Below are 57,452 nucleotides of genomic sequence, written 5' to 3'. Positions count from 1 at the left end.
ATTAAATCTGGTAATATAATTCTGTATCATTTTAGTGCCAGGGACAGATAAAGATGGTTACAAGAGTTTGTGTCACATGCCCGAATAATTTGGGTTTGTTGCAGAAGATCTTAGTTGGCCCCTACCAATAGGAGACTAGCCACCATTCTACAGGAAGAATGCCAACTGCAAATGAGTGTGTCAAGTGTTGGATTTCCCCCTCCAAGATGAGAGTCCTGGTACAAGTCTCCAGAAAAAGAGCTTGATCAATCTTATGCCCCTGAGTATTATTAAATACTTCAGCATTTTCTGTTTACTAAGTCTATTTCATCAGTCCCATCAAAATGACAATGACTGAATGACCACAAAATGGTAGGTTCTCTTATGGGCTGATTTTATGTATTTTTTTAAAAGACAGGCATGTCCAATTTTCTCTTCAATTTATACTTTTAGTTTCCAAGAAATACATTACCCCTGGTATATAATTGCCTAAATTGATGCATAGAAGCATATTTACCTATAAATTTAAAACCAGATAAAAAAGATACTTCTGCATGTAGAAGTAGCTCATATATATGTGGCTATTCAGCCAAACCAACCGTCTTAGTTTCATCAAATTAGTTCCATAATGTTGTATCCTGGCCTGAAAACATTTTCCATTTTATTCTAGTCTCTAAATATTTTTGTCCTTACACTCTTTCCTTGGGCTGCCATGATCTACTTTTTCTACCAAAAATGGTCACTGGAGGTCCTCTAAATTTCTGGAATACACTAATCTAATTCAGCTGCACTCTAGAAGCCAATACTGTAGCCTAGGTCAACCCTCATGAAGAAAAGAAAATGTAAAGAACAACCTGGTTGGCAGGGATCAGTGAACAGCTTCCAGATACTCTTCAAGGGCTGTCCCATGTAGAGTGTGTTACAGTAGCCCATTTGGGAGGTGACCAGGGCATGAGTGACTGTGAGCAGAGCAGAATGAAATACAGGTAGACTTTGCTTACCAACTGCCTCATGCAGCAAGTGTTCAAAGTTATGACAGTGCTGAAAAAATAACTTTGTGACCAAGGTGTACATTTACAACCTTCACAGTATCTCTCTCTTAGTCATGTGTTCACATTGTCCTATGCCTGACCCTTTTTTTTCCCCACTCGCAGAGTGGAGATTGCCTAAATAAGTGATCTCTTTAGGCAATCTCTCCTGTGCCTGACCTGCTTTTTTTTCTCTCCCCGCCTTACAGAGCAGAGAGACTGGAGAGGGATTACGAAAGAGTAAGCAGGCACACAATGGGGAATACACATTGAAAGGAATGCGCCAGCACATTCCTTTTTATGCATATTCCCCATTGTGTGCCTGCTTACTCTCTTGTCATCCCTTCCTCTCCAATGAATGTAAATATAAACATTAATTCCATTCTTACTAATTATTCCAGCCCTGGGATGTGCATTCAAAAGGGCAGAGGAGTGGGAGGAAAGGAAAACTAAAGTAAAATTGTAAACACGGCCACAGTCACATGATTTGCCACTTAGCGATCACATCATTTAGTGATCAAATTGCCTGTCCCAATTGTGGTCGCTAAATGAGGACTACCTGTATACAGTCCACTTTCCCATAAGGTCTCAGAAAGGGATAGATGCAGATGTTACATTTTATCATGCCCCCATATGCATGGTTTTTAATAAGATCTGGCTACATACATCTGATGATTTACAATAAGGATGAAACCAGCCATATACTGCCTCCTTGTGGTCACTATAACTGAAAGCAACACACTGTTACACACGGTGTAAAAACAAATATTTGTTCCCCTCTAAGAGAGAGGATAGAAGTCATGTAAAATCTCATACATGAGGGCATGTAACACACACACACACCCTGGCTTAAGAGAAGGTGGACTAAATATACCATTATGACAAATTCTATGCCTACCATTCTGCAACACTGCTGAGTGTCAAGACATGGATAATTCCAAAAACTAATACACTGTATGTAATTATCTAAAATGCAGTGGTCTGTGAGTTTAGTAGAGGGTTTGAACCCTCTAGAAGAACATCTGGCTACATACATCTGTTGATTCCCAATAAGGATGCAATTGGTCACATACTGCCTCCTAGTCATCCATATAACTGTAAAGACAGCAATGAGTGGGTTTCCCCAGCTGAAATTCCAGTTCCACCTAATTGAATTCCAACCACAGGAAAAGCCACCATATAGAATATGTGTTGGAGCAGTGCTTGTAAGCACTGGACGCTCCATCCAATCAAATTTTTAATTTTTCAATAAAGGACTATCAGCCTATTGACCTACTGATCACAAGATGGAAGCAAAGCGATTGACAGAATTTGCACAGCCCAGATACAGGCACTAGAAAGGGGTGATTGAAGAGTGAGAAACAGACTTTCATCCTGAGGTAATGTCCACTCTGTAGGTCATAGGTTGAAATTCCCTTTAAACTGCAGTGAAGTCAGTGCAGAAGCTGGGGGTTCTGATCTCCCTCATGGACAAAAAAACACTGTATAACTGGGATAGATTCCAGGGACTGGACAAGAAGGGACAGTCCAACAACAGATCTTCCAGGCAAATTGGAGTCAACCGAATTGCTGACCTGGATTATGCCATCCCAAAGCTTCTCTTCCATGCCTCCTAGATTGTCCACAGGGGAAGTCTTGTGATAGGATAAGAAGTAAAGCACCACTTCCCCACTGGAACACCGAAGCCAACGATGAGCTGCCTCAGCAGCGGGCTAGCAATGAGATGGAGACCTTGTCATGAGGACATATCCTCTACAAACAGTTGGTGGGACATCTTCATGCTGCAGCAAGCATATGCGGAGGAGCCTTTAGATGGACCATGGGGGTGGATCAATTTAAGGCAGCTCTTACGTTCAGTCTCTAATTCCTATGTCAAGCATTAAACTCACAATTGATAGAAACACAAACTGTTCTACCAGTGAAAGGGCTTGTTGCTTGTGAACAATATTTCTCTCGCAACTGGTATCCAGCAGCAGCCACTGTTTCATTAGGCCACAGAAGAGGATGGATTGGAAAACACAGCCATTCCATCTGTCTGTGCTGAAAGATCAGCTCCATCAGCCTCCTTCCTTAACTGTCACCAAGACCAGCATTTTATCAGACAGTAGAAGAAAGGGAAGAGAAGGGAAGCAAGACCAGTGCATTAGCCCAGCAGAAAGATTAACTTCATCAGGCTATTCCTTTCTCTGAATAATACAGGTTATTATTTTTAAAAACCTAGTATTTAAGAACTGGCCTTTGAACAATTTCCCCTTTTCCCTCATTATCTTTCATCCCTTCTATCCAGGTCTTTTTTTAAAGTCTGGAGGGAGAGAATACATTATGGTTATTATTCATAAAAGAATTTGAATGTTTTTTTTCATTAATTAAGGGAACAAGAATTCTACAGATAAGTAATGCTGTAAGTATGTATGTATTTTATTTTTAAAAATAATTTATATGGCTGCCTGTCCCACAACAATGACTCTGGATAACATACAATGTTAAAACAACATTTAACCATCTAAAACATGACATCTGAGGTCAAAACAATAAACCCAAATCATAAAAGCAGTATTATCAGCACAGCTTGTCCTACCTCCTGGCCCAAATGCCTGGGGATCTTCAGTGCCCTGCAAAAGGCTAACAGGGTCAGGGCCATCCAGATTTCTGGAGGAATGCTGTTCCACAGGGCAGGTGCTGCCACAAAGAAGGCACAATTCTTGGGTCCAACACAACGGCACTGTTCAGTGGAAGGGATCTGGAGCACACCGTCCCTGCTAGATCTGGTGAGCTGAGCAGAAACAACAAGAGACAGGCACTCCTGCAAATAGCCTAGCCTATGCCATATAGAGCTGTATAGGTGATAACCAGCACCTTTAATCTCACCTGGAAGTAAATAATATTACTATAGATTCTCCAGAATTGTTTGCTTCCCATGGTGAAATTTAGATTAATTGGCAGTAAATCATCTGTAATATATCTTTGTTTTCTGGGACTTACTTTTAGATATACTGAAAAGTTTTTAAAATATAATAATCCTCAAGTATCTTTCTCACAGTGATACTATCGTTCAATAAACTCTTCCTTGTAGTAAGGGCCACATCCAAGGTAGCAGATCTCTAAGTACCCGTCTCAACCTTTTGAAAGAGAAAATTATCACCAGCACAAGCAGCAGTGTCTGCAATGGAGGCATTTTGACTACCGTGGTGGATCCTATGGATGCTTCTGAATACATAGCAATTTTTTTTCTTGCTCTGTTTGGCAGAAATAATCTTCCAACAAATGTCTGGGTTGTTGAAATCTCCCGTTGCAATCACTCCATGGCTTGGGGTGCTTTAGTTATCTGCATTAGTAAACCTTCATCAACCTCTTCTGACAGCTTTGGTGGTCTACAGATGACTCTTAAAGTTTTCCTCTCTGTTGACTTGCCTTTTTGTCTTAATCCAGCTACTTTCCACACTATGGACCTCCAGTGGAACTCTATATAGGTAAATTCATTCCTGATAGACAGTGCTACACCACTTCCTCGCTGGGGTTGCCTATCCCTTTAAAACAAGGTGTACCCATCAAGTGCAATGTTCCACTGGTGGCATTCATCCCACCATGTTCTATCATGGCTATTATATCATACTTGCCTTTGTGCCTCATGATATCTAGCTCGCTTTCCTTATTACCCACACTTTGTGCATTATTTTAGAGACATTTAAGATAACAGGTTCGACTCCCTGTGTTCAGTTTTCCTTTTCTTTTATGCCTCTATTTCCTTTGTATGTATGCCTCTATTTCCTTTGTTTTATTGTAAGCTGCCCAGAGTCCCCCCGTAGGGGAGAGATGGGCAGTGAATAAATAAATTTATAAAATAAACAAACAAACAAACAAATAAATAAGCTAGGAGTTTCCAAAAACTTGCTTCACTGATGTATTTAATCCATTACATGCCAGCTTGTTAAGTAAGATCATATCACTACTTCTCAGGTTCCTTTGGCTGTTTGAAGAAACTACTAGATGTACTAGTACTAAACACCATGTCAGCATCTACAAATGAGATTGGGGAAAAGCTCTTTGTTAAGAAGTCACACATTTTTGGTATGGTTCAGTTACAAGAAGAAACATACTGCTTGCATGTTATCAAGTACCTCTGTTGTCACAATATTCCACTAAGTATCTTATTTAATAAAATACTTTGCATGGCATTGCAGGGCAACCCTCATTGTCCTTGACAAAACTATGTCTTTGTAAATGGTCCTATAACCAAATTTCAGTGATCACAATTCATTTATAGATTTCCCTAATCCTCGAGGGAGAAGATGGGCAGGCAGGGAGATTTCTGAACACTTCCTAAAAAAACAAATTCCAGTAACAGGGAAATTAATAGTACTGTGTTATATTTTATTTCCACCCTTTCCAAAAACTATTATTTGAGGAAAAAATACTGAATATAATGAGGATAACCAAAAAAATACTGAATATAACGAGGATAACCAAGAAAGCATGCCTGTGCTAAACAGGTATAGTTCTATAATACAGGTTCATTTATTCTTCTGTTACAGCATTGAAGGGTCCAGTCTAAAATCCAGTAACTTTTGCTTTTCTTTCCAACAACTATAACATCCAGCATCCTTCTAAAATTGTCACCAGCGTAGAGTTTCAGCGGAAATGCATCTGATTATCTTATTGTGCAACCCTCATTTTGAGGCACTGGTATCTCTTGCCAAGTTTTCAAACAGGACTTAAAAGACCCTCACATCTTTTGGCATTCCTCTCATTTGCAGGAAAGCCTTTTCTTCTCTCTCCCTCACGTTTCCCAGGCTGAATAGGATGGCTGGTCCAACCAGCTCTGTTGACTCAGTGGCCTGATCCAATCATCAGCTGAATATCAACCTCCCCACCAGCTCTCCCTCCCCACCCCCTTCAACCTCAAAAGAGTAATGGGAAACTCCAGGAGGAGGCTACAGTTTAAATTGTTTTCAGTTTGCTTGGATGTTCTCTCAGTCAGGAAGCTGAGTAGGAGTAAACGTGCAGGGTTTAAACCCAGTTTCAGGGAGAGTAACAGTTGCTATCATAGCAGCTTTTATCCCCTTCTCTCTCTCATCCCAGAGTTAAGATGGTTGAGGCATTTTGCGCTACTTGGAAGCTGATTGACAGCCAGAACTTTGATGAGTACATGAAAGGATTAGGTATGTAGAAGGAGCAGCATACAAAATCATCAATGGATCCTTTTTTAATTTGATCATATTTCTTTCATGGTGGTCTAAAGGTTACAGAGTTTGGCTTCTGCAGTGAATGAACTCACTGGAGTAAAGTCATGCTAACAGTACTTTGAGCCAAAACCATAACGATTTTAAACCTTTAAACCATATATATGGTTCAAAGAACCATGAACTGTTATTTAGATTAGCATGAGCTTCATCTTAGTTAAGTTAAACTAAGTTTGAACTGAAATTGATTCTGGTTACAAAACTAAAATGTGAGGAGATAAATGTTGTAAAAATGTATGTTAGTTAAATAACAGAATTACATGATTATAAGCATATTTATTTCAAAGATTTATCAAAATGTTCCATTAAATACAATGGATTGATAGGCTTGTTAGATTTTAAATATCTGAGCATAACTGAATTGGAAAGCTAATTTCTCTTTCAATGTAAGAAAAATGGATTGTATGAGGTCTGTTAATTGTGTGAATTTAGAAAGTAGATGTGGGGGTGGGGGAGAGGGAGACTGAAAAAGTATTTTGCCCAAGTCTACGTATGATCTGTTTTGTACATCTTTAGAATCTATGGGAAATAAATGGTATTCAGTGCAATAACAAAACCATGTACAAATCTGGGATGTATAAATTAAAAAAAAATTCGGATAAACAAAAAGTTTCTGCCAATGACTTAGCAAAGCAATAATATGCATCACTGAACATTCTCATTATTCTAATTTGGTGAGGTCAGATAGTATTGAAAGGGGAAGAGTTTCTTTCTACATAGAAAAAGCATTGTTCATTGAAATGGAAGAGCTGTGTCAAAAATAAAATTCATATGGTCTCATTTTGTTTGAACATTCACAAATGCATTTGGCTGAGTACCATGGAGTCTTCTCCTGTACAGCAACTTGATCATTACTATCTTTCTTACAAATATTTTTTTCTTGATTTAACAGCAACGAGTGCTGATTTGGATTGGTGCCTTCCACATTGGACAGACAAATCTAATTATTCATTCTTACTTAAGAACTCCAACTGCTTAAAATGGATGTTTGTGTGTCTGTGTGTGTGTGTGTGTTTTAATTTTTATTTTAAAGGAGTTGGCTTTGCTACTCGCCAAGTGGGGAATGTGACCAAACCAACTGTGATCATCAGCCAGGAAGGTGACAAAGTAGTGATTCGAACACAGAGTACCTTCAAGAACACAGAAATAAGCTTCAAACTGGGAGAAGAATTTGATGAAGTTACTGCAGATGACAGGAATTGCAAAGTAAGCAAGAAAAAAGGAGCCTTATTTTTCAGAGTTGGCAGGAAGGAGATTTTGAATGCAGAAAGGAGTCTTTGCTCTGAAACAAACACTAAGTAGCTCTTAAAGAAACATTCCAGTTTAATTTCAATGTAATCTGCATTGACATAAAAGAAAGACAAAAAGATTCATCAACTTGCTTTGCAATTTAAGTTATGGTGCTAGGCATGCATTTTTCAAACCATAAAGACTTAGTTCAATAAAATATAATTAAAGATACTTTAATGATTATATGCTTGTATTATCTTTGCTAAGGCTCTAACAATGGTCAACCCCTGCTCTGGGTATCAGGGGACTCCCAAGGACACGGAGGAAATGCAGTATACAGTATCTGAATCGCATACTTGCTGCCAAATAAGGGGGAAATGCAGTATATCTGAATCGCATACTTGCTGAATCGCATACTATGCCCTATTCTCTTGGGATTCCTGAAAGGTCCAGAATTTGCTTGAAAAAAATGGGCCTAGATTCTGTTCCAGACTGGCTTCTTAACCTCACCAGAGTCATGGTTCTGGTCTGGTTCCTATGTGAGGCAGAACTGAGGACTAAAAAAAGAATTCAGTTTAAGACATACGATTATTAAAGCTGAAGTCTATTAACTGAAATGCATGCTAAATATAAAATCTTTAATCGGTATAGATATACATCACAACTACATACAGCACAAAGTTTATCCAAGGGAAATAATTGATTTAGCTTTTACATTTGTTTTTATAAGTGATTTACTTAAAATGTCTTATTAACAAGTCTATTGCTTTGAAAATAGTGGTACAAAGGGGCATCTGCTGGGGTGGTCTAAAAAGTCCAGATGGCATTGTGACTGTGTGGTTGAATCCCACCACTTTTAATGTGAGTTGCAGGGCTTTGATCATACAGTGACAGACATCATCTACACTTTTCAGAACCACCCCAGCAGATGCCCTTAGTGGTCCATATTCATTCAAAGATTTAAGTATATTCTTAACTCTCCTACAAATAAAGAAGAGATTTTCAAGTTTAATTGTTAAATGTGAATAATTTTTTGTGATACTTCCCACCATATTAAATGACATTTCTAGCATACTGTATGTGTTTTTATTTCCACAGTCAGTTGTGAGCATGGATGGTGATAAATTAGTTCATGCACAAAGATGGGATGGCAAGGAAACAAACTTTGTTAGAGAAATTAAAGATGGTAAAATGGTCATGGTAAGTAAAGCTTCTTAAAGTTAAAAATGCTCATGGGGGTTTATTATGTCATAGACATTACGACAGGGTTCCCCTTTCCCCACTTCAGTACTGAACAATTATAGCTTCTAAAAACATGTTTAGTCCCATTAACTTTTGTTGCTCCATTGTTAATCATAAAACCTGGTGATATTTGTAATATGTGATATAAATCTCTAATATATAATGATAATATTTTAATAGAACCAGATTAATTCAGTGTAAACTGAGACTATCCTAAAGCAACTAAATTCCCCTCCCAGCAATCCCATATTGGCAATCCAAACTGGCAGAAATATCACACTGAAAGGAAAATAGTTTTCTTTTTCAATGAAATTTGAGATGCCTCTATAGATTTAAAAAGTGGGTTCTCTCATGCTTTTTCTTTAGTTTTGTTTGGAAATGGCATTTTAAAAATGGAAACATAATTAATGAGGGAAATTTCTGCATTCGAAAATATTTTTTTCTCAATTAATCATAACTGTAATCTAGAGCCAATACAGTTCTTTCAAAACATGTAATATACCATATAGTTTTGTAATATATTCATTAATGGACTATCTTGCTGTGATCACTTGTAAGGGAAATCTGTAACAATTATAAATGGGAAATCAAGAGTTGTAGTAAACAAGAATGACATGTGACTCATGAATAGCACACTAAAAAGTAAAATGATGCAATCAGAAGCAAAGACAGTTCTGATTGGTTGACTAAAATATATTATGCAAATATAGATATGTTATGCAAGGCTGAGAGTTGAAGTAGAGTCCAGACAGTTAGCACGAAGACAAGTTGTAAATGCAGGATCTCCCTGGAGGTGAAGAATCTGTTGTGACCAGCCTGTGTTAAAATCTTCCATCTGTCTTCCCTTTGATTTTTTTACTTCATAAATTAGCAGTTAGATATGAAAATTCCAAGCTAATTCATGCAGCAAAAGCTGAAGACTGTAGAACTGAAATAGCAATGGGTAGTCTTAAAGCTGATAACGCTCGCTATTTTTGGAGATACAGGAATTGTCTTCAGTCATGATATTGCAGAGATGTTGTGGCAGATTCAGATGTTTCAGAAAAAATCTAGGTTTTGCCCCAGTGCCCTGTCAAAGACCACATAATTCATATATCCCTGCACATTATGCTCAACAGTGTATATTTGTTCTAATTTGCTTGTTTTTTCTCACTGAATTTGCAGACTCTCACCTTTGGTGATATTGTTGCTGTTCGCCAATATGAAAAAGCATAAAATTTGTCAGTTTATTGTCTGGGGTGTTAATACTTCTGGATGAAAGAAGTCTTAAGAGACCATCTTAAGAGAAATAAGCATTGCATTGCTGATATGGAAGGAAAACCAAGTTGGAAAACCAACTTTTTTTTTAACTCTATGCCATCAATTTGGCAACATTTTGCTCTGTAAATCGCCACAAATAAACTTTGCAATAAAATCCTGAAATGTGTCCTTATATAGTGAAAAATATGCTGACATTATTTGACATTTTATAAAATTAAAGCCAAGTAGAGCCAAAATATCCTGGCTTCATACTAAGTGTATAATGGTCCTGTGAAAACAATTTTAGTAAGTAAGTCCTCTACTTTAATAGTTTACAATAAGGGACAAAAATTCTGCCAGATATCTCCCCTCCATTTATCTGTCATAGACTTGACAGTCATGTTTCACTGATACATACACATATCAGCCCTTCCACCTCAGTCTTCTTCCACCTTTATCCTCTTCCAACCTCTTAGTGAACCTGTCACCTCCGTCTAACACTTCATCTCATCTACTGGTTAATGGCAGTCTGTGGGTTCTCCAATCTTCCTGCTGGCAAAGTGTTTTAGGGATTTATTACAGAAAAGTAAAAAAAACAAAACACCAAAATGTGTGGAGTTAAAGATTAATACCATACATGTATTGTAAAATTTCATAAGCCATGGAAGCTTATGCCATAATAAATTAGTTAATAAACCCTTTGATATCCTACTTGATATTTCCAACGGGTCATTAGGTAGAAAGGCTTGTGCTCCACTGCTTTAACTCTTCAGAAATAGTTTCTCCAAAATGCTTTTTCCTGGCGTGTTTAATGCAAAGGGGAAAAGGAATTGGGTAGAGAAGAGCTAAAATACTCCTGGAATGGGCACTCAACCAATTTCAGCCTGAGGAGAGCAGATCCATCCCTTCAGTCAAGAGTATATTGATTTCTGGTAGCCCCGAAGCTAACAATTGAAGATTTTCCTCACAGATGAAAGAAAACAGCATATACAGATTTCACACACAGTGACCAAAAGAAACTCAGTAAGCAATTTTGAACCTGCCCATTTTTCAAGAGGAAATGATTTTTATTACCTGATAGAGACATGGGTATCCAGCAGAGAGGTAGTAGGCTGCAAATGATATGCACATCATGACATTATCACACAAATAACCCAACTTAATGTACTCACAGAGACATGAGGCAACAGATGCAAATTACATAATGGCATTGTTTGCATGATGACATCATCAAAGCTTTTAACAGACCACCTGCAGGTGGAAGCAGTTTCATAGCAGGCCCACCCTCATTTTCCCAAACTCACAGCACATGTGTGATTACAGTATATTAATTTAGAATTAGATTGTTTAAGAGGTACTTTCATTTACATATCCATGTGAGGATTTGTTGTTTTATTTTTAAATCCAAGTGATGCCATCTTATTTCTCACTGAACTTTTAAATGCTCGATATAAATGAAAAGTGCCATAACGGAACAAAGAACCCAATACCTTAACCCCGTGCAGTACGTTTTTGTTGGATTCATGCTGAAGTTTGTATGATGAAATTGAATTACATGTAATTATTGTACAAAGAATATGGCCTCTCTCTCATGTTGACACACAAGATGAAAATAATTTCTAATATAGGGAAGAAACAAAGGAACAAATCCCATTGCTTACTCCTATTAGATACTCTGTGATTTTGCATGTAGTTAACATAACTTGCATTCAGAAGCTAGAGTTGAGCAAGTGTTATGAAAGGCAAGATGCCCACTTTGTCTTTATGTGTATAATGTAGCAGTGATGTCAAAGACTGTGAGTATACCCTATGCATACTGCTTCATGCTTTCTTCTTCCATGTGATCATGAATCATATACATTTACTAGATTGTGTACTTGAAGCAACCATTCATGATTTTATAATCTGCAACAAACATCAGAAATCTAGGTATCCCAAATCTGGAAACACCTTGTTTGGTGGCAGGATTTTGCAATTCACACTGCTACCAAGATAGAGGAGTTGTCATGAGTACTGATGGTGAGCAGGAGGGGGCCTCTATCCAGGGGGGAAAATGCATGCGTAGTACTGAGGAATTAAGCAGCCATTCAAAGAGACACAGATCAGACCCGCCTTAACTTTTGGGGTTTAGCTGTCTGGGTTTTTCCCACACTTCTTCAGTTTGTTAGGATTTTCTGTCTTATGTAGCAGCAATAAACACTAGAGACCTACTCCTCGTCTCAGCGTGAATCCTGACTGTTAGGACATCAATCCTAACAAACTCCTATTCCTATTGAAAGAGGGAGGAACAAAGAAAAATAAAGGAGAGACATTTGGGAAAATGTCTTCGGAAAACCAGGAAATTCAGCAAGCCATCCAACAATTGGCAGCAGCCCTGCAACAACAACAACAACAACAAGTAGATCTCCAGTTCAACACATTACAAGCAGCTATGCTACAGCAGTTACAACAACCAGCTCCGGTTAACCTACAACCAGTGCCAGCAGCAGCAGCAGCAGCTCCGCCAGTAGTCTTGAGATTCCAGGGCAGTCTACCAGAGAAGTTTGGAGGAGAAGCAGGACAGTTGAGAACTTTTCTCACATAGTGCACAATGTTTTTCAACAGCAGACCGGCACAGTTTCCCACAGACAGAACCAGAGTCACCTTCATTTTAAGTCTGCTAAAGGGCCCAGCAGCCAAATGGGCTATTCCCATGGTGGAGAACAACAACTCAATTCTCAATGACTACCAGAATTTTCTGGCAGGTTCCGAGCACACTTTGATGACCCGATCAGAGAGGTCACTGCCAGCCAGGAAATTTGGAAGCTCAAGCAAGGCAACAAGAGAGTGGGAATCTACATTGCTGATTTCAAGCTGTTAGTAGGAGATCTGGACTGGAATGAAAGTGCCTTGAAAGACCAATTCAAACAGGGGCTGGATGAAGAAATTAAAAATGAATTAGTGTGCCAGGGAACACCAGCTACCCTTGAAGGTTTATATCAGTTGTCTGTGGTCATAGATGCCAGGCTAGAAGAGCTCAGACAGATGCAGCCAGGGAGAGGCAGGGGCCTCAGGGCGCTTCCAGGATTTCCAGCTCTCTCTGCAGCATCTCCTTACTCAGGACCAGAGGAGCTGATGCAGATCGGGGCGAGCAGGAGGCTCATTTCTGAGGCTGAGAGACAGAGAAGGAGAGAGAGAGCCCTCTGTTTCTACTGTGGAGTCCAGGGGCACATGGTGAGAGCTTGCCCAGCAAGAAGCCAAGCAAATTCCATAAGAGCCCCAGGGCAAGCAGCTGAACCAAGGGCCACCTCCACCTCTACTTCCAACCAGGGAAACTCTGTCGGTCTCCCTCCACAGAGCTCAGCAGGGAGACCATCAATCAATTAAGAAGGGCTCATTCCGAGGATTCCAGGCAATCCTTTTACTACTTACCAGTCATAATGCACGTAAACCCAGAGCACCAGGTCAAGCTAGAGGCCCTCGTAGATTCCGGAGCTTCCACCAATTTTATTGATGTACAGACTGTACAAGACTTCAACATCCTGACCATAGAATTGCCACATCCCATAGAAGTGGAGACCATTGACGGCCAGCCCCTCAAGGCAGGGCCGATTAGAAGGTTCACAGAACCTTTGCAACTAACAACGGGAGACCACACTGAGTGGATCCAACTTTATGTTACAGCATCACTTAATGTGCCTATAGTCCTGGGCACACCTTGGCTGAAGATCCACAACCCATTGTTGAACTGGACTATGGGAGCAGTCTCCTTCCCAGCTAAGGAAAGCCAGCACCACAAGATTCAAGCTGCTCTCCTCTCTCCAGCAACGAACGAAGCCACGGAAGCAAGGGGGGTCCAGTTGCAAGCCAAGTATGCAGATTTCACAGATGTTTTCAGTGAACAAGAGGCCACAGCACTACCCCCCCATAGGCACTGTGATTGCACCATTGAGTTGATACCAGGAGCCAAGATTCCAGCAAGGAAACAATATCCCATGTCCCCCAAAGAACTAGCCACCTTAAAGGATTACTTGGATTCTAATCTCCAAAAGGGTTTCATCTGACCATCTACTTCCCCAGCATCTGCTCCTACCTTCTTCGTACCAAAGAAGCCTGACCCGTTGGCACCGGCAAACCAGGAGGCACCCATGAGACTGGTCCACGATTTCAGTTCCCTCAATAAACTCACGATAAAAGAAAATTATCCCCTCCGGCTAATATCTGATCTGCTGGATCGCTTACAGAAAGCACACATTTTTATTAGGTTGGACCTCAGGAATGCGTACAATCTGATCCGGATGAAAGAGGGGCATGAATATCTGACTGCCTTTGATACCAGGTTTGGTAAATTTGAGTACCTTGTTTTGTCCTTTGGCTTGTCTAATGCAGGAGCCATATTTTCCCAATTTATGAATCAATTTTTCTCTGATTTACTAGATAAGTATCTGGTCATTTATCTAGATGACATATTAATATTTTCTGAGGATGCTACAACTCATGTAACCCATGTATGTAATGTCTTACAAAGACTGAGAGAGAACAAGCTGTTAGCCAAGCTAGAGAAGTGTGCCTTCGATTTAACTGAATTACATTTCCTGGGCTATACAATATCAACAGAAGGCATATCCATGGATCCTTCTAAGGTCCAGGCAATTCTCTCTTGGCAACCCCCCCCCCCCCTGAAATGTGAAAGAGGTACAAAGATTTCTGGGGTTTTGCAATTTTTACAGGAGATTCATAAATAAATTTAGAGACAGGGCTAAACCCCTCACACAACTTTTGAAAAAAGGATCAAAATTCATTTGGGGGGAGAGAGAGCAAGCAGCCTTCCAAGAATTCAAGCAACTCTTTGCATCCCAGCCGCTTTTAAAGCACCCTGATCCCACGAAGCAATTCATAATGCATTCAGATGCTTCCAATATTGCCATTGGTGCGGTGTTATTGCAATATACAAACAAAACCGAGAATACATTGCTTCCTTGTGCCTTTTTTCACGCATGCTCTCACCAGCAGAGAGAAACTATGATGTTTTTAACAAAGAGTTGCTAGCAATTAAAGCAGCATTTCAAGAGTGGAGGCACTGGCTAGAAGGTGCAACCTTTCCTGTGAAAGTTTGCAGCAATCACAAGAATTTACAGCTTCTACAAAACACCAGATCCCTCACCCCACGCCAAATCAGATGGAGCCAGTTTTTCTCCTGTTTCAATTTTGTTATTTCTTATGTTCCCGGGGTGCAGAACCGTTTGGCAGATGCCCTCTCTCGATCCATTCAGGCAACCCCTGCTACTCACCAGGAGGTACAGGCTACTATATTACAACCTCACAACTTTCAGCAGTCTATGGGGGGGAACCAGACAGAGATTTTAGCAGCAGGCAGACAAGCAGAGGACCTATTTACAAGAGTCAGAGCTCAGCAGCAACAGGACCAATATGCCAGGACCAGGATGGATGACCTCCAGAGGGGCCCGCAAGACACTGCCTCCCCCTTTAATGTGGAGGCAGGAATCCTCTGGCATAGCGGGTGATTATACATTCCCCCCTCATTGAGGGAAGAAGTACTGAGACTTTGCCATGACCATCAAACAGCAGGCCACAGAGGTGTTTTCAAAACTCTCCATAGAGCTCTGAGAGACTACTGGTGGCCTAAGATGACTGCAGACATAAAGGGCTACGTGGCTTCTTGTCATACCTGTAGATGAGCCAAGCCTCTCCCAGGGAAGCCCACAGGACTCTTGCAACCCCTACTCACCCCCAGTAGGCCTTGGGATACAATCTCCATGGATTTCATCACTGATTTACCTCCGGTCCAGGGGCTGACTTCCATACTAGTGGTGGTGGACCTTTTCACTAAAATGGCACATTTTATTCCTTGCAAGGGCCTCCCATCTGTGCAAGCCACAGCACAGTTGTTCATGGACCATGTTTTTAGGTATAGAGGCATGGTAAATCACTTGGTGAGTGACAGAGGCCCTCAGTTCACTTCCAGGTTCTGGAGGGCCCTTTTCCAGTCATTAGGGGTCCAGATCCACCTATCATCATCGCATCATCTGGCTAGTAATGGGCAAGCTGAGAAAATTAACCAATGGTTACAGCAGTATCTCAGGTGTTACACCACTTATCAGCAAGTCAATTGGCCAGCCCTGCTCCCCATGGCAGAATTTACTTATAACAACTCTGTGCAATCCTCTACCAAGATGTCTCCTTTCCAAGCATTCTACGGGGTTAACCCTCGGGTGTTGCCCACCTCCTCCCAGCAGGGAGCTGTTCCAGCTATGGCTGATTTTCTTAAAGAGCAACAAGCCACACAGGAGTTGTTAAAGGAACAGCTGAACAGGGCAAAGAGTGCTTACAAGACAACTGCAGATGCTCACAGACAAGAGGGGGCAGCGATTGCAGTAGGAGACAAAGTGTGGCTGTCTACCAAGTTTTTGACCTCTACCAGGCCCTCCAAGAAGTTGGACTCTAAGTTTGTGGGCCCTTTCACTGTGGTATAGCAGATAAATCCAGTGGCTTATCGCTTAAAGCTGCCAGCATCCATGAAAATCCATCCAGTCTTTCACAGAGCCTTGCTAGCCAAGGACCCTCCCCCAAGTACCTTATGATTGCAAATGCCCCCCCCCCACCTCCAGTAATTGTGGAGGGGGAGGAGGAATATGAAGTTGAGGAAATTCTGGACTCTAGGAGGAGGGGAAGGGGCATCCAATATTTCATACACTGGAAAGGGTACCCTGAGGAAGAGCGCACGTGGGAGAATGCCAGAGATGTATATGCACCAATGCTGGTTCATCGATTCCATCAGCTTTTCCCTCACAAACCTAAGCCTCGCACTCTACCAGAGATTCCTCACTTGGCTGAGCAAGCAGAGGAATCCCAAGCAGAGGAGTTCGTAAGTTTGCAGCCTCCACCCCCGCCTGAAGCCTTGAGACCAGAAACAGAGGAGGAGGGAGAGCTGCAGCCCTCCACCTCGGGCTTGCATTTCCCAAGGGGGAGCGGGGAAGAATCTTCTAATTATTTAGCTATTTTCCAGCAGCAGCCACCTGGGCCAGAAGCGTTATCAGACCTGGAGAGCAGCACTGATTCGTCCTTGGAGGAGTTTTCCTTTGAAGAATTTCCATCATTGCCCAGTTCCCATGGGAGCTTAGAGGGGGAGATGGACTCTTATGGGACCTCTGGAAGGGAGGGGGCTGAAATGGAATGTGAATCTGGAGGGGAGGGTGATGTCATGAGTACTGATGGCGAGCAGGAGGGGGCCTCTATCCAGGGGGGAAAACGCATGCGTAGTACTGAGGAATTAAGCAGCCATTCAAAGAGACACAGATCAGACCCGCCTTAACTTTTGGGGTTTAGCTGTCTGGGTTTTTCCCACGCTTCTTCAATTTGTTAGGATTTTCTGTCTTATGTAGCAGCAATAAACACTAGAGACCTACTCCTCATCTCAGCATGATTCCTGACTGTTAGGACAGGAGTAGACCAAAGATTCAGTTGAAACAGTGTTTGGCCACTTAAGAGTCGTTGCAATATGAGATGGGCGGTGAAGAAATACAATAAATAAATAAGATATTGTGCCAATTAGCTTAGACTGTTTCTGGTACAACCTAACTCACCATGGGTCCAAATGCGAATCTCACTTCAGAAAGTCCAAAGCTTTATATTTCTACCTCTGAGAACAATACCCTGCAAAACTGATAAAATGGCTTAAAAACTGCAAAAGCTTAAGATATTATAAATGTGTTAGTCATTAAGGTATGTCAAGGCTCTTTGCTGTCATGATTTTAATGCATGAAAAAGTATGTTGCATAGTGCTGCATTGTTAATTTTAATAAATTGATCAATTTTTGAATATTAGCCTATAGCTATAGGAAGAGCCCCAGGGCTCGTTGGCCTAGATAGCAGCTAGGCTATTAGCTGATGCTATACTTTTTATTGACTAAGCTATGTCTGGAGGGGAGGGGCCCTCCTCATGATTGCTAGCAAAGGGGTTGTATACTGGATTCAAACCTGCAAATCCTATACACAGAATATACTGTCTTTTTTTCTACCTGGCAATGGCTCTTCTTGCAAACATTGTTCTTCTAGAATTTATCACCCAGACTTGGTGTATAGGTTGGGGGCAGTGGACAGCAAGGGAACATATGCAGTTCTTATTTGCTGCTCTGGTTGAATGGATACCTCCCTGTACTGTTGAAGTTGTAGAGTGGTTTTAAACCCCAGGAGCGTTTTTAATTTTGTTCCTGACATGACTGGTTGCTGCCAAACCTGCAAAAAGTGAGTGAGGCTTAAGCTCCATATCCCATTCAGTGGGACAACAGAGTCTCCTGGTGCCAGGGTTTGCCCATGATTCCTTGTACTGGATTTCTTCGTTTCCCCCTTTGGCTACTTGTCCAGTCTCTAGACCTCTGTCCAAAGAGGCTGTGTGCTGCTTTCTGCAGGCCTCCTCCAAGGATATTTACATAAGGGTGTTGTCTTGTATAGACTTCACTTCCTTCCATGTGGAACTGGTATTCCAAAACTGATTCTGAAAAGTAGATATAAAGTCAACTATAGCAGGGTTTTTCCTAGCCATGCCAGTGGGGCTGGTAGATTGGGGGTGCTGTGGCATCGTTTTTCATGTGTGTTGCAAGGTGCTGGAGGCACAGCAAAATTTGAGTAATAAATAAATAAACTGTTATCCTAAACACCTTGGCTTCCTCTTATTGTCGATGGAAATAATGTTATCTGGCATGGTCCTTGATTAGGAACTTCTGGGGGTAGTTTCAGAGATGTCAGGTATGTTTTAAATTTATTTCTTCAATCTTCTTGGTTGGTTGTGTTATCCTCCCTGGTAGGTGAACTGGTATATAACAATATATAACAGTATTTCTGCTGATATAATAGAATGCATTTTCCCTTCAACATTAACTGTGTAGGATTGCTCTGTTAATTAATAAGATAATTCAATTAATTTAAAGTTTCTGTTACACAAATAATCTGTACCATATACAGTTAATTGCATGGTATATGTAGTAATGAAGTGTAAATTATTATAAGCCAAGGGAAATGTCACCTCTGTTATGAAGTCTCTCTTGTTATCTTTGGAAAGCTATTATCTTTCACGTCAGCTTCATACCTGCCATACTGAAATAATACTCTTGTCTTGCAGGAATTTGCTATGAAAAATACTCAACATTCAGAAGTGAAACATAAAAACTAAGCATTCATGCACTGAGGATACAGTGAAGAACCTTCTGGATGTTCCACATATTATTTATGCAGAAATAACTACATAGACCTAGGATACAATTCAGACATTTTCAAATTGCTCTACTTCTAAGCCTACACTATATTTGACCCTAGGATACATTGGGAGCAATTTTACTAGGTGTAACGGGAAAGTATAATGAGATCAATGCAAGGGTCCCCACAAACTAGCTTTTAAACCAAAGCTAATGTAGGAAACTCTGCCAGCACTAGTTCTGAGAAATTGCTGTACTATTACAAATGCAGAATCTTGATGTATGTGTGTGAATCTTTGCAAGACTGTGGCTCATTTGTGTAACCTTATTATACTCCTCTCCAGTGCTTGCAAAGTTTTGTGTCTATAGTAATACACATTGTGCTTTTAATCCATTAATACAACTCACATCACTGCTGTCTGGTTTGAAGACTCAAAGCAGATGACTGTCTTTCCCAGGCCTGCTATTCCCAGGGACGTGAGAACAAGTTGCTGACTTCATCTCCATGGAAAAAGCCATCATTTGAGTGGTCTTAATTTCCATGGCAACTAATTTATGGAGTTTCCAAATAGAAGCAAAAGACAACGAGATCAAGGTGGGAAGGGGGAAAATAAATGCCTAACACTTACTGGTTTAAATAATAACTATATGACAATACGTTCTGATAGGGTATTCTTCGTACACATTAAAAACAAATTTGAAGTATTATTCTCCCACCATTTTTAACTTAATTCTTCATTTTGCATACAGCAGCTATCCAATAAAACTTTATTGAACTGCCAGTTCAAGTCTATGCAGTAAAAAGAATGCCAAAATAGCAAGAATATTGCTAACCATTCAGTTAGAATGAATGGTTTATGCTTAAAGACACTCAATCCATGTAAAACAAAGAAGAGACACTATAACATGGACATTTTTATACAGTATATGAAGGAATCTTGAGTCATGGCAATCGGAGTGTATTTGGGGTCTGAATGAATTCGAACATTTCTCCAATTTTATCACAACCTTCTCCAACTTTCATTTACCAGCAGGTGTTCTGTATCTCTAAAAGCAACATCAATGGGAAGAAATTTAGCAGGTGAAATCTTTTCAAATATGGAAACATAGGTGCCTACAGAGGAAGCGGGGGTGGAGGGGACTCAAAACCTTCAAGATGGCAGATGGAACATCACAATGTCAGCCTGACCCTTTAGAATGTGCATGGGAGGTTGATGTATGGAAGCTTGATCTTAGCCAAAAGGCCAAGAAGGGATGAAACTGGCATCACAACACTCTGTCACCATGTTGAGTTTGACCACCCCCTGCCCACAGTTGCCTATGTGTGGAGATGAAGTGATTGGTAAGAAAATGAATTAGCAAGTGTTTTATTATCTCAAATGTAGAACTGCTGCTTGGAAAAAAATGCAATCTTAGTAGTTATTTAGATGATATAAGTAGTTCCTTTGAATCTTTAAGAAGATTATCTTTTTATAACTAAGTGAAGCTGACTCCATATCTGTAAACCTATGACAAATGTGTGTGTACATGTATATAGGATACTACTGGCATATCCACACTACACCCTTAAGCCACTCCTATCCTCTGCTCAGGCAGGTTTGACCTTAACTTGTCTTAAGAAAATCTTGTCCAGGCTGAGAAATGTTGGCAAAGCTTGCAAGGTATTCACTCTGGACCCCAAACTATAGTGTTCTTCCATTGGACAATCCCCTTGCTGCTTTGCCTTTCCAACTTTTCATTCCAGGAAAGCAATTCTAAATCGTTTTCCTTCTTGAATGCAGGTCTTACCAGAAATACAGATACAGATATACATAGATATACACACATTGGATATACACACAAACAAACATACATATAAGGGTATATATGGGGGGGTGGGGTGCATGTCTAAGCCAGTAGGTATTCAGACACACTCTGGGGTTACTCCATGCACATAAAAATTAATAACATAATAGATGTGGTTAGAAACACTAAACTGTCTCCTTTTGTTCACATAAATAGTCATAAATATTTGAGCCTTTATTCTAGTACACGTACACCACCTTTCTATACCCGTATTACTAATATTATAGTTTAGAGTGACATTGCACATACATACATACCCTTGCTGTACTTTAGAGGACAGAAAAAGAAGTCTGTCTCCATTTATCATAGATGGGTAGTTCTTTGCTTTAAAAATACGTTTAAGCACTGAAGAGCATCAGAGGAATTTTGTCTTCTATTATTATACCTGGAGTAGGTTTAGGAGCAAATCTTGAAGTTCAGTGTTCTTCTCTCCATGGCACTCTTCTGGTAGATACAACATAAATTTCCCTGTTCAGTTGAATAATAGGTATGTGTGGCTCTGAAGTCTGATTTGGGGTATCTTTATGAATGAACAGGGGGCAGAAAATACTGATAAAATGCAAAGAACAGGAACTGTATTTGCTATCTACTCTATTCTGCACCCCCTAGGGATAGATGTTCATATGGGTGGAAGCATAAGTAGCAAAAGATTAAACATATGTTGCAATGCTAACCAAGTGGTTATGTACTTGCATGTGATGCTGTAATGCAGGAACAAAAGGCTGGAGTTTGCCTCAAGCTATCTCAATGTAAGTTTCATCATTTTTTCATCATGGCAGTTTGTAACCCAAGCCTCTAGGCTAAAGGATCTCCTAAGTTAATGAACCGTTGTTCGAACACTGGAGGATGCTGTTTTATGGCTAGTGTCGAAGTATGAGTCTACTGCTAAACCACTTGATCTCTGTACATGGGATGGGGAGATAGATGCCATGTTATCCTTTGCCTCAAGCAGCCTACTGGCTAAGGCCAGCCATGGCTTATTATGTTATATTAATATATTTGCCTCTGATACAGTCTTGGTAGCAGAAAGTTGTCTCACTTTTCAGCTAAGTATGCTGTGGTTCTATTATTCTAAGTCCTCTGGTAGCTTTCATTATTTGGATTGTAGTAATACTACTCCATACAAAGCAAATAATTAATCAAAGGATAGAATAGATAAAAAGATATATTTTAATTAAATCCATATACATTGTGACATTTCCAAGTCTTTAGAATTTAACAGAAATTTTGATTCCCACCCCACCACCCCAGTATTATGTTTCATTCTTTCACACTAAAGAGTTTTACAATGTCCAGTTGTTCTTTCGTTTTCTCATTAGGTTTCATAAATTATTTGTTGCCTGGGTATGTATTTTAATAAGAAATCTTTTTCAAATATTTATGCATGTGCATAGACACGTACACGTTTTCATTCCATGCAAAGTCATTTGTTCACTGGCCTGTACCTATTTTGTTGTTTGTTGTTTATAAAGTAAGTTCAATATATTTTTTAAATATCTATCTGCAGTTCATCCTCCTGATCTACAGCAATAAATAACTTGTAATGTTTATAATAATAATAATAATAATAATAATAATTTGTACTTCCTTCCAGCATTTATCAATCGACATTTAATTACATTAAACTAATAGTTTGCTCATGACTTCATATGTTCTTCTGCTTTCAAAGAAAATTAATTATAAATTAATGTGAATAATAATAATATGTGAATGAATTAGTGTGAAAAGAGGATGAAGTACACAAAAGAATTGCATTCATATAAGAGGTAATTTCCTTGCCATCTCCTCTTCCCTGCAATCTGCTATACCACATCAGCAGCAGCAGCAGCATCCCACAACTATTAGGGCTGATATGCCACTCCAATCAGTACAACGCTGAGCAGTGTATACCCTGAAGTTTAGTATCTACCATGGATTACAAGGTAATCCATTCTGACAAATTTTATTAATAAAGCAGACAAATTGTGATCAAATTTCAGCCAAGTTATCTTGCATTGTAGGGTTTTTCAAAGCTTTTTGGTCAGGTTTTTAACCAAACAGTTTCTCATACTTAGAAATACTCCTAATACATTTTACTTTCCCAATATTTTGCAAAAACCAATCTGGCAGCTGGCAACAGGAACTAAATCAGTTTCTTAAGTTGCATTTATTTATAAGCTTTAAGACATACAGACAATAAACATACAACACGATTCATTATAAAATATTATTGGATGATCTCCAAGTTCTTCAAAACCTTTCAGCCAAAAGAACTAAATGGACATTGCCACCAACAATAACTTGTACTGATTTATTTATTTTATTTATTTTTTATCCCGCCTTTATTATTTCTGTAAATAACTCAAGGCGGTGAACATACCTAACACTCCTTCCTCCTATTTTCCCCACCACCGCAACCCTGTGAGGTGAGTTGGGCTGAGAAATAAAGAGGGACTGGCTCAAGGTCACCCAGCCGGCTTTCAGGCCTAAGGCAGGACTAGAACTCACAGCCTCCTCGTTTCTAGCCCGTTGCCTTAACCGCTAGACCAAACTGGCTCTCAATTGCTTAAAATCTGGGGTTTAATTCCGGTGAAGTGTATTGCCATCTGTGAACTTCCTTCATGGTCAAATTCCTATTGACTTGCTGAAATATATTTAAAAGGAATTGAACATCACAATTCCTGTGAAAAATGGAAAATACACCTATTAAATAGTTGTTCTGATAGACTGCACTGCAATTGGCATTATGAAATTCTTAAGTAAAATAATTATTTGTGGTAAGATGCATGATGTTGAACATGCTGTACGCCCTTAAAGGCAGGCATGGCTACTTAGCAGAAGTATTTAAAGCTTATGTTAAAGAAATTAATTCCAGGAATAGAATGATATAATACTCTAATATTTACACTAGTGTATGTTTGAAGTTATCACTCTATTGACAACTCTGCACTGGAACATATTTAACAAGTGAGCTGGCTATGCTTTATTGTACAATAGCAGCAAGAAGAGCTTTTTGTAAGCTTGGTAATTATCACTAAAACAACATACTAGCATGCTGGAATCTCAAGGTTTTTTTCCCTATATTTCAGTGACAACATCAAACTACACTGGTGGGTTCTTATTGTATAAGGTGTCAAGGGGAATGTTCTCAAGCCAGCTAGGACATATTCTGTTTTTATCTTTGCTTCTTGCATCATTATTGGGCTTCTGCACCGAATCCCCTGCTGTTTCAGTGTTAATTAAGAAGGACAGAGCCGGTGGAAGGGGAAAGAAACTGCTTAACGGCTACATCTCATACCAAGTGGGGAATAACACAGCTTTCAAGATGACACATTGTTCTCTGCAGTTGTTTCACACAAAAGGGAAAGCTTGACAATACAATATCTAAAATTATCTAAAGGCTTGTTTCTCTAAAGACTATCCAAATTAATATATCCTTTAAAAAGCTTATTCAAACATGGAGGGCCATGGGAAATTTCATAAGAAACTGACACAAAGGAAGATAAATAATTCTTCAGCTTTTCCCCTTCCTACCCCCCTTCCCCTGCTTGCCCACATAATTAAGAGAAACATAACTACTGTATTCAAAATACATCTCTCCCCCACCCCCTTATAAAACTCTCACACAGAATATTGGATTTATACCAGGGACAGCCAAGTTTAATACTCCACTCTTTTTTGAAGGTCACTGGGTGACTTCATATTTTGCCTCTATTAATAGATGTGGGATGTTGAAGAAAATACTTCCATTAGAAAAGATACCTGGAAACCTTTTAAAAAAACAATATTTAGAAAGACATGGTGTTTCTTGTAGCTTTTTTCTTATGCAATTTCATATCAAGCCTTTAAACAAAAACCTACTATCTGATCATTTCATTAGATGGGAATCATGATCTGAGATATAGATAGCTACTGTAGAATCCATATTCTAAACACTGGTGATATTTTAAAAATGTCAAAGGACCACTATAGCATCACAAACTATTTGAAAACTTCCTTGCTATACCCAAGGTACAACTCACAATGTGAAATAAATAATAATACTAAGCTGTCTATATGGTGGTGTTCAAATGATTTCACATGCATTAATTAGGTAGTGCAAGTTTTATATGACTATTCAGAAGTAAATTCTATGGGATATACTTTAAGGCTAGCATTTGGCCAGCATACTTATATTTACTGACCAGCAATATTTGATCACAGCTTATATATGAAATAGGTTTTACTTTTTATAATGAAGTCAATATGAGTGAGAAACACACTGGGTTAGATGTACTATTTATTTAAAGACATATTTCCTGTCTTTTTTCTTCCTGCCTTTTACTTTTCTCCAATATTAGAGTTTGAACTGATTTGCAAGTCCATGTCTTGTGGAAGGATTTGACCCTTGTCTTCAGTTGTGAAAAATAGGCAGTAATGACTTCTTAATCAGTACATCATTCTAGAAACTTAATGAAGCAAAGGACACAGCTGTTCAACCTTTGCTTCTTTTTTAATTCTAGGATCTGCAGCAGTTCCCCTTAAACCTCACAGAAGCCAACATGAGAAATGAATCAGTCTAGAAACTTCAGTGTATTAAAGCTTATGGGATTGCAGCCTTAAAGGAGGAAGTTCATTTGAAGGGTAAATCAATTCAGTGTATTCAGCTTATTATTGCAACTACTATTTTACGAGTTGTGATGATCCAAGTTCATTTTATAACAACTAGTATATAACCAGCCAGTTCTGCTCAACCCAATATTTGGACTTCTCTGATACAGATTGTATTGGGTATAAAGGCAAATCACATAATGGGTACTCTGTTAATACCAAACATTAACAGAACTCTGTTAATACCAAACATTTTCGTATTAGAAAACCAAAACCAATATTGTGATTACATAATTGCCCTCATTCTCTCCTTCCTCCTGTAATACTATTGTGATTTTATTATAATATTCAAGCTGATTCTGGTTTCATCTCCTGCCTGATAAGCCAAGATTAAACTACAGTGTCCTGGTTAGGAAGAAGAGGAGCAGTGGAGCATGAAAGTGCAAGAGCAACTCTGGGAGGTTTACAATAAAACTAGAATAAATAAAGATTAAAATACAATAAAAACAATATTCTTAAGTAAAAATATACATTCCAAGACAGAGATGTTAAAAGTTCTTAATTTAATTCATGGGAGCATTCATGGGATTTATTAAATTGAGATCGTTAAATCTGAACTGGACCTAAATATTACATTTAAATAACAATCTTAATGGTTACTCTGTTAGTGGCCTGAAAAATTGTAAAATGGAGGTTGTCCCTAAAGCCATCCTGTTGAAGTTAGTCTTGCAGAATCCAGAGAAGAAAATGCCTTATTAAAATGAGAAAATGTAAACTATTTCACTCACAGGTCTGTGAATTCCTTGAAACAGGGACATTTAACTGCAGTTCAGAAGTTCTGTATTAAACACATTTATACATAGACATTAGTAGAGTCGATACAACTCCTTATCTGTACAACAATAAGAGACAGCCATTGTGGCCAAAAAGTGTTGATATGAAATTATACCTATATTTTCTGTCTAAACTTTAAGAACATGTCATTTTCTTCAAAAGCACCCACATATGGCCACGAAATAATAATAGTTTTAAAATAAAGCATTGCAGGGTTTTTTGTTTGTTTTTAGCACAGGACTTCTATATTAAAAATGTCCTTTCCTGCACCATCTGCTGTTTCATATCGTCTTTTAAAGACTTTCATATTTCCTTGTACTGATTTCATGAAAATCCTATTTGGAATCCTAAACTATTCCACTATTCCTCTAAAAGGGAATTGCCACCGCTTCCATTGCAGCCTCTTCTCTCATATGCCATACCAATTCAAAAGAACCCCAGTGACAGACCATGGGAAGGTGCAGGGGTCTAAAAATTCAGAGTGATTTGTGTATTATTTGTGGGTGGAAAGACTGGATTTGAGGTATATACCTCTTTTTTTGAAATAGTTATATGTTCCTTTACCCAAGAATGAATAATACCGTTTGAGCCTAGGAATGGTAGTCATTTAGCATAATTGTAGTATTATTACACACTTGGGTGGGGGAAGAGAAGGTTCTCCATTTATTTTTATGCAGATGCTCTTAATAAGGGCTACTATGTTCACTCTCTTGATTGTCTTTGAAGGCATGCACATTTTTAAAGTACAATGTTCTTTTTCTTTTTGTTATAATGTGTTCACAAAGATATTTGTCTGTCACTATGTTCTAGATATGGGAGACTTCGCAGCAAGCTCACTTACCCCTCTCATATTTACCTTCCTTATTGAGAGATCAAGGTTATTTTGTTTATCTCCCATACTCTCTATTTTAATTCTATACAAGGCAGTGGTTCTCCTTCCTTATTATGTTAGTGGACTGTTATGTAGCAGCTGTGTTCAGGGTGTCCCATTCCTGCTAGGGAGGGATGGACAGAAAGATCTAGTAACTGGCCATTGTGATGGACTTATACAACATTTTGCTAAGTCACTTATATTTGTGGAGTCTTTGGTGCCCTCTGAGCCTTGTTGTTTTCTTGCAGATGTTTCATTGCCAGACTAGGCAACATCTTCAGTGCGAAGAGGGAGTGAGCCTTGCTCTCTGTTTACTTACCGTAGTTTGTCCAGCTTGTGTTGGCAGAGGTGTGAAACGTCTGCAAGGTGAAACATCTGCAAAAAAACAAGGCTCAGAGAGCACCAAGGACCATAGTTCAACCCTGAGCTACAAATATTCACTTTGATTGGTATCACTCATGTTTGCCTGAGCCTTGATTCTTCATGGGCAGAATCTGGTGCAACATGATCTGGGATCCATTTCCCCCTGTGGACTCAAATTAAGTAGATAGGGTAGTCTGTAGCATGGGCTCTGCCACTTGTGGCTTAGATCCATGTCCCTGATGACTTGTTTCGAAAGCTGGGAGTGGTGTGAGTAGCTGGATCAGCAACATGGCCAACAACTCTTTCGTGGAGGAAGTTGTTCTGGATGCCTTGAATGAAGAGTGATATGGCACCTCCTGAAGAGGCTTTCCCTGCATCTGGCTATATTGGACAACTACTGCCCTGTTTCCAACCTCCCCTTTTTAAAACTGGTTTGTTTGTTTTACAAGTCTTGTAAGCCACCCAAATTGAAATCAACTCTGGGCACTGTACAACTCCCATCTTCACTAACTCAGGTTAAAAATAAAACAATTAGCAAAATAACCATCTTCAGGAAGTTTGTTGAGAAGCTGATGGGCTTTCATTTACAGTGTGCCCTCAGGTAATGGATTATCGGAGTTCATTTCAATCAGGATTAGGGTTAGGATTATGCATGGAATGACCTGGGATGTTGTGGTGGTTTCTGCTTCTGCTCTTCATTATTGTCCAAATCCTATTTGATGTCACAGAAACATTCAACACTATTGACCGTAATACTCTTCTGGGCTGCCTGCAAATGTTGGGAATGGGGGGGGTGCTATTCTACAATGCTTCTACAACATCCTACAAAGTTGGTACCAGTTGGTGTGGGGGGTGTGTGGAATGAAAGGTAAGCCTAGCAGTCTCTCCCTTGTGCAGAATTGGTCTTCTTGCTCCTAATATTTAACATGTATATGAAACTGCTGGGTGAAGTTATCTGTAAATTTGGGATGAAGATTTGTCATATGCTGAGGACAGTTAGCTATAGATTTCCACTGTGAGTTGGGCAAGAGATACTGTAGAAGTTTTGATCCAGTATCTGGAGGTTACAGATGGGTAAAGTTGAACCCTAGCCAAGTCTGTCCAAAATCTATCTGGTTCTCTAACTGCTGTAGTAGTAACTCTGAACAGGGCATCATTTCATCTGAAGAAGCAGATCTACAACTTAGGAGACATCCTCAATTCATAGCTACTGCTGATTTTGCAGGTTGAGACCATGGCCAGAGGGGACTTTACCCAGCTTCAGCTGGTGCACCAGTAACAGCCCTGCCTGAAGCAGGAAGCTGTTGTGATGGTGATACATAACTTTATCATTTGACTAGACTACTGAAATCCACTCTACATGAGACTGCCCTTAAAGACTACTCTGCAACTGCAGCTGGTGCAAAATGCAGCAGCCTTGTGTTAGCAAGTGAAAGCTATAACACCCATATAACACCCATGTGGCTGGTATAGCTTGGCTCCCAATAGGTTTCTGAGTAGGAACCAGAGTGCTGATTTTAACCTTTAGAACTTTACATGGCTTGGCTCTTAGGTACCTTCAGATCTGCTTCTTCCACATCTCAGTTGGGAATGTTTTGTTTCCCACATATACATTCTATGAAGTCCTTGGTGCTCTCTGAGCTTGGTTGTTTGCTTGCAGTCATTTCATCCTCTCCACACATTGGCAACCAACACTCTGATAAGCAGGAATTAACACCACACAATCAAGCAAGCAAGCAAGCAGAGAACAATACCCTAATCAAGGAAATAACAAGGAGTAAACCACATCTCCACCAAAACTGGCAGGGCAAGCTACTGTATTTAAACAAGGAGCAAACCCCACATTCACTAGCACTGATGATGTTACCTAGTCAGGTAATAAAATGTCTGTAGGCAAACAACCAAGCTCAGAGAGCACCAAGGACTCCATAATTCAACCCTGAGCTACATATATTCTCTTCTATTGAATATACATTCTATTTGAGGGATGGAAGCTGAGAAGTGGTATTTTTCCTTGATGGTCTACTAGAAGAGTCTCCTACCTGCCCCAGACATCTGGCTGGCACTGTCCTTAGCATCATTTGTAAGGCAGTTAAGACTGATTTCTTCCACAGGGCCTCTGGAGACTAATGTTATAGTACTTACTGTTGGTGCTTTTTAATTTTAATTTTATTTTTTTTAATGCAGTCATTTTGAGCCTGTTAACTATTCTGCTATTTTTATGATTGTTTTATTGTTGAGGGTTGGATATTTTATTTGTTTTAATTATTGTGAACCAATAGGAATTCTTTAGAATGGTATACAAATGTTATAAATAAATTTGTGTGTCTGTGTGTATATGTGTGTATTACACAGAGACATATTACTGAAAGCCAATGCCATGCATCAGAGTGAAAGAAATAACAAATGATGGATATTCCAACATCACCACAGCCTTAATAGTAATTAACACCAAGAAAACATGGATGCTACAATGCTAGAATAATTACACCCTTTGCATAGCTGTAGTATGGGCACAGATTTAATTTGCCACCAGGACTTTGTAGGAGTTCTACTCTCAGTAAATCCTTCAAGTGGCCATGAAAGAATACTGGGACTTAAAGTATTCATTAAGCAGTCAGTATTCATTCTATACTATTAAGATTCAAAACACTTCCACAGTAGAATGATCTCTTTCATCAATTAACATAGAATTCCTTTGTGGATACACTTTTAATCGGCAGTTTTGCTTAAAACATAAATAAAAGTAATATAGCTCCAAGGCAATAAAAGTTAAAGAAGTCCTTTAAATAGGTATCTATTATATTACAGCAGAGACCATGAAATATTGAAGAATAATTAAAAGTAACATAAAAGAACACCTTAGAGATAAAACAAGCTACAGTTACTCAGGGCTGACCTTGATTACAGAGAATGTAATTAGATTTTTTTTGTGATTATCCTTGTTTATTTATTTATTTATTTAAGATGCTTATCATTTTCCAGCTACAGCCTCTCAAAACTAAGATATACAAAACTGAAAAAGGAGGCAGTATCAGTTAATACACATAGCAGCAGGAATTTGCAATAGTGGAGCATTTAACAGCCAAAGAAACCTATTAACTATTAAATATTCTAAATATCTGGAATCAGGTACTGTATTTGAAAAAGCCAAGATAAATACAAACCTCTTAAGCAGTGCCCAAAGTTCTAGAATATCACAATAGAATGAAACTTGAATTTCCTCATAACCTGCCCATTGATGGATTATTACTGCACATTGGAGAAAAAGCAGCAATCTTACAAACATGATACACAAATAATTTCCTACAGACCTGGACTTCCTTAGTTTTTTAGTAGATGAAAAAATTCTCCATAACTAAAAGAAACTGGGATTTAAAAAAAAAACCCGGTATACCCTTGTGCATGAAGAAGACCTCTACCTGGTGGATGGGGCCACCAAGGTAGGTAATAATCTGATCTTATAATGCAAAATTGAAACAATGTTCAGTGTTAACCAGAAAGCACTTAAAATATTTATTTTAGTTAAATCTCTTGCTTTAGTCAAGCAACATCAAAACACTGATCAGATGTACATCCATGCAGTGCTGAAGAGCTATATGTGAGACAGGGACAAGTGAATGCTGGGATCTGTGGAACAGGCTGCGCACCCAGCATTCTGATTTCCAACTGTCCACATTTGCAGCCTCCCTTGCATGCATCCCTGGAATGTGGGACAGCTGTGCAATGCCACCCACAAGTAACTGACCCACAGCCTTAACCTGTAATCATCCCATTCCTCCCAGGGGTGGGGTAGAGAGTAAGAAAGATGACTTTGATGGAGATATGCAGGCTCCATTGTCTAGGCAAAAGGGCCTAAAGTATTTTTTAAGTCCAGAGGCAGATCAGGCAGATGTCTTCCTCATTCAATGGAGTATAAGAAGGAGGAGGAGGTACAGTGTAGCACAATCAAACTTGCACGATTCTGTTATTATAATCAATCTCAATAAAAGGGGTTTTAGCCATCCTGTGGTGTTGATTTCATGGTCTGGTCTACCTAGAGGGGCTGACAGGTCAGGGGAAGCATCCTATGTTAACATATAGCAAGCATCCCATGTTCACATCTGTGGTCAGCTCCCCCTACTGTGGAGGCAACTGAGGTTCTGCCTACTGTGGTGGTGGAAGCAGAGAAATGGTGTCAGATAGGAACCATGCAACACTCCTCAATTGCCTTGTGTAAGAGCTCAGTCTTAACTAGCTTCCAGAAGGAGCCAACTGAGCTTCTGGATGCTGTTCTAAAAGAACTGAGGCCACCATGGAGCAACAACATGTCCTGACCTTGTCTCCCTCATCTCCTGAAATGGGTACCACTATCAGCTTGTTCAGGAGGAACATCTTGGATAGAATGATTCTAGCAGGAGAAGGTGGTCCTGCAGATCTCTAAGAGATAAGCCATAACAGTATTTATAAGTTAAAATATTTTTAAAGGCAGTCACATGTAGGGAAAATGCAGTGTCTGTGGAGGAAGGAATATCAAGTGGGTCCATCTGATGAAAGGAATATTGCACCATCATGGTGCAAGCCCCACATTTTTGCAATGCATGCCATGGATCTTGTGGCACAATGGCAAGATGTTGCTTTAATCCTTTTGAGAAAAGCAGGAGGAGCCTGCAGTCACCCATGGGGGCAAAGGCTTCGGCACCTGCTGGCCCAGCCTCCAGGAGCACCAATCCAAACCGAGCAAAGGCCATTCCAGCCTTGATGAAATTTGGGCTTCTCCTTGTCAGAATTGCATCTCCACTAGATCCATGTCTTTCAAAGTCATGCAGGGCTTGGGCACTTCAGTTCAGCCATTGCAAACTAATGGAAGAAGAAGAAACGTGAATTACACTGCTCTTTTCCTGAAAACAGGGAACTGGGAAAGAAAAACTAGAACCAGTTTAAAAGTTGCAAAGAACCTGTCTGTTTGCTGGTCCCTCTCTCCAAAAGAAATATTCAAGTATTTATTTTTCAGTATAGTTATATCAGATTTTGCCATAATTCATTGGTTCATACAGTGTACAACATTCCTTTTTAAATATAATTTGGCACTTCATTTCCAAGTTTTTTCCCATCCCACAGCAGAAAAAATTCCCTCAACAATACAACTCTTTGTTAGGCAGGAGCTAAGTAACAATTGGATTGTGTAAAATAGCTTTGAGGCTCCATTTTATTGAAGCCCTTCCATCCATTCTCACCATGTTTGGCACAGCTGTTAATGAGCCTGCCTGAACTCAAGTAACCTCTCTGGCTGAGGAAGAGAAATTAGACGGATCACTTTATTCTGTGGGTTGATGATGAGGTAATTGGCTTTCATTACAGTATTTTCTTTTATAAGTGACACATCTCAACTGGAAGATCCAGCACGCTCTGTGGGCTTATGGAGTCCTTCAACATTCCTGGCTGCCAAATTCAGGATCTTCTGAGACTGCAGGTTTTTTTTTTTTCTCACTGCTAAATTTCACCTTTAGATATGCACTTTTCTGTACTTGACCCTCCTGTCATTTCCTCTTCCAAATGGTCCAGAGCAGAATGACTGATTGTCCTTATTAGAATACCTCCCCCAGCTAACTCAAAATAAACAGTCATACCCAACAATTGAGATGAAGTGAGAGTAGGGGAGTCTCTGGGTAAGATTACAAATCGCAGAAAGTTCCCCAAAAGCAGAGTTCTGGCCTTGTGGTTTTAACCATCATTTGATTTAACAATGCTTTGAATAATAATCTGGAGGCACAAAACTTCTTTTTTCCCGCCAATGGAAATGCAACTGCTTACATGATGAAAAAATATGACTGAGAAAACAACGATGGGAGAAGCATTTGAGAACTCCAGATAACCATTCTGATAAAGCATTTTCACCATCTCATTTTGCTTCCTGTTGGTAGTAAACAGCAGGAACACAAACCAGGAGAGCTCAACTTTTGTTTTTATCAGAAATTGTATTGCATTTACTTAATACACTTGATAAACTTAATAATCTCATTGTCTGCCTTCCGTGCGTATTTTCCATTTGCCACCTAAAGCCTATTTTTCCCACCCTTCTCGGTGCTCAAATTACAAAGGATGATAAATTCACCTAAAATATTTCAGTGAAACAATAAACTTGTGATACCAATGGCAGTTGTGGATATGAAAGGGAAGTTCCTGTTTTAACATTTCTTTTATAGCAGCTGTGTTGTCCCTGCTGGGTTGTATATAGGCCACTCCGAACGCTCTGAAGGAAGAATGGAATAAAAATGAAGGGAACAAATAGAAATAGATTCCGGGAGCTTATTGTTCTGCTTCGATGTTTTGTACCTCCAGAGAATAGAAGATGATTTCTGTTCTTAGAAAGGTTATTTTACATCTCACGGTAGCAGAATATGTGAAGAAAAAAACGCTTAGAACAAAACAAAAACCCTGAAACTCAATCCACTCCTGTTCTTTGTTGTGCAAGAACCTGCACCAGCTCAACAAGATGTCAGTGAGCAGCTCCCAAAACAGCACTCAGCAGATATTATGCAACCCTTGAGGGAACGGTCAACACCGGCTGCTTTCCTTTGTGTCACGTTTCTTTGGATCCAGCTCATCCCCTTCCATCTTCTGAAAATGTGAGATGTCTTTCAGCAGCCAAACCTTAAGAACGACATATTGCTAAAGTGTTTGTTTACAGCAAGGCTGCAACCCCAAGGCCACTTACAGCCATAAGATACTTTTTTCACAGCCTTTGGAAATCTGAAAATCACTGTGGAAAACTGACAGCAGATCCGTATCATTTTGAAATACAAAACGTATGAAAGTTCTTTAAGCCCTGAAGAATCTTATCACTGTTAAAACACCAAGAAATTATGCATCCACCCAACTTCTCTCATAAATGTTAGCCACTCCCCTATAAAGGCCTCACTACCTTTATGATCCACAGTCACCCCTTGCCCTCCTCTGTTAAGTTCAGCCCTTGCCCTCCTGAAACTGGCTCATCTCCAACTTACAGATTCTATTGCTTGTCTCTGGCCTAAAAGTCTGGCTACATCTCATGTGAAAGGGCCTCCCTCCAGCTTATAGAGTGGTATATTTACATAATACCTATCTTATCTGTTTGTTGTTTATTTGTTCAGTCACTTCCGACTCTTCGTGACCTCATGGACCAGCCCACGCCAGAGCTTCCTGTCGGTCGTCAACACCCCCAGCTCCCCCAGGGATGAGTCCGCCACCTCTAGAATATCTATCTTATCTGTAGCTACTAGCTATTAGTAAAAGAATTGGAAACAGCCTGTCCTTGAATGCAAGCATTTCTTTGCTTTCATGCTTTACTAGTGTTTTGCGTGCTGGTGAATAACTTTCCTTTAGCTGCCTTTTGAAAGAATAGATTCAGCTCCAGTATGAAAGTACTGTAAACTGTCTGCTAAACCATGCATAGATAGAACATGACTGGCTGCAACCAATCATGGTGGACCTTATCCATTACATCATCAGACAAGGGCTAACCCTGACAACACCAGTCTTCCATGTTTGGGAGTATTTTCTTTGATGAAGAATGGCTAAGAAAACAGTAGGAGCAAAAATGATGATTCCCAGATTGATTGGTTGGTTGGTTCTGAGGAGCAATAGAATTGTTACCTACTGTATACTGTCTGTGTGATAATAAGGAAAACTCAGCTTGAAATGTATTCTGGATTCAAACAAATAGCTGTAGATTCTGTGAGGAAAAATGGATAGGAAAGTGATGGAAAGCAGTAAACATTGATTTTACAATTCCATAAGATAACTGATACAGAGTAAAATAAGATAAATAAGTAATTTAATCACCTTTAATTTTTTTTGTAGAAAAAACATTAGCAATTAATGGATAATAGAATCTAAGCATTCTTTAAAAAGAACACCAGTGCTACAAGTACTATTAATTTCCATTTTTGCTATAACTCCGAGTATTAAAAAAAATGCTTCCTTGAAACCATTCATATGTGGACACACTAAGGTTCTATAAATCATTAATAGGAATGATTTTACTATAGTCATGGTAAAACCAATTCTGGCAGAAGGTTCTTTGGTGAATGTAGGTATATGCTCAGAAGACCGAGAAAGCGAGTTGAAAGTGGTTGTACCAAAACATTGATTTAGCTGCCTTGATTCTCTGAAGCGTGTGCTTGGTCACTATACTTCTCAATGAGCTGTAGTCTTGGAAGATCCACTTGTTCAAAAAAATGAAAGGAAGAGCTGAGTTTCATACAGTAGTTTTACAGTTTGCGAGGGTGTGTGTAATTTGTTCTTGTTGTTTTTGCTAATCTGCTAATGTAAAGGTCAACAAAGACAAAGGAACTACTAGAGTCTAGCAAGATCAAAGAAGTATTTATGTTGAAAGAGCCAAAAGTGATAAATAAGCCATCCAATTCCACTGAAGAAGGAAGAATTCTTTTCTCATCAGTTCTGCCTCTCAAAATGGTTAGTCATATTTGGAGGCAGGTTAATTGTTTAAATGATCTGTAAAGCTAGAACAGTCAGCTCTGAATGTTTCATTAACAAATATATATACAACGGTAGTAAACCTACAGATGAATAATACCAAGAAAAGAGCCATAGTTTACTAGTGAAGCACTGATTCAATTCCTGAAATCTGGAGGCAGGCCTGGAGAAAACATTTGTCTGAAATTCTGCAAAGTTACTGTCAATAGTCAGTACCAGACTAGATGGAATAATCATCTGACTAGGTATATTTTTTAAAGTATCATATTTTTTTCTCCAGTAGGTCTGCTTTTGCAGTGTATTCCATGCTACTTCTGTTAATGGCCTGTAGTATTTTATGTTCCTAGGTATTAGAATCTAATTTTAAATATATAAAGTATAAGTTGTCTCAATCATTTCTCCAATTTCAATGGAATCATGGTGTGTTTGCATAGGTCTATAGGGTAAGAATTTAACACATCTATCTGTATCTTGGGGGGGAGGCTGTTCAAAAGACAGGCACCATGACAGATAAGGCTTCTTGGGGCCCAGCAGGTGACACTGCTTCATTGATGAGGCACAGAGCATACCCATTCTGTCCAACCTGGTAGGAAGGCAGAAATCAATTGGGGAGAAGTGATCCCACACGTATCCTAGCCCCATGCCATGTAGGGCTTTACATGTGACTACAAGCACTCTGAATTGCAAACAGGAGCCTGTTGGGAGCCAGTGCAGCTCAGATAGCAGCAGTGTTAGGTGGATGTATGGTGCAGTGCACAATATTGGACGTGGCATTGCATTCTGAACCAGCTGAAGCTTCCAAATGCTCTCCAAGGACAGTCTGGAATGTGTTGCAATATACATGAGCATCTAGGAATGGGTCTGCCTAAAATTGGACATGATTCTGCCTAAAATTGGAGGTGATTCTTTTCCAGGCAAATCTTCTCAGTAAGATGTATTGAGAGGCAAGGGAGAGAGTTCCAAGGATTCTGGCAATTGAACTATTTGGAACTACTAGGACTAATATATTCCAATGCACTTTTATAATGTGACTTTTTATTATCTGTCAAATTGCTTCCCATGATCTGGTGAGTTGGCCAACCTTCTACTGATAATGGAGAAGATTGTAACTGGGTGTATATGTAATGGTCTTCTCAATCTTTATCAGTATGGACACCAACTGCACCAAATATGGTAGCTCTATAAATACTAGGAACAGAACAGAATGATCCTGGCAGAATGGCAATCTGCTAAGAAGCAGTTTGCTTTTATCTCCCTTTGCGACCTGTGCAAATATTTTGGACTGCTTTGTGATTAAAAAAAAAACTGGTAGCAGAAACACTAATCATCTTGTTCTTTAAATGAGAATTTAATAGTCCTCTTTATGGGGTAGGAACTTTGGCTGAAATGTATAGAAAGCAATTTTAACTTCAGAGATCCTTTCTGATATAATTGCAAAAGACATCACTGATTTTGAATCGTTGGTTATGTTATAGGCCATTAACAGAAGTAGCTTGGAATACACTGCAAAAGCAGATCTACTGGAGGAAAAAACATGATACTTTCAAAAAGGTAAAAAAATAAGGAGTGATGGTTGACTCATACGAGAAACAGATTAAAAGCCTAGAACTGGACTCAAAAATAATTTAAAAATGAGCTAGCACTAGTGGAAAAGAATTGAACCAGATTCAAGGTCAAGCAGGCAAGGAGAAAAAATTGTTTTGAACTTTCCTTACGTAGAAGATAAATAATTGCTTACAGTTGCCATGGAGATATGTTTTCAAGAGCTGTTTCACGTAGACCATGGCACTCTCATATATACAGCTGTTTGTGTAACTTCAAACTATAAATCTCTCCAGTTGCTTGTGTAACTCTGGAAAGTTGCTGCCAATAGCCGGTACTGAACTAGATTGAATCACTGAGAGTCAGGCAGCATATAAATTTAATAAATCATTATCATTATCATTACCATCTTCAAAGTCGAAACCCCATTGTTGTGAAATCCTTTTGGAGGTCTGAGCATGATAATATATTGCAATCAGCTCGGAAGGGAAATGAGAGTAAAAAATCTAAAGCTATTTCCAGATGTGCCTCCAGAAATGATTTTAAAAGTATTAAGAATTCAAACAAGGGTATGTCATGGCCAGGCAACAGGGGATATAGACCATTTTTCTATATCCTACATTTTTTTATCTATCCCAAAAAACTGGCATCAGGCAATTCTATGATCTGGAAATGGTTGTTAATTACCACAAAGGACATACTCAAAACGGGAACAGCACAAATATCCACTAAAAATGTTTTATTTAGGTTGAGGATTATTTCATACACATATTTTCCATGAAAGTGGGGGAAGGGTCATGTCCTCCCCTTCTCTCTATGTGTATGTATTTAGGAATAAAATAGGACATCTCAGGGAATGTCCCATGGGAAAAATAGGAACTACTGTAGCTATTGAGATATCTCATAATTCACTCCATCTAACTTCATTTGAGGCCATATTTGATTTTTTCACAAGCAAAAAAATAAAGCATTTAAGGAATATGTGTGAACTCATGACCTCTAAAATATAAAGTTACATAAACCAAATTTTGTACACTTTTCTGCTTCTGTGAGATGGTTGAAGGCCTAAAAACTCTTAAATAGCCCTCGTTAACTATTAAGAAATGCCATCTGTATTATTATAATGCAAAGCTGCAGCAGCACATAGATTATTTTTTATTAAACATTCAAAATATATAGCATGATCCTGGCACAGTTCAGTGAGTATTATCTGGCAGGAAGACAGGATATATCTATTTCTTTTTTTAAAAAGGTAACAAAAATATATAAAGTCCCATTGATTTAAAGGGTGAGATTTAGCATTTACCTGATTATTCAAGGAGTGTCAGTAGAATTTTCAAATGCTTCACCTTTGAATTGAGACATTTTTCATAGAAATACAATCCTTGGCACATCTGAGGTAGTAAATCCCATTTAGACATAATATTTACTTCTGAATAAACAGACACAGGGTTATGCTGTATGTTATTTGTTTGATATGTTTACTCCGTAGGACCAGAATAAATTGCACTACTTCCAAACCTCTCACCAACACCTCTGGAATTGGAAATGATTTTGTAACTCTTTAGTGCCCTCTTCTGTTGCATTACAGGAATGCTATACTGATAAGGAATACAGTACAAATGTCCAATGGAAATACATCTCTATTCACCCCAAATCAGACTTTCTCAACCTTTTGACCCTGGAGGAACCCTTCAAATATTTTTCAGGCCTTGGGGAACCCCTGCACATTCAGGCTCAAATATAGGCCAGAAGTTACAAAATTATTATATTTGTTTCATGGGTAGGCCTGTATATATGTATTAACAATGTTCTTAAAGTAAAAACAAAGAATGAAACTTACCTCTTTAAAGTGAAGTTACCCAAATTTGAAATAATTTTTTAAATGAATTGTGATCTCCCAGGGAACCCGTAGTGACCTCTCATGGAACCCTGGGGTGCCACAGAACCCTGGTTAAGAAACCCTGTCCCAAATGAATCACTGGGAAGTGTTAGGTGTACAACAAAACAGTGTTCCTCGTTCCCAATAAGCCAAGCATTATCAGTGAGATTCTAACAACCAAGGAGAAAACAATCCATACTGCATTAGTTTTGGTAATGATTTTTTAAAGTAAACAAGTCTCCTCATTTACTTAAAAATAGTGCCCCCCCAATTCTGAGAGATAACTGTTTCCATTTCATTTTTAAAAATAACATCACATTTGGAGTGTACTTAGGCCCCATGCATGAACCCTAAATCCTTGGCTGGAAGTAAACACAGGTCAAGCCAGTTTTTTAAAGTTAATGACTTCAATGATTTACATAAACCACAGTCGTAAACCAATAGCATAAACTATCCAGTATCACTGCAGAAGGACAGGTAAATTTTATTCCACTAGGATGTGGTAGATCTTTCAATACCTTTGTGAAAAACATTAAAGATGAGTTGGAAAATGTTGGAATCATATGAAAGGAAGCAGAAACCTTTATAGCCAGTTGAAATGGTTGGAGAAAATCTGCTGCAGAATTGTGCACAACACAGAAGTCTAGGCATGGGGTAGAGGACCTACCTCCCGTCACACAGGGACATGTACTGTGTTCCTATGACAAATGTTTCTGTTGTCCTTGCTGAAGAGAGTTGTTATGCAGCTCTGTAGATTAAGTGGCCCTTCTGACCACAGCAGCCATGAAGGCTAGTGTAGAGTTTTCTCAAGCAGAAAGGGGTAACCCCACCCCAAGAACTGGGATCTATTTGGGATATACCAAAGCTTACACTGGAAAATGCATTGGATATGTTTTGCAACCTGTTTTTTTCTGAGATTGCTTATATTTGATCTTGCCCCCCGTTAAAACATCCATCAGAATATATTTTAAGAGGCTGTATCTGCCCTAGTAGGAATTGCTATCTCTTTCAAATGCATTCTGACATCAACAATATGGGATCCATGATAATAAAACTTTATAATACAAGTTTTGTATAAAATAAAGCTCACAATACTCCATTATCCACTTCCTTGTTAATATAAACATGTGAAAGGTGAAAGGTCCCCTGTGCAAGCACCAAGTCATGTCTGACCCTTTGGGGGGATGCTGCTTTTGTGACGTTTTCTTGGCAGACTATAGCAGGGTGGTTTGCCATTGCCTTCCCCAGCAAGCTGGGTACTCCTTTTACCGACCTTGGAAGGATGGAAGGCTGAGTCACCCTACCCAGGAATCCAGCTTCTGCTGGGATCGAACTTGGGTTGTGGGGAGAGTTTCAGTAGCAATACTGCCGCCTACCACTCTGAGCCACACGAGGCTTAATATAAACATATTTAACACAAATAAATAGTAGGGTAGATAAAACAAATAAAGTCATCCCCAGCAGTCAGGGAACCTTTACTATCACTGACATGGGGTGTATGTATATACATGTGTGTCCATAATCATTAGTGATATGTAGGACTTAACACACTACCTACTGCTGCCTGGGGATCTCAGAAACAAAAGGTTGATAACCCCTTTGAGTTACTTATATGATTACCAGACATGTATACAGTATGAGTTATTTCTCTTATCAAACTTGAATACCAGGAATGAAACAGGCAGGTCACGGATGCAATGTATATCTTGGCCTCAATATTATTCTCCAATATTGCATAAATATTAACTGGCACATATAGCTAATGAATTAAGTCTACAGAAATGTACACTTATTTACGATGAGAAAACTGAAATGGGAAAAAAAATGGTATGGTCCATTTATTGTGCTAACTACACATTTTGGAGTTCCACGTGCTTTAAAAAACTTTCTATCACAGTTAGTTACCAAACATAACTAGTGTTTATTTCCTTTTTAAGGCAGATTAAATCCCAGAATATAAACAAACATCAAATAATACAATTCCATCTTTTTTAGAAATGAACATATTCTGGTCAAGCTTTATTTTAAAGTATCTTAAACGATACATGGTTAGTGTTTATGTAATTGCCATCAAAATTTTTCTGAAATTATAAAATTTACATTATGAAAATTTACAGGATTAGCATTGACAATACAATGTCAGTCCTAAAATAATACATTCCTAATATCATAATAATTTCTAATGTCATAAAATAATACATTCATAATATTTGTTAAATCATATGAAAAGCTCATAAACATCAAAGGAACAAATGGGATTTATGATTACTATATGGACTGCAAACTATTCCTTGGCTTACTTAGACATATACAAAACACTGATTTGGAAACAGTATTATTGGAATGTTTTTCATTAAAATCCTAGTATTAATATTTGATTGGCCAGTGCATACCTTGAACTGAAATGGTTTAAAGTTCTAAGTCACATTTGGTAAAACATAATTCTGTGCAGTCCTTGGTGCTCTCTGAGCCTTGCTGTTTTCTTGCAGACATTTCATTGCCAGACTAGGCAACATCTTCAGGGCAAAGAGGGAGTGGGCCTTGCTCTCAGTTTATATACTGTGGCTTGCCCTGCTTGCATTGGTGGGGGTGTTGTTCTCTCCTTGGGAGTTCTTTGATTGGGCTGTTGTTTGCTGCTTGGTTGGGTGACTGAGTTAGTAATTCTTTGATTAGGGTGTATTGTGCTGTTTGATGGTTCATCTGGTGTTAATCCTAGTGTTAATCTTTGCATATGTGGGTGTTGGTTGCTGGGGAGGAGGTGTTCTGGTCTTTTGGCTTTTCTATTGTCTCTTTTGAATGGTATGTAAATGTTGTTTACCTCTATGTGTCTGTTGATGGCTGCTTGGTCTGAGTGCCAGGCTTCCAGGAATTCTCTGGCGTTTTTGGATTTGGCTTGGTTTAGGATGCTCACAGTTTCCCAGTTGAAAGTATGGTTGAGTCTGTCCATGTGTTGTGAGATTACGAAGTGCTCCTTGTGCGTTCTGCTAGTTGATGTTCATGGATGCGCTCTGCTAGTCTTCTGCCTGTCTGTCCCACATAGTGGCTACTACAGTCCTTACACTGTATGTTGTAGATAACTCCTGTTTTTTTCTTCTTCTTGGGCTACTGGGTCTTTTGGGTTACTTACACCAACACAAGCTGGACAAACCACAGTATGTAAACTGAGAGCAAGGCCCACTCCCTCTTTGCACTGAAGATGTTGCCTAGTCTGGCAATGAAACGTCTGCAAGAAAACAAGGCTGAGAGAGCACCAAGGACTCCACAGTTCAACCCTGAGCTACAAATATTCGCTTCAGTTGGTGATATATATTTTTATCGCCAACTATCCATTATAAAATATAATTTTAAAAATCACTGTTACAGGAATATCCAATTAAAATGTCTTGCATTAAGTCATGGCTACATCCTGTATTGCACCAAGTTGTTCATAGTAGTATGTGGCTAAAGGTCAGTATTTTCTGTTCACAATAACATTACAAATGCACATAATAGCTTTTTAGTGTATATTGTAAATTCCTTTAAACCACAGTACTTATGAGTCAAACAGTAATTAAGGCTGAAATCACTTTAGTGTACAGCAATGCGGAATTCTACAAAATGAATGTATCACAAGCATCTTCCTTGGCAGAAGACAGTTTGTTTCCTTAAACTTCACTACAGGCCTCTAGCGCAGTTTGCATTACGGTGGGCATCTAAAGCCATCTGATCAAATGAGTTGTGGCTTATCAGATCTTTCATTTTGTCTCTCAGGCCATATGATGCTCTGGCTATTCTCCTAGCGTCTTCAATAGCTGCATCCTTGTACCTTAGAATCTGATTGTTTTTCTGATCTTTTCGTCTTAAAGCTTCTTGCATCTCCTGTAGGTGGCATTTTTCATCATAATCAAGCTTCTGTTTGCGGCAATGGTGGTTCCTTTCCTTGGCACCATTAATCTCTTTCATATGTTGTGCTCTCTCTTGTGTATTTTTGGACATGATTTCCCTGGCCTGCTGTATCTTCATCTCAGCTATTTGCAACAACATTTCCTTGCGCCTTCTCTTCTCTTCCTCTGTCTCTTTGGCTCTAACCTTGGCTACTATGCCTTGTTCTTCTTCCTTAAATGACTTTTCTTTCAGTTCTCTATTCCTTTCTTCAAGCAGCTGCTCAAGGATCTCCTGAGACCTCTGAAGCTTCTGTTCAATGCAGAGCCTCTTGTACAACTCATCAGCTTTGAGCCTGTCTTCCGCGGGGTCCTTCATTTGCATGTGCTTGAGTTTCTTGTAGTCATTCAGTTCTACTTTTCTCTTCTTCCTTTCCATTTCCTTTATAAGCCTCTTCTCCAAGGCCTGCAGCATCTTCTCTTTGTACGCATGAGAGTTCTGATCTTTGGAGCCTCGGTCCATCAACCGTTTATCCAAGAGTTGCTTTTCCTGGCAACGTTTCCTATACTCAGCTTGAAGTCTGGCGTTTTCAAATTTCTCTTTGCGTTTGCACTCTTGCTCCTTAGCTAGCTTTTTCCACTTCTTGTCACGCAACATAAGGTCCCTCTCCCTGGAAGCCAGTAGTTGCTCTTCCTCTAACTTGACCTTGGCTTTTCTTTGATCCCGGTCCCTCTGCCACTGGTCCATGCTGTCTGCCAGCTGGTACTGTCTCTCCTTCTCCAACTTTGCTTTGTGCTTCTTCTCCTTCCGCCTCATCTTCTCCCAAGCCTCAGAGATCTGGAGCTGCCTGTCCTTCATCTCTTCCTCCTCCTGATGCCTAGCTAACATCAAAGCAGCCATCTTTTTGTCCCTTTCTGGAATCATGTCCTCGTATCTCTTGTCGGTCAGATCCTGGAGGCTGATCTGAGTGTCTCCCTTCCTGGGCTTATGGTGATTGTGGTGACGGTGATGATGGGCATTGTGGTTAGGAAGCAGATAAGGCGGTGGGTCTTCCTCCTCGTACTGTCTCAACGAATGCATCAGGTCCACCAGGCTGGGGCTGCTGTCGCAGGGCTCCTGCCAATCCCTTCTTTTGTGCTCCTTCTTCTCAAACTTGGGAGAAGCTTTGTTGTCGATCTGACTGAAGGAAAAGGAAGAAGGGCAGACTGACGGAGGCTTGCTGGCGTCGGTGGGGAAGTCGGTTCCGTATTCCAGAGGCTTCGTCACAGGACTGGCCCATTGGTCGTCCCGGAGCAGCTCCTCCACCCGGGTGCACCTGCCTGCTGGGGAGCGGCTGGGCAGCTCGTGGTGGGCCTGGAAATCTCCGCCGTAGAGGGTGGTACAAGATGTGGTGCACGGAGTAGCGCAGCCCTCTCCGGCCGGAGCGAGGTGATGGTGCTGCTGCTGCCAGGTGGGGCGGCGCAGGCGGGCCGAAGTGGCGTTGGGGATGACCGGAGTCTTCGTGTGCGGGAGCGAAGCGCCCCTGTACTTGCCCTTGCGCGGCAACAGCATTCCGCCTTCGTCGCGGCGCATTTGCGCCAGGTGGTGGCGCCCCAGGCAGCCCTCGCCTCCCGCCGCCTCGGGCTCGGAGCTGTAAGCTGGGTCCGGGAAGCACTGCGGCGGAGAGAAGCGGCCGGGGCTGATTCGCCGGCGCGCCATCTCTTGCTGGGTCTCGCTGCCCGACAGGCTGCAGCAGGACACGGCGGGCGGCTTCTTCCGGCCCTTGTTGGTGCTGGGCGCGCCTCGGTCGCTCGGGGAGACGCGCCACCCACCCTCCGCCCCGAGACACTGGCCCGACCCGCGCCGCGGCCGACGCCGCTGCTGTTGCCGCCTCATGGCCGAAGTGGCCTGCCCGCTGCTCACGCAGCCCCTTGCGCAGCACAGTGAAATTAAGCGCGCGTCACAATGGGGAAGACGGGGTCCCTCCTCCGCCTAGAGCCCATTACGACGCAGGGCGACAACGCGACCCTGCTCCACTCGCCCCTAGCCGGTCCCTGCTTTCTCTTCCGCCGAGCGGGAGCAAGACGGTGCGAGGGTTCCAGGCTCTCGAAGCTGGCTAGAGCCAGACCTTCTGGTGGCGCAGTGGCTCTGCTGATTCCTGCAGAAGTACAGCTTCCCACAAGATTAGTGGCATGGGACACTGAACTACCACCTGGAGTCCCATCTCTTGTTAGATCAGAAGGCCGTGTATTTTGGATACAAATGCAAACTGGAACGCTACAAGCCCACTTCTGAATTTTCATTAAATACGGCTGTTCTAGAAAGAAGGCTGCACTTCCTGATTGATTATTTTTTAAAAATCAGTAGGCAGATTGGCAGTTTGGAGAAAGTGTCCATGAGAGCCTTCATGGAACAACGATCACTGAGAACTTGCCTATTCACAAAAATGGCTCCTCTGGTAGATGTTTCAAGATACAAAGCAAATAAATGGTCTGTTTCTAGAAGGTATATAGCTCAAGAATTTACTACAGGTAGAGGTTAGGTCTGAACTCCTCAAAACAACACAATGCTTCATTTTAATTCTGTTTAGCTTTAAGAAAATGCAATTGAGGGGGATATGATAGCGTTCTTCAAATATATCAGAAGATGTCACATGGAAGAAGCCCTAGATTTGTTCTCTATTCCTTGGTGCAGGACATGGCATACTGCACTTGATCCAAGTTACAGGAAGGCAGATCCCAACTGAACATTAAAAATTTCCTAAGAGGAAGATTAATTCAAGAATGAAAGCAATTACTTAGTTATGATGGGCACCCTTCATGGGATATAATAAAATAATAATTTATTAAACTTGTATGCCACCTAACTCTCAGCTACAATATGTTCAGACGGGTTAAACATCTGGGATTTTTAATTTGGATTCCTGCAATGGGCAGGGAGTTGGATTTGAAGGCCTCACTAGCACTTCTGACTCTATGACTCTAATTTACACTGTTGTTTCAGTATCCATTTACCGAAGGCGAATGGATGAGGATGAGAGCAAAGTCACTTGACCAAAAAACTGTACAGAGCAGGAATCTGATCCCCAAATGCCACATCTACCAGGCTCCCTGACTAAAACTTGGCAGAAACTTAACAACACAACAAAGCTAGATAAGAATCTTGCATGCTAGAAAGTCACTTAGAGCACTTGATTGCTCTGTGTCAGCTTGCAAATGCAGGGCTTCTTAGACCTCTAGGTTTTAATCTGATGCTTCTTTTTCTTGCCTGTTCCACAGGGTAATGGACACCTTGCTTTTCAGTTCTCAATCCTGGTGCTGAGAAGATGTCAGTTGTTGACATAATAAACATTTTTGTCTGGGGAAATGTTAGATTCCACCTCAACTCCCATAATACCACATTTTTGCCTTGACAAAGCCCAGCAAAATATCTATTTCCTATAAAGGCAAGCTGATCCTAGCAATGACAATGACTGGTCTACCTTAGACTGAGTTGAAACCTACCCGTGTGTTGAGGTTGAATGCTGTAGAATAAAAGAACACAGGGTGACACCAAGTTCTTGGTGTGGATTAAGAACTTCATTGTATATTTTATTTATTTGCTTTTTGTGTTACTTTTCTACTCAGTTTGACCACTCGAAGTTGAGAAGTCCAGGAGAACTAGTAGGGCTAAACTTTTGCACTCTTGATATCCTATCTTGACTGAAACCTGACTGAAATACGTTTAGGAGTTTATTTCTAACAAACAGGTTTAGGTGTTTATTTCTGGCAACATTTCTTTGCTGTCCTACTGCAAGTGACTCAAGGTAGTTTACTTACTATTCAAATGAATCCATCTCTTCAATCATCAAACCTGAAACTGGTTGAAACAAGCCTTAAATGCACATACTGTAGCTTCCTGTGAAATAGCTTTAGCCACAAAAATTATGTGGAGACTCTCCGTTTCTCTAACACAGATGTCATGACTCAAGCCTACTGGAAATACTAAACACACCAGCATGAACCTGAAACATCTGGCTCTTTCCTAGGTGAATATTTGAGGGTGCTTGGTGCTGGAACATAAAGCCTAGTATGCTAGAGATACTGCGAATAACCATATGTAATCCTTAATGCTACATATATAACTTCTGACTCCCTCCTTGATCTATGCTCAAGAACGACTGCAATCACTATATGGATTATTTTTACTCAGATATGTAAAGGGATTAAGAGAAATGTACCATATTAGCATTATTTTAACGGTACGAAGATGATTAAAGTTTTGAAAGATGCCTGCTCTCGGCTTGAGTTTGTTCTTCTGAGTAAGGTTCGCTTACCAAGAATACAAAATGTGAATACATACGTAAGATAAATACTGGAAATACTACTCTGCTATTGTAGATCCCTGAGTATTAGCCTGCCCTACCCCCCCCGCCCCCCGCAAATATGGAAATGTTGCATTTTAAAGATGCCCAGCTATACTGAGTAGGCTTTGGGCTTCTGAGATAGAGAAATAGAGAGGGACTACATGATTCTCTCTCTCTTTCCTCCTCTCTCTCTCCCCACCCCTCTCTCTCTCTATATATATATCTATATCTATATTATCTATCTATCTCTCAGCAGCTTCCAGAGTGGCCCTACCCTTGGAAAAGCAAGATCAGACAATGCAGTTGGATGTGGCCTAGGTTCAGTACAACATTTAAATATGAATAATATGATCTGAATTAATATAAACTTAATAGTTCGCTTTTTAATATTTTTATTGGAATTTTACAGTACAACAAAAGTATAAAAATGAAAAGAAGAAAAAGAAAGATAAGAAATAAGCAAAAAAGAAATGAAAAAAAGAAATAAAACATAAAATTTGGACTTCCACCCTTCTTTCTGTCAAATGGTTGCCATCTTACTCTTTCTTCTCCCTCTTTAACCCTTTCTGATCCCCAAATCCATAAATCATCAATTCAGTCTTTTCTTCTTCCAGCAAAAAGTCCATATAAGGCTTCCAGTCTTTTAAAAAAATCTTTATCATTTTTTCGCTGACCAAACGGTTCAGCTTTGCCTAACTCTTCAGTGAGCTCTGTCAATTTTGTAATCCAGTTCTCTACTGTGGGTATTTCATTGTTCTTCCATCTTTCTGTGTACAATAATCTTGCTGCGGTTACCATATACAATTTTAGTTTCCCATATTTCTTTTCTAGTTCAGCATCCATAAAGCCCAATCAAAATAATTTTGGTTTCATCATAATATTAATCCACAGATCTTTTGCATCTTTGTATGATAAACTTAATAGTCTGAAATTAGAGAATGGTAATGTAGTTCTAAAATTGGTATAATTTGGTATTTTCATTAACGAAAGGCTCGGGTTTTTTTTTATTTTTAGGCATATAGTTTAGTGTATTTTACACATATACGCACACAACAGACACATATATAGACATTAATATATCATGTCTTTTAAGAAAATTTAAAACGGTGGTGAGAGTTAAATGGGTCACAGATTGTCTCACATCAGCATGTGATCTATTTAGTTTTGTGTGTTGTACAAGTTATTTTTTCAGAGCAGAAAACTTATAATGGATTTACTGCCAATCCCACTAACAAAAAAAGAGGCTTTGGTCCATGTACACTAGCAGTCCAGTATAGATATTTGTGACTTTCAGAATGATGGCTGCATGGCTCAGCATATTGTGCACATTGTGCATTATTCAGTAAATCATGGTCAGACAAATCATGGCTTAATGCAATGTGTAAATCCAGTCAGAAATATGTTGTACCTTAATAGCTATCATGTTATATTGCCATAATCATAACTTTATTATGGTCCTTAAGCATCAAAGGTGTCATTTAATTAATGGCAAAATTCAAGTCCTACATAGCTCAGAGAACTGTTTTTAGCTCAACAACAACAATAACAAAAAGACTTCAGGGAAAAGTGAATAGTGAATTATACAATAATTCATTCACAGATTGGTCTTAGACAAGAATGCTAGGATTGAACTTTAATAGAAGGATTCAAATGACTGTTCTGATCTGGATAATAGGTAAAAAAAATGTGCATCACTGTGTACTGTACATATAGAGAAGATGGAAAAAGGGGTAGATCCAAAGAAGAGTTATGTACAGATAACCCAGCATTATAGAAATGTCAGGAAAGGTAAAGGTCAGAATGAACTGAGATGTGCAAAGAAGTGTGTGTGTGTGTGTGTGAGAGAGAGAGAGAGAGAGAGAGAGAGAGAGAGAGAGAGAGAGAGAGAGAGAGAGAGAGATTTGTTTTTTTGTGCCTTCAAGTCAGTTTTGATTCCTGGTGACTATCTGGGCAGGTCTCAGCCATTTTCTTGGCAGTATTTTTGAAGGAGGCTTGCCATTGCCTTCTTCCTAGGGCTGAGAGAGAGAGACTGGCTCAAAGTCACCCAGCTGGCTTTGTGGCTAAGGCAGGACTAGAACTCATGATCTCCTGGCTTCTAGTCTAGTGCCTTTAATCACTACTCCAAACTGGCTCTCCAATGAGGGATACATGTGTTCAAAGGAAAAGAAAAGGATTTGTATACAACTTTAATATATTACCTACTCAATGAAGACAACAAAATGCTAGCAGATAACAAAGAAAAGGCAGAGCTGCTTAATTCCTGTTTTGGCTCTGTCTTCTCCAACAAGAGGGTAGGTATTCCATCAAGTAACTGGGAAGAGTGGGATGTAGGAATACGATTGATGCTTGGTTAGAGAAGTTTATCTATGTTTCTGTCTTCAGGGCCAGATGGATTATATCCTAGAAACCTGCTGCTGGTCTGACCAAATCTTTATCCTTCCTTCTGTCTATATTAATACTGATTATAACTTGATTGCCTCTGCCAGAGGAAGGGTGTAATTTCCTCCTCATATTCATGGTAGTCGTACCCGTTGCCATTTCTTCCTGTCACCTTTCAGCAAACTCTTGGCTGGGCACTTCATGGCCCTGAAGCTGAGCAGTTGTTGATTGTTTATACAAATGGTTTCTCTGCCCTGAGTATTGGAAATGTTAACAAATCAGCATGCCTCATTAGCATGTAAATGAGTTTGTCCCATGATGCAACTCTCCATGCTATTGAGGAAGCTGTTTGTTGCCACTCCCACTTCCTCTCTCTCCCTCCTTCACCATCTGAGAAGAAGCATGTTCTGCTTCTCTCTCCATCTTGGGCCTAAAGCCATGTGGCTGCCCCTTTCTTCCATGCAGCTCTTAGCAGCTATAGGGCTAAGGGTGAACTAAGTATAGAGAAAGAACAGAAGAAACAAGGAACATCACTTTTCCACCAAAGATGGATGTAACTGAACCAAGAATAAAATTAGTAAGACTCTGTTTACTTATCTTAAACCTACTTTGTCTAAGCATGCAATTCTTTATGCTTGGGAGGGCTAAGGATGTAAGATCAATAACCTATGTTTCTCTAACGTACTCATTAAAGCTATTTAAGATAATATTCTTTTTCTGTGTGCAGCTTCTCTGCTGTTTTAAGCTCTGCTCCATTCAGTGGTCCTAGCTGTCCACTAATGGCTTCACAGGGAACCTCTGCCTATCAGCTTAACTCTAACAGCTAGAGGGAATGCTTATCAGATTTGCAGAGAACACAAAATTGGGTGAAATAGCTAATATCTGAGAAGACAGGAATAAAATCCAGGAATCCTAATAGATTTTTTAATGCATTTATTTATTAGAATGATTTGCATGCTGTCTGCTCAAACAACTCTAGATGCAGGGTTATATTAAAACAGCTACAAAATCCATTAATATTAATATCTTCAGAGTCTTTAAAAATTGCTATCTTTCATTAAAACTTACTTCCCAAAGCCCTGCAAATGATGGAAGTGGGCATGTATAAGACAAATCACTGATCTAGTGAAATAAAATGGCAGAAGGGAACCAGTGTGGTATAATGATTAAGGTGCTGGGTTGGCACCAGGGAGTGCCCCCGTAGCCCTGAAAGCCCACTGGGGGCTTTCTGTCCCTCTGCCTTAGCTCAGCTTTCCTAAGTGGGGGAGTGGAGGGGGGGGCAGGAGGGAGCATTGTAAAGAAGTGGGATATAAATCCAACAAATACATAAATAATAATCTACTCTAATGTGTATATGAGAAAACCTCTGTCAAATAGTGGGTACATTAGCTTCTCCCACATCAGGGATTTTTGTGAGTGTGCAAATGCAGGTGTGCACAAGTACATATGATGATTAAAAACTCATGAATTGGCAGCTTAATGCAAAAGACATGACACCTCAGGATTATTTGGTAATTTAATACAATAATATGAATATATATATATATATATATATATGAATGAATGAATGAATGAATGAATGATAGTTTTATCCTGCTGGTGGAACAAGTGCTCATAAGCAGAGCCTGCCAGCACTTGGATGACTGTTTACTTTTGTTTCATATCCTGAATTCTTTCAGTAGCTAAACACGTTACAACAATTATTTCCTTTAGTAACAATTTCCAATAACTGGAAATTCAACAAAATACAAGACGTGTTGTAGGAAAGAGAGAGATAGTTACAAGCAAGTGTTATGTAACTAATCTGCACTTAAACAATTTTCTTTTTTAGAACATTTATTTTGTGAGATTGGCAGTAGAACCATGCTGAATGCCATGATCCTGGAGGACCACCATCCAACTATCTTATACACCGCACTGTACAAAAGCTGCTCTTCTACTCCACTGTTGAGACGTGGTTATCTTTTTACCACGACAGCTAATGCATTTATAACAGTGAATTAGTGCTGTAAAAAAAGATAAGTAGTAGGCAAACGTTTTAGACTGATTCTTTAGGGGAAAGGACTAGCTCTTTAAAGAGAGGTATCAGTCTTCCTGGTTTACTTTTGTGACTTTTTGAGAATTTGGGGAGAGTTCTCTATTTTAGTCATTTTGATTTCATTAAGCCAGCTGTTCCCAACCTTTCTGGCACCAGGGTCTGGTTTCGTGGAAGACAATTTTTCCACAGACCAGTGGGGTGGGGGATGGTTTCGGGATGATTCAAGCGCTACCTCTTTTTCCCCACCTTTTATTCTTTTTTCTTTGCAATGTTTGGAGATAGCAGCCAATGGGCTTGCTTTCTCTGACAGGAAGCGGAGCTCTGGCAGTAATGCAAGCGATGGGGAGCTGCTGTAAACACTCAGGCTGTAAATCCGCTCGCTCGCCCACCGCTCACCTCCTGCTGTGTGGCCTGGTTCCTAACAGGCCACGGACCGGTACCAGTCCATGGCCCAGGGGTTGGGGACCCCTGCCTTAAGCTAACATTAAGCTAACACTAACATACTACCCTAAATATGGATGTCAGTTATTCCTCCTACAGCTTCTTATTTTCCCCATTATACTGGGAGTGTGGAGTGTTCCTGCTGATCTATGTCCTTCCCTCACCACTTTTCTTGTTTTTGTCTAATCCCCTTTATCCATGTGTTCATTTCATTTCTGAAGTCTAATTTTCACCCAGCAATGTTGTGTATCTTGTATTCTGTTTGTTTGGTTTTGTATTAAAATTCTAAATCAAATGCGAGGAAAATACTTTTCGGTCTGAATAGGGAGGAAATATTCCCTAAAGACTCCAGTAGAGAGCACTAAGGAGTCAGTGAAAGGTCACAGAAATAAAACACACACTTTGAGAAGAATTGCTCAACTTTCCCAATTCTCTAGCATGGAAATCTTAGTTAAATCACAGCACAGTTTTTGAGGTATGGTGTTTACTTCTTTACTATATTTTTCTGCAGAAATTTCATTCTAAGAAAATTTTGGTTGTACGATGCATTTTTTAAAAGACACAGCTTCTGAAAAACCCCAGTGCCAAAAGTGAGCCTTTGGTTACACAGGGTTCACCTCATGCACTAATTCCATAGCTTCCTCATAAATCATTTGAAAAGAGGAAGGAAGAACAGTGTCAGCCCATGCAACTGTTCATATGAAAGCTGCATATGTTACCCCAGTCTGTTTTCTCTCCCATATTAAGGATCTTGGAATTTACCCATAAAAATAGAGAAATATAAATGTAAACTAACAGACTCATCTAGTCTAACATTTAATCTGGAAGCAAGTACTCATGTACCCCTGGCAGACATTTTTGGAGCATGAAAGTCTAAAGAAAGTAGTGCCAAAGCATTATGAAAGAAGAATGAGAGCACGCAGGTGATGAGACTCTTGGACTTATCTTCAGAGGATGAAGCTGGGATGCAGGAAAAGCCCCCCTTGGCACAGACCAGGCATTTCAAGTGGTGGCAGATAAGAGACCCCGTTGAGCCATGGGAAAGGAGGTGCTGAAGGCTACAAGGTCAGGAAGCCAGCAGACAAAAGAGACATTGCCAGCAGGGAAGGCCCCTCCTGGGTCTGTTTCAGGAGAAAGTCCTCACTTTGGCCTAACCTTTTGAAAATGATTAAGCTGGGCCTTAGTCATCATTAGTTTATCTAGATCAGTGTTTTTCAACCTTGGCAACTTTAAGATGTGTGGACTTCAACTCCCAGAATTCCCCAGCAAGGGTAGAAAACACTGATCTAGATTCTTTCCTCACCGTATAACCACTACTGTATCTTTTTTGGTAGGTGTTGTTTGTATTCTAGTATTACAAAATATTTTTTTAAAAACATTAAATAGCTATCAGCTGGACAATATAGAGCAGCGCTGGTATAATGCCCACAAACTGCCCTTCTTGGAATATGCTATGGATCTTGTGACCATCCTGCCTGACTATGGTTTCTGCTGTCCTGAACCATGGATTTAATAGATTGACTCTGGATTTGGATTCCTGATCAAAGCCCCATCTTTGCTTGCAAATCTGCTTTTGACTTTCTAATTACCTCTGGCTCTTGCTAAAGTGGGTCTGTGAGTGTGCTGGTGGCTCTCACCTACTGTCTTCAGTCAGGGTTATTACTGCTGGAGTGCCAGAGCAGGATAGCTGACCAGGATGTCTACAAACCTTACCACTTGGGGCCCTGAGGTTCTAGGCATTCAATTCAGGCACCTGAGGGAACAGATTTTACATGTTTAGCAGGACCCATATACATGCAGAAATAGCAATCTTGTAAAACAAAAGAAAAGTAGAGGTTTAAAGTCTCAAGGAGGGGCCCAGCAAAGACCTGGCTTCCAGGGTTGAGGGCAAAAAAATAATGAAGCACTGTACTAAATTGGCTAATCTCATCACGCCTTGTGCTCAGTCATGGTTCTTTAAATTATAGTTTGTTAGCATAAAGCTATGCCATAAACCATGGTTTACAAATCATATCAAAACTTGTCTGCTGAAGCCTAAATGTGAAATCATTAAATCTCAAGAGGATAAAGACAGAGCAGGATCTAATTATGTTACTGCACTAAGAATGATTAGACAGGATACATCACATACAGACACATGGCACTCCCTTCTGTTCAGTGTAGCATTTCTTCTAAATCTATCTTGGCAGCCAGTAAGTTTAATGACTGGTGTATGATTGACAAGGCCGTATGTTATCGTGTGTTAGTACCAATTCTCTGGTCTGACACCTCCTTCTCCTCTTCTGAATGTTAATGACGAGACGTTGTCCCAGGAGAATGAATGAAAAGAATATCAGTCTCCCAAGGCTTTGTGCAGATGTTAAGATGTGACAGCTGCATTTCCCTAAGAGAGACCTCACAGCTATAAGGCCATCTGGTTATAGAGCATAAACTTTAAATTATCCAGCCACATGTTTGAAAAATCTTCAGTGGATATGGAGGAAGTATTGTCGGTATGCTGGATGTGGGCAGTGCTTCTCACAGAGGGCTGTGCCTATAGGAAAGGAATGTGTAGGTTAGATATGAGAACTGCCTAGGTCGAAGTGATTTCTTAATTTGGTCACAGAGGTATCATTGTCTCTAAAGTACAATGCTGAGCAGTAGCTGGTAAAAATGACATTGTTTATGTAATGACAGTCTGTTGGAAAAGATAAAAGATTAGTTCTCTCACAGCCTTCTCGCTCATCCAGTTGCATCCAGATCCTGTTATTAGGAACCGGAGATGTGTATATTGTATCAATACAACTTAATTTTTAAAGTTGAAGTAACATTCTCACAGTATACTTTTCGTGATGCACTTTCCTCTGAGCATAAATTGTACAGTCTGTCCAAAGTTCTTCAGATGTTTCATTCCATTCACTCCACTACCATTCCTCCCTCCCTCCCTCTCTCCCTCCCTCCCTCTCACATACACAAACACTCACAAAGTCTATTTTCTTTCTGCTACTTGTCTGTCTCTGTCTCTGTCTTGTCTTGTACTGAATGAGTCTTCTTCATTTCCTGGGTGGGTCTGTGTTCGTGTGCTTACAAATTAAGATAATGTATTTTATCTTAAACTATTTCTTTATGTCAGGATATAGTATATATGCAGTATTGACTTACTCATTTCATGTATATTCCATCTCTACTCATAATGTTCACAGTAGTAAATATTCCCTTGGTATGACTGGTGTCAACATGGTGTGAGCAGAGAGACCCAGAAGTTCCTCCAGAAGAACTCTGATAGTTTTCCTTATGTCAATTGTAATGGGGAATAGGAATAACCTTGAGGAACTGAAGGAAGAGCCGCAACCAAGATAAGAGTCAGATAAAAGAAATTTGAGTCCAAAGCAGAACTGTAATTTGAGAAAGCATCTCAGACTTGATCCTTCCTAGTCCACACAAAGATAAGGGGGTGGGGAGCATATTCAGACTTGCATGATCCTGTTACTGAAGCCTTATAATAAAAGTAGTATTAGCATTCATAAAACTTCCTAGTCTGGTCTACCTCAAAGGCTGACAGCCAGTGTCAAAAGTGCAGCTAGTCCTGGGGCATGGAGGCTGCCGATGTGAAGACCCAGAAGCTCCGCACAATGTACGGAGGTTTCCACCCCAAGTCCAACACACAGAGACTGTACACCAGCTGGAGAGATGGTGGGTGGGGTCCCGGACGAAACCCAGAGCATTCAGGAGTACATCAATAAGATGGCACCCAAAGATTTGCTGCTGAGAGAATGCCTGAGGCAGCTGCAGACATGGGAGGAAGATCAAGCAGAGGAAGTGCCATGGCAAGACAAGACCCTGTATGGGATGTACAATCGACAGGTAGCTGAGGTGGCTGACACTGGGAAATCCTACCAGTGGCTGGAAAGGGCTGGACTAAAAGACAGCACTGAGGCACTGATCATAGCAGCACAAGAACAGGCACTAAGGACCAGATCCAAAGAAGCAGGAGTCTACCACACTAGACAGGACCTGAGGTGCAGACTGTGCAGAGAGGCCTCAGAGACAGTGCAACACATAGTGGCAGGGTCTAAGATGCAGGTAGGAACAACATACACTGAACAGCACAACCAAGTAGCTGGCATTGTGTACAGGAACATCTGCACAGTGTATGGGCTAGACCCCCCCAAGTCCATATGGGAGATTCCACAGAAGGTCATGGAGAATGACAGGGCTAAGATCCTGTGGGACTTCCAGATCCAGACAGACAGGCAGGTACTGGCCAATCATCATGGTAGTAGACAAGGACCAGAAGACAGCGGTTGTGATAGATGTAGCAGTGCCATGTGACAGCAACACCAGGAAGAAGGAGTATGAGAAGCTGGAGAGGTACCAGGGCCTGAAGGAAGAACTAGAGAGAATGTGGAAAGTGGAGGCCAAAGGGGTCCCAGTGGTGGTAGGGGCACTTGGGACTGTGACTCCTAAGCTGGGAGAGTGGCTCCAACACATCCCAGGAACATCAGAGCTCTCTGTCCAGAAGAGTGCAGTGCTAGGAACAGCTAAGATACTGCACAGAACTCTCAAACTCCCAGGCCTCTGGTAGAGGACCTGAGATTGAAGAAGACACATACCACCCTTAGGGATGAGAAGGGATTTTTTATTTTATTTTTATTAAGATTTTTGATCATAATGGTAAAATCTAATACAAACTAAACTTAAAGAAAGAAAAGAGAATAGAAAGAAGAAGAAAAAAGTGCAAGAAAAAAGAGAGAAGAGAAAAGTAAGAATATAATAAAGAAAGAGACAAGAAATATATAAAGAGGCTACTTCCAACCTTCATCACAAGTGTAAACAAATTTAGTGATTCTTCACCCCCTCTATGGTTACAAACATTTATCTCTTCATCCCATACCCCATCTCTTATCTGTAAACTTTC

At 40.0% G+C, this 57,452-nt stretch overlaps 2 protein-coding genes across 2 annotated transcripts; one reads left to right on the top strand and one right to left on the bottom strand.

The window, feature by feature from the left end:
- Positions 1–5,958: 5,958 nt before the first annotated feature.
- Positions 5,959–10,132, top strand: FABP7 (fatty acid binding protein 7). The gene is made up of 4 exons (XM_063290839.1): positions 5,959–6,166; positions 7,281–7,453; positions 8,576–8,677; positions 9,884–10,132. Exons 1-4 carry the CDS (start codon positions 6,094–6,096, stop codon positions 9,932–9,934), a joined length of 399 nt encoding a protein of 132 aa, XP_063146909.1. The 5' UTR covers positions 5,959–6,093; the 3' UTR covers positions 9,935–10,132.
- Positions 10,133–43,161: 33,029 nt separating this feature from the next.
- On the bottom strand, positions 43,162–45,071 carry CCDC185 (coiled-coil domain containing 185). Its single transcript, XM_063290826.1, has one exon. It carries the CDS (start codon positions 45,069–45,071, stop codon positions 43,167–43,169), a length of 1,905 nt encoding a protein of 634 aa, XP_063146896.1. The 3' UTR covers positions 43,162–43,166.
- Between the last annotated feature and the right edge of the window lie 12,381 nt (positions 45,072–57,452).

Source organism: Candoia aspera, chromosome 1 (genome assembly GCF_035149785.1).
Source record: "Candoia aspera isolate rCanAsp1 chromosome 1, rCanAsp1.hap2, whole genome shotgun sequence".
Classification (NCBI taxonomy): Eukaryota; Metazoa; Chordata; class Lepidosauria; order Squamata; family Boidae; genus Candoia; species Candoia aspera.
Note: the sequence above shows the minus strand (reverse complement) of the source record. Positions and strands in the feature narration are given on the sequence as shown.

Bases quoted from the DNA above. Each gene is read 5' to 3' on its own strand.
- FABP7 (XM_063290839.1), top strand. From the start codon at position 6,094: ATGGTTGAGGCATTTTGCGCTACTTGGAAGCTGATTGACAGCCAGAAC. The intron at 6,167-7,280 runs GTATGTAGAAGG...TTTATTTTAAAG, and splicing joins TGAGTACATGAAAGGATTAG to GAGTTGGCTTTGCTACTCGC. The intron at 7,454-8,575 runs GTAAGCAAGAAA...TTATTTCCACAG, and splicing joins CAGATGACAGGAATTGCAAA to TCAGTTGTGAGCATGGATGG.
- CCDC185 (XM_063290826.1), bottom strand. From the start codon at position 45,071: ATGGCGCGCCGGCGAATCAGCCCCGGCCGCTTCTCTCCGCCGCAGTGC.